At 50.8% G+C, this 70,281-nt stretch overlaps 2 protein-coding genes across 2 annotated transcripts; one reads left to right on the plus strand and one right to left on the minus strand.

The window, feature by feature from the left end:
- Positions 1–13,483: 13,483 nt before the first annotated feature.
- Positions 13,484–22,397, minus strand: LOC311192114 (uncharacterized protein C10orf143; the record flags this gene model as incomplete). The annotated part of the gene is made up of 4 exons (XM_084264538.1): positions 13,484–13,728; positions 17,139–17,204; positions 17,333–17,473; positions 22,317–22,397. 4 exons carry the CDS (start codon positions 22,395–22,397, stop codon positions 13,699–13,701), a joined length of 318 nt encoding a protein of 105 aa, XP_084120664.1. The 3' UTR covers positions 13,484–13,698.
- Positions 22,398–26,585: 4,188 nt separating this feature from the next.
- Positions 26,586–45,762, plus strand: GLRX3 (glutaredoxin 3). The gene is made up of 11 exons (XM_084265598.1): positions 26,586–26,666; positions 30,713–30,821; positions 33,996–34,070; positions 34,682–34,883; positions 39,024–39,196; positions 39,289–39,350; positions 40,885–40,942; positions 42,119–42,171; positions 43,347–43,386; positions 43,473–43,565; positions 45,488–45,762. Exons 1-11 carry the CDS (start codon positions 26,596–26,598, stop codon positions 45,536–45,538), a joined length of 987 nt encoding a protein of 328 aa, XP_084121724.1. The 5' UTR covers positions 26,586–26,595; the 3' UTR covers positions 45,539–45,762.
- The last annotated feature ends 24,519 nt before the right edge of the window (positions 45,763–70,281 follow it).

The raw sequence follows: 70,281 nt of genomic DNA on the forward strand, positions 1-70,281 counted from the left end.
GCTGTGCTGGCTGGGGGAGGGGGGCCCTTTGCACAGAGCTGCTGGGCGAGGGGGACACAGGCATTTGCCTTTGGACATCCGCATGGGTGAGCGAGTGGCTGAGTTACCAGGGTGTCCAAAGGGCTGCGGTGAGCTGGTGGGTCAGAGCTGGTTCAGATCACCCTGGTGCCACCCCCCTGGCCTGGCAGCGGTTCCCACACGGCAGGTGTCAGGGGTCCTTGCTGGGTTTCTGATGGGCTGAGGGATATTTGAGCCCAACTTTTGGTGCAGCAGACAGTACCCGGTGGAGGTCACACCCTGCGTGCTCCCTCCAGATAAAACAGAACGAGATGTCGCCTTTGAGCTGCCTTCAGAATTGCAAATCACCCGCTCCTGGACGTGGGGCACAGCCAGATACTTGTCTGCAGCTTCACCAGCACCAGGCAGGGCTGGTTCCCAGCAGGAACAGGGCTCCTCTGACCCCAGCAGCCCGGAGATGCAGCCTCAGAGCTTCCCGTAACTGCAGCGAGCGAGGATGGAGCTTGGCAGGAGGCAGAGGCTTCCCGAGGACCGTCAGCGATGGGCAGTGCTTGAGCTGCACAGGGGCCACGCTCAGGAGAGGAATGAAAAGAGAGCGGAGAAATAGAGCTGTAGTGTGCAGGGGAGCCCAGGTAGCCGGGAGTGATGCTCCACGAGCGGAGCTGGAGCTCCTTCCTGTGGTGGCAACGATGAGTTACTTGTCGTGTACCACGGGCCTTGTGGGAGGAGAGCGGCCCGAGCCGCAGCTACCTGCCCATCAAGCCTCCATCTTCTCCAGCAAGACCCTTGCGAGGAGAATGAGGGGCCTGAGAGGACCTGTGTGGCTGCAGGAGGTGGGGAGGGGGCTGCTGCCGCTCAGAGGCTGCCGGGGGTGGGGTGGTTGCCTGGGTGGTCGCCCAGTGGGGGAGCGCTTGGCTGGCTGTGTGGCCACGCACAGTACAGCCCTTTGCCATGGCTGCTTCATCCCTGCAGGGCTTCCCTAAGCAGGGCTGGAGGAGTAGTCTGCATCGGGTGAGTAAAGATGGAGCGTGGGGATGACAAAACTGTGTAGGTACCATGTGCCTGGCGGTCGGTGCCGGCAGCAGCCTTGGCAGGAGGCAAAGGGCAGAGTGTGGGTCCTGCTGCCCTTCTCACTGCGTGGGAAGCCCTGGAAGTTTGCAAGTCATGCATGCAGACCTTCAAAAGGCCAGGATTTGGCCCTTAATGTTCTTTTGATGTGTGTGTTTTGTATGCAAATAAGGTTTAATCTCCCCACCTGGACCAGTTTGCGATCAGTGTGCTGGAGGGGTGTAGTATTAAGTTGGATACCCCTGGGGTCAGAGCCAGGCGCTGGGAAGCCTCACTGAGCATCATTCATACTGTTACACAAAGTCAAGAACTTCAGACATCTGGTACCCACCACAAAAGCAGACAATCAAAACAGAGACATATTTGTAATCATACTCAGTAGTCTTTTTATGTGAAGTAATTACGAAGATAATCTAAAGACGTGGATCAGATTATTAATGGAAATGATAGCCTGCAAACTGCTGCAATGCACATCTCTACCTTTCATAAACCAGCTGGGAGACTGGGTAATGTAAAGAACAGCCCTGGGGTTGTGCAGTGCCAGGACTCAGGCTTGGAAATCTGGTGTCTCAGCTGATGAGCTCTGAGGGGAGCGTTGGCAGACCCGCTGCTGCTCGGGCTGGGGCTGGTGATTGGGAGCTCTGCTCCTCCTGCCTCATGTTCTGGTTGGGCTCTTTTTGTGCTAAAGAAGCTAAGTATGAGTTATTAATGGATTCCTTTTAACATAAGCATTTATATGCACATAGCTGGGTAAAACTCAAAACAAGGTGGAAAGCATCCAGGGCTCCTTTCCCTGTGTTAACATAGGAATGGGAAGGGGAAGCAGAGTCTATGAGCAGGAGCCTGCACCAGCTCTTGGGTGTCTGGGCTGGTCCCATTATGTTTGCCCACAGTGATGCTGCTCCAAGGAGCACAGCTGTACCTAGACCCAGCTGTCACGATGAACAGTGATGTAGAGAGACACCAGGGATGGGTCCATCCCTGAAACCCCTGTGTGGCTGCAGAACCCTGTGGAGGTGGGAGTGAGCCTCTTTCACCAGCAGCCAAGCACTGGGAATAAAATGCCACCTATTTTCTATTTTCTTGCACCAATTTCATGCCAAAATAGCTCCCCACTGATGCAAAGCCTGGGTTTTCAGCTCCTGCTTGAGTTCCTCTTCTAAAAGCAGTGGTGGGGCTCCGTCCTGTCATCCACTTCCTCACAGCCGACTTCAAAGCAAATCCTGCTGGCAAAATAGCTACAGAACTGTGTCAGTAGTTTATTTGCTCCCAAGATTAGGTAATTAATGGAGATAGAACATTAAAACTGCATTTACACAAAGCCAAGGGTAACCTTAAAGTGTTCTGTTATTTTGTAAATGACCCAGAGATTGTAACAGGTTTGTAATGATGAGGCAGGAGGCAAGGCCTTTCAAACAAGGGAGTGCAATTTATCATCTGGGTTTCCTTCATTATTTGTTCATGTAGCCATTGGATCACCCCCTCTGCACACCCACCCTGCCCTGGAGCTGGCTGTACCTGCTGATGCTGTTCTGTGGGGGAGTCACACTGGATTCTGCCGTGGACTTGGACAGGTTGGTGAGGAAGTGAGTGCCCAAGAGACTGTTTTACCTGGGCATTGTTATTCCAGAATCCTGCAGGACTTGGGCGGTGTGGCTGTCCCTTCTGAGATCACAGAACCACAGGGGTGGGAAGGGACCTCCAGAGCCCATGGGGTCCAACCCCCTGCCCAAGCAGGGTCCCTAGGACAGATCAGGGCTGGAATCTCTCCAGAGAAGGAGACTCCACACCCCCTGGGCAGCCTGTCCCAGGGCTCCCTCACCCTCACTGGGAAGAAGTTCTTCCCCAGATTGGGGGGAACTCCCTGTGCTCCAACTTGAGGCCATTGCCCAACTTGAAGCCGTTGCCCCTGGATAGGCAGGTGCTATGCTGGAATTGCTGAGGGCTGGTGATGGCAAAGCTGGGCAGCTGCTGTTTCCAGCACCAAACCAGGGCAAATACCAATTCCTTTCTGCTCTGGTGCTGCAGCGCCAGCAGCACCCTGAGTGATTGCCACCCCTGCCACCCCTACATGTCATTCTGCCCCTTTCAACATGAGCATCTCTCGTGCATCTGAGTTTGATTTACAGCCAGTTGCCCCTTCCCACTGCAGCCATTTTCCCGGCCTTAAAGTGCTGAGGAGGCACCTCCATCCCATTGGAGTGTGGTGCATGGGCAGGGATGGGTTGGAGGGGTCATAGAATCCCAGCCTGGTCTGGGATGGAAGGGACCCCAAGGGTCCCAGAGCTCCAACCCCCTGCCACAGGCAGGGACACCAACCTCCAGGCCTGGAGCTACACAAGGTTGCCCAGGGCCCCAGCCAACCTGGCCTTGAACACCCCCAGGGATGGGGCACCCACCCCCTCTCTGGGCAGCCCCTTCCAGCCCCTCACCACTCTCTCTGCAAAGAACTTCTCCCTGATATCTCCTCTCCCCCTTCCCTCCTCCAGCTTCACTCCAGCCCCCTTGTCCTGCGATTTGCTGCAGGCAGGAGGAGAGCTGAGCATGGGTTAGTCTGTGAAGAGCAGGGTTCTGTGACTCCACTTTAGCAGAATTACAAGGATCATCAACAAATCCATCGGGCAAATATAACCCCAGCAATTCAAATTGGATCAAAAATGGAGAATATAATGTACTAACTACTGTTAATTATCTAATCTGCAAGGTGATAGTGTCACTGTACTAACGAACTCGAAGGGTCTATTTCCCTTTTCTTGCAAACCCTTTTTAAAATCCCCCTTCTGCATTCCTTTCCTTCCTGGCCCGTGCTCAGCAGGGAATGTTTTGAAAGCTTCATGGGCTCTTTCCCGTGTGAGTTACAGAGTTGTGGCCTCAAAACATAGAACTGCAGAGCTGTTTGGTTAGCAAAGCCCTTTACAGGGCCCAGCCCAAGCGCTGACCCAGCACTGCCCAGCCCACCCCTCACCCATGTCCCTGAGCACCACATCTCCTGGCTTTTCACTGCCCCTGGGGACGGTGACCCCCCTGCCCTGGGCAGCCTGGTACAGCACCCCACAGCCCTGGGGGGGAAGGCATTTCCCTCACCTCCCACCCAAACCTCCCCAGCACAACTTGAGGCCGGTTCCTCTGGTCCCATCCCTTGTTCCTCAGGAGAAGAGACCAAACCCTGGCTGCTCCCTCCTTCCAGGGAGCTGCAGAGAGTGAGCAGGTCTCCCCTCAGCCCCCTCTTCCCCCGACCAACTCCCCCAGGTCCCTCAGCTGCTCCCGTCAGACCTGCACTCCAGCCCCATCCTGCTCTGCTGCCCTTCCCCAGACCCGCTCCAGCCCCCCACGTCCCTCCTGCAGTGAGGGGCCCAACCCTGAGCCCAGCGCTTGAGGGGTGGCCCCACCAGTGCCCAGGCTGGGGGCCAGTCCCTGCCCTGGTGCTGCTGGTCACGCTGCTGCTGACACCAGCCAGGATGTTGTTGGTCACCTTGACCCCCTCCCCAAGCTTGCTGCTGGCTCATGTTCAGCCGGCTGCTGACCACCACCCTCAGGTCCTCCTCTGCTGGGACCTTTCTGGCCCCTCTGCCTCAGGGCCGCAGTGCTGCTGGGGGTCATCATGCCCCAGGGCAGGACCTGGCACTGAGCTGCCTTGGACCTCATGCAGCTGCCTCTGCCCATCGCTCCAGCATGCCCAGGTCCCTCTGCAGAGCTGTCCTGCCCTCCAGCAGACCAGCACTCCCAAGACTTGGTGTCATCGGCACGCTGCGGGTGCACTGGCCATCCACTCTCTGGCCATCTGCCAGAGGGGCTGAGCCCAGGCAACTCTTATTTAAAAGCTTCTTATTCCATTGACAAAACTGACCTCTGTCTGGGACAAATCCCATGCTTGGGAAGAACTCGTGGGATCAGGGTCTGAACTCTTTAGCACTTTTGGTGATCTACCTGATTTGCTTGTGTTGTGTCCAGTTCTGGGCTCCCTGGGATCAAACAGCCAGGGATCTCCTGGAGAGAGTCCAGAGGAGGGACAGGGATGCTGAAGGGCCTGGAGCATCTCCCCTGGGAGGAAAGGCTGAGGGAGCTGGGGCTGTTCAGCCTGGAGAGAAGAGACTGGGAGGGGATCTGATCAATGGGGATCAATAGCTGAAGGGTGGGACCCCGGGGGCCATGGGCAGCCTCTGCTCAGTGTCTGTGGGGACAGGACAAGGGGCGATGGGCTCAAGTTGGAGCCCAGGGAGTTCCCCCCCAATGTGGGGAAGAACTTCCTCCCAGTGAGGGTGAGGGAGCCCTGGGACAGGCTGCCCAGGGGGTGTGGAGTCTCCTCTGGAGAGATTCCAGCCCCTGTCCTAGGGACCCTGCTTGGGCAGGGGGTGGGACCCCATGGGCTCTGGGGGTCCCTTCCCACCCGCATGATTCTGTAAGTCTGATTTCCTTGCTGCTGCCCTGTGAAGTGGCTCTGAGTGCTGCTATTTAATTTGGAAACACCATTGCCTCCATGGATGTTTTCTTCCCCCTTCCCTCCCTTAGCTCCTGTCCGGGAGGGCAGCCGGGTTGGTGCCACGGGTGTCACCTCGCCGGTGCAGCTGGGGACGCGCAGCAGGCGGCTGCCTCTCCGGTTGGCACAAGGGTGCCCGGGATGGCACTGCAGGGCATGGCTGTGGGGGAGCAGCAGGTGGCTGGTGAAGTGCAGGAGGACGAGAGGAGAAGGGTTACACGGGGTGCACAGTGCCTGCTGCCCCGTGTGTGTGCCCTAATGCAATTAGGAGGTGAGTGTTAATGGGGTGGCGTGGGGAAGACTTTCCCTGGGAGGCTGCAGCGCAGACAGGTGTGCGGCCCTGGGACAGGGACGGGCAGGGAGCACACTGCTGAATGCTCCCAGATGGATGACTCCTCTGACATCACTCACACGCTGGTGCCCGTGCAGAACCATTTCTGGCCATCACTAGGTGGCAACACCGCCGGGGGAGATGCCCCACGCCAGAGACCTCACTGGCTTTGCGGTGCCAGCTGCGTACTCAGGAGAACCCTTGTCCCTTCCCAGGTCAGTATTCCATCTGCAGCCTTCTGCAAACTTCACAGGTCTCTTGCTGTGCAATTACAGGAGGATTTTAGTCTGATTATGCATTAAAAACTCCCCTCTATACAGAAACCCAAAGATCAGAGGCATTTCCTTTTAAGCATTACATTGAAACTTCAACACTCCTGCTGCTTATTACAAAACGTTCCTCCACAGCACCGTGGAACACTTACACTTTGGGTTCTCATTGTTGGGATTTTTTTTCTCCTTTCTTTATTTATAGATGAAATCTGAGAATTTCAATTCCTTTTTTCCTTTTTTTTTTTTTTAATTATCTGAAATGTATGTTACAGAAGTTTTAATCACAGCCTGAGTGAACACCCAGCCACGAGTCGCTCCTACGGACAACGTTAAGACAGGCACTAAGAGTATCAGAACCAAACAAGAAGTAAATGACATTATTTTTTTTCTCCTTCAGACATGTGAAAATGTGAATGCAAATTCTATAGTCTTATTTTTTCCTGATCCCCCCGCTCTTCTCTAATCTTATCAAATATACATCCCCCTATTCCGAGTCAGTCTGACAAAGCAGCTCGCTGTAAACAAGCTGCATTATGGTTTGTGTTGAGCGCATTTTCCTAGTAAATCCAATTTCACAATCCCTTCCTGGCGACGCCTCAGCCGTTCCTTAGGATATCAAGTGGTCTGTGAATATTTCCACGACCCTGTTCCACACCACTGTCTCGCAGAACGTGGCTGTACCCCACACCTGCTCTTCACAGGGAAGGTGGCACCGTTCTACAGCGCTCTCCATCTTCACCCTCTGAAGGCAGAGGTAAGCCCCACTCCCCAGTAAGCCCCTCGATTCCCAGTACCTGCCTGGGTGCAGCCTATCTGCAGCACAAGCTGCTGGTATCGCTGTTTGTCTGTGAATGGAGGTGCCTCAAGGTTCATAAATCTGTATGCAGTAGTATGGGTTCTCTAACAGCAATTCATTTTAATTATGTGAGACATAAAAAGACCACCTACAGATGAGACAATACAGCTGTAAGATTCTCAAGGTTCCTATGGGGAATACTTCATAACTGAAGTATGTTTTCCCCAAGGAATTCTACTACCATTTGATTTAATTTTTAATTTTTACATTTTAATCAAAAATAGATCAAATGGTGGTGTTATCTCCTGGGAAACATACTTCAGATATGAAGCAGTCCATGTTCCTTTTAAATATGTAAAGCTGCCATTTATGTATAACTCATGAATGACACCCCGTGTTGCCAGCAAATACCACGTGGTGATTCCTGTATTGTTTGGGTAACAACACCATCATCACACACAAATACCACCAGTCCTGGTCCTACAAAGCAAGTGGTGTTCAATAGAATCATAGAATCATGGAATGGCAGGGGTTGGGAGGGACCCCAAGGATCACAGAGCTCCAACCCCCTGCCACAGGCAGGGACACCAACCTCCAGGCCTGGAGCTACACAAGGTTGCCCAGGGCCCCAGCCAACCTGGCCTTGAGCACCCCCAGGGACGGGGCACCCACCCCCTCTCTGGGCAGCCCCTTCCAGCCCCTCACCACTCTCTCTGCAAAGAACTTCCCCCCAGTCTCTCCTCTCCCCCTTCCCTCCTCCAGCTTCACTCCAACCCCTTGTCCTGCCAGTCTCTGCCCTTTAACAAGCTGATTTCCCTTCTGTTCCTCTGCTCCCTTCAGGGATGGGGAGGCTGCAGTGAGGTCCCCCCACAGCCTTCTCTTCTCCAGGCTGACCCAGCCCAGCTCCCTCAGCCTCTCTCCCTAGGGGAGCTGCTCCAGCCCTCTGAGCATCCCCGGGGCTCCTCTGACCCCTCTCCAACAGCCCCACATCTCCCTTGTGTTGGGCCCCAGCTCTGGACACAGGACTCCAGCTGGGGAGGGCAGAGCAGAGAGGGACAATCCCCTCCCTGTCCCTGGTGCCACCCCTCTGCTGATGGAGCCCTGGATCCCATCGCCCTTCCCAGCTGCCAGAGCCACTGCTGGCTCATGGTGTTTCTCATCCACCATGACACCCAGGTCCTTCTCAGCAGGGCTGAGAGGGACTTTGGCAGTGAAGACACCCACCTGGCACTGAGGAAGAGCCGGTACACACCAAGCACGCACGCGTGAGTATCAGGACCGCAGCCCCTGGGGCAGCTGAGCACCAGCCAAGCTGTTGTCTGGCTTCCTGAAGGCTGCAGGTGTTGGAAAACTGGGGTTCAGCATGTTCCAGTGAGCCCCAGAACACACTGGGTTCAGACCTGGGTGTTGCAGCTCAGAGACCTGATGTTCATCGTAGCATGGGGAGGGCAGAGGATGAGGTTCCCATCAGTGTTTGCAAGCAGTTCCCTGCGTGGAAGCTGGCAGGTGCTAACACACCAAGGTGTAACTCTTACCTCTGTAATTACTGCCAGTAATGAAGGGAACAGTGACATTACTAGCACAGGACTATTAATCGGCTCGCACACGGTGTCGCATTACGTTCTCAGGAGAGATGCTGAAGTTTTAATATGCACGTGGTCCTCCCAACCAATTTATAGACATAAACACAACTTGTTTTAAACATACTGCTTTAAATAGTTAAATAATTGGTTTTGATTTAAATAAAATATGTAAATGCATGACTTTCAGCATGGATGCTGTACACGTTCCTTGTCTGCGTGGCGAGTCACACAGACTCCACATGCCGCTCCCAGAAGTTTGTTTTGCCATTTCTGTGGCAGCAAAGATAACAAGTCAAGGTGTAATTATCATCAAATGAATAGTTAAGTGGATGCTAGTCTAAAGCAACTAAACCTAGCACAAAAATCTTGTGTATTTATCATTTGCATCAGTGGTACATTTATCCTTTCCCATTCACCCTCGTGCTTCTTGCTGTTTCAGGTGTCACACCAGGATTTATCCTCATCTTGTGCTTCTCCTGCTTCCCTTTATACACCCTATAGGTACAGTGTGCTCCAGCCCAATGCTGCTCATCTCTAGGTGAAGTGCCTTCACCCTCAGTAAGAGCAAGAACGACTCAGGAACCCACAGGAAGCTACGCCTTCGCCCTCCCTCCCTTGGTTTGAGCGTCGCTGTTCCTGAGGACAACTGTTCCTTTGCTGGCCCATCCTGTGTGCCCAAGGTGAGGCTTTCCCAGTTAAAACAGTTCCTCCAGAACTGGAAGAAAGGCAAGCAAGCCACTTAAACAAGTTTCCTTTTAGTTTTGGAAGATTTTTGTGGAGTTACGGGCATTCAAGGGCAGCGTGTGCCCTTGTAACAGCCGCCTTGGGACTGGCTGCTCCTCAGACACGAGAGAGGATGGGCTGAAAAACACAGTATTTAACTCTACCAAACCAAACCTGTAGAGGAATGTTTTGCTTCAGAGTATTGATTCTGCATCTCCTCCATACACCTGGCCCGTGGTGGGGAGTGCTGTGTGGGGCAACACCACACAGATGAGAGTGTGTATGATGTAAGCTACAAACAGTTTTATTTACCTGTGTGCCTCAGTCTCTGCAGAAGGCAGCTCAGTTATTAAGGGAATAACAAATCCAGCCAGTTTCACAAAGTGGTGTTTAATGCTTCTGCTTCTGGAAGTAACAATTTACAAAATACAAAGTTAAAAATATTAGATTGCAGCACTTTAACTGGATTGGAAACAGACCATGTGCCTATGGTACTATATACACCTGAATCAAGTATCACTTGTGTCACTTTGTGTACAAATCACAGCATTAGGAAATATAAAGAATCTCTTAACTTTTATCAATAGAACAAAATTTCATAGTTATTCAAGGTGAAGAAAAGTCTTACAAAAATAATTGTGTGGTTCTGCTGCAGATCTGACACAAATCTGCTTCAACACACCATTCCTGCTCCTACAGCAACAGCTTCCCCATCCTGACTGACACATCCTGAGGCAAATTACAAAAGCAGCATATCTGTTTGGTTGCTTTTTGTTAAAAAAAGCACAATTACAAACTTTCAACACATCAGAGTTCTTAACTAGGGTTTGTTTTCATACTGGCTGATTCATAAATGCATCCCTGACTCAGAAAGCACGCATGTGTACACACACATGCTTGAACCCTAGTCACACAGGAACCACTTCTTAACTATCAAAGATCCCAATCCTTAAGAAAAGCAGCCAAGATTAACAGTCTCCTGATAGACAATACATTTTATATAGCAACGACCAGCAGCAAAGGAAAAAATACCATTGGAAACTACTGACATGTTCCTAATGGTTGTGATATTTGCTGTTCCAGGCCTAGCTGGGAGGCAAGGCAGGATGCCCACAGCAAAGCCTGAGCTGAAATACTGGCTTGTGTCTGTACAAAGTCTTTCCATTCAGCTTGTGACTGCTGCTACCAGGCACTAGAGCCTAGAGGGTATCGGCCCACGTGCTCCCCAAGTGACCTGCTCCAGGGCTTCTGTGTTCTGATCCCCAGGGATGACTATCCTGGACACTGAAATGTTATTAATTGTAATTAATGTAATTAAACCACTCAGTCGGCTCTGCAGGAATAGAAAGGTGCAGCTGAGTGCTCCTGGGAACCTCTGCTGAGGAAGGCAGGCATCCCACCTCTGCTTGACAGTGGCTGTGGTGTCTGTAATACCTGCTCTCCCCTTATGAGCTGGGTTAGGATGCACAAGGGATGGCAACTGCCAAGGGGGTTTCCCTCTCTTTCTGTACCAGTGGGTTTTCTTGCCAACACTCAGGATACCTGAGGTACCCTCAGTCACCAAGGCTACTGAGTTGTGATACTGGCTTTTTCAGGCTTTAGTTCCTACGTACAGGAGTAACTGGGACAGGCTGAAAATGAGGGGAGTTAACCTGCCATCAGCTAACCTGTTTCTACAGCCCTTTGTGGAGCTCATTCTCAACACAGGGCAATTCAGTAGGGGAGCAGAGGGGTGTTTATTTAAATATTATTAACAGAATTGATCTGACTGAAATGCTATACTGTCCTCCTGGAGAACACAAAAGGTTGGAGTTAAAACCACACCAAACTACTCCTACTTAATGACAGTTTTACTGTTTATCATATTTATCACAGGATTGTAGGGGCTGGAAGGGACCTCAAGATCACAAGGTTGGAAAAGACCTTTAAATCATCAAGTCCAACCGTTCCTGCTCTGGGCTGACCCATATCCCTAAGTACCTGATCCACCCATTTTTTAAGCACACCCAGGGAAGGTGACTCAGCCCCTCCCTGAGCAGCCTGTGCCAGGCCCTGGTCATGGAGTCCAACCCCCGTTTAGATGCTGAACGTGTGAGTAACTGCAGCACAACGTTTTTAACAGTGCAAGGTAAGTACAACCGGCCCCTGTTCACACTGCAGGGTACAGAGTAAAGAACAGGATAAGGTTCTCCTATTGTTCTCAGCCTTAGAGACACAGCAACCCCCAAGGGCAATGGTGAGAAAGGGGTGGGCAGTGTAACAATAACAGTAACAATGGGCAGAGTGATAGGTAAGAACCACATTAAAACCAAACACTGGCCTGACTTCCAGCCCCTTAACTCAGCCACAAACCATGACCAACGCTGTGATTTATCAGAGGAGATCCTACAGAACCCCAGTAACCGTTACCCTAAAAGGAGAGGAATGGAAAGAACGTGGCACAAAACCTAGGAGACCAAAAGGGGAACCAAGGGGCTCTTGGTTTTGCCACGTGCTGTACCAGGTTGCAATAGTTAAGCAGAAATGTATGCACTGGTACCTGTGAATTCTTACCATGATGAGATTTGAGTTAGTTAAATGAAAAGCACCCTTTTGGTTTGTCTTGGTAACGAATTTTTGCCCTTAGAAAACATTTTGTATTATTATTTTGCACCAGTTGATAAATTCTGGTATCAGTATGGGGGAACATGCTCATTATTTCAAGTGAGGACACCTTCCCTTCTCACTTGGTTAGGTACTATCACTTGCATCAGCCTGCATTGGGAGTGGGGGGATTCAAGATGAGTTTCAGATCTTCAAGGTAACAGGGACAATACAGGTTTTAAAATCACCCTGTTTCTTGGAGGTTTCAGCTTTGAATGGATTGTACAGTTCTTGAGATTGAAGAAAAATCTTGAAGTGCCTGAAAAATTCTGCACTTTGAAAACACTTTTCTATGGAACTACAAATTGTTATTGGCTTGGAGGAAGCTTTTTCCTTTCCACCCAGTCAGTTTAGTGCAGGGCTGCTTTATAGACTTATTTCCTCATCTATTACTTAACTGAATTCAGGAGTTACACGATATTCATATATTTAGGAAGAGTAGTTCCTTAATATCAACTCAGCACTTGCTACAACTCCACACACAATACAGGAAGCATTCCAGGGCCCTGGAAAGATTGTGCAGCCTGACAAACCCCACTGGGAAACTAACCTTTAAAAGCCTGTCACTAGATTTTTGCAACTTTAGAGCTACCATTATAATTTAAACTGGCTACTGGCTGCTCTCAGAACAGGAGAGGCCAAATGCAGTCCTGCCTGCCTTATCTGTTCTGGGTTGAACTCTGCCCGAAAGCTGAGTGGCAGCAGGGCAGAGCTACAGCTCAGCAGGTCTCCAGACAGCAGAGATTGCTTTTTCTTTGTGAACTCTGGCAGGTCACAGCAATTTCCCTCCAGTGCAGAGGGTTAACGTGCTGCCAGGCAGTTCTGGGCTTGCAGGGCCCTGCTGCCTAAACCAGAGCAGCCACTGAAGTGTCACCCCCAAACACAACAACTCAGCTGTCTTTGACTCTAGGAATCCAAGAGTGATCAAAACCTGCACAGTGCTGTATACTGGCAACAAGCAGACAGAACTATTTGTGGCAAGCCAGTAAAGTCATGTGGGATGACAGGTTTAAGACTTTTTAAACAGATTTCTTCTAATATCACAAGAACTGGAAGGGCAGTCAGGGCTGTGTGAGGACTCCAAAGCTGAATTACTGCTCATCTTTGCTTTACAGTGTGTTATTCAAGTAATACTAATTTTTCTATTAAATACTCAGCTGCCACATTCACAAACTCCACTTGTTACCAACAAACTGGGAGTAGAGTGTGTAAGATAGGTGATTTGGGGATTTAAACACAAGTTTAAATCAGTTTTTACTGGCCTTCACAGCTGCAAAGCTGAACACCCATCTGAAAGTGAAGACATTTCAGTCCTCCTGCTGCTGCCTGTACACACAGAGCTGAGCTAAACCTGCAGGCTCTGTACCCATGGAAATGCAAGGACCATGTTCCATTTTCCAAGAGCATCAAAGTGCTCAAGAGAGACAGGAAAGTCTCTTGTATCAACTCAAGCTTTGGCCCAGTCCCAGTCTCAGGTGAAGACTGGGCCAAAGGCCAGATCAACTTAATTACTCCAAAATGTTCAATCACCTTTCTTTTTTTTTTTCACATAAGCTACCTTTTTCAGCTACCTTAAAAGCAGAAGCATTTTTTCAAGTGTAAACCCAACAATATCCTTAGCTGTGCACTGAAAGAACTACTCATAGAGCAACGTGCTGTATGCTGAATCCCACACACAAATCCATGCCAGGAGTGAATGTACAGATATCCAGCTGTACAGTGGCAACAGATGTGTCTTCAGAGCTTAGAAGGAAAAGCAGTGCTGCTGCTCTGGTGTCTCTTGATTTCTAGAAGCTCAGGATATGACCAAAGTGTCCCTGAAACGACAAAATTTCATGTCACTAAAAAATTATCTCTTTGAAAACCAAAGTCTTTTCCTCAGTATGTGTTTTCAGAGTTTATCTTAAAAGAAACTGTCAGTCCCACTAACCACATCACAGATGTTCTCATTTTTTTCCCCTGAGGGACTAGTGGACAGCTAGAAAGCCTGGTCAGGAAAGGGACCGGTCAGTGTAACCTGTGTAAGGAGCACGACTGAGTTATGACACCAGTTCTGCACCTGAAGCTGCAGTGTACCCACAGAGAACACAGACAATTCCAGCCTCATACTTACAGACCTTATTCTATTCTACCATTAAGTGTTTGAAGATTTTGAGGATAGAAATTCACTTTTCTGGTTGGCAACCTTATTTTAAATGCAAGTCTGTGTTTGTTTATATCACATCCTATTTCTATTCACAGTAACACTTTTAGAGCAAAAGTATTACTTCTAGTTATCATGTAACACAGATATTTTCTGTGTTACATGATCTGGATCCCTACCTAGTTTCCTTCTAGTTGCCACCACTTCTTCCTCTTCTAAGTCCCTGCCTAAATAGTCAGTAACATGAGTCCAGAGAAAAGCTAGAAAAATGCAAGTGAAGTAGCACCCATCTCTCAAACTGCAGTTTACTACACGCCTGTAATTCCTTCTGAACCATAGGGTAAGCCATTAAATGTAGAAAAAGAGGTCTAAAAGCTCTGAGAGCAAAACTAACAGCAATGCTGCCTGTACACACGTGTTAGAAGTTCAGAGCCACAGAACAGCCGTGCTCAGGAAAGCTGATGTTACTCAGGTCCCTCACACGACTGATTAGCTCCTGATGCATTAGGATTTCTTGATCCAAACTGCAATCCTGCTAAGACTACCCACAGCCATGAAGGATGGTCTCAGCCCAGTACACTTTGTGTTTGCCTTGTTCCAGTCTGGATGGTTCAGTTTCTCTGAATTTCCCCTCCATCAGCAGAACAAAACTTCTGACAGGATTTTAATAGTGTTACTGATAATGAAAAAAAGAACAGGACATTCTTTGCCTTGCTGTCTGCAGGCTCCTCCCCTCTGCTCCTCTCAGCTGCCCTGAAGGCTTTCCATGGTGCATGTTCATCACTGTGACAGTCTCTGATTTTCCTGAAGTGAAATTTGAACTGTGAAGGAAGTTATCAGAGCTCGTAGTGGCTTATGAGGCACTGTACCCTTGGTATAGGCTTGTTATTAAGAACAAAGACAACTTACTGATGTAATTCCTACCTAAGTTATTGAAATTTAACTGTGTTGTCTGTTATGTTACTGGCTGCAAGTAACTGATTATCTGAACCCAATTAACAAATCTATACGATCAGTTTGTCACCCACAGGTAGGGAGGTCACAGATGAGTCCTGCTGGGGATCAAGGACAGTCACACGAGCCAGCGTGCACCAGGGTGGCTGTGCTGCCTCAAGGTGAATTCAGTTCCAGCTGCTCTAGTCAGAGAACCACAGACTCACAAGGTTGGAAAAGACCTTTAAGATCATCAAGTCCAACCACTCCTGTCCTATGCTGACCCATATCCCTGAGTACCACATCCCTAGTCCTGTCTTTGTGTGGCATTATGTCCAAACCAGCAAACTCCTAACAGGAACTGGGAGCAAGAGAGCCCCTCCTTTCTGCAAGAGCAAGCTTTCAGTGCAAGAGCAGTCCTAATTTCCTTTTATCCAGATTGTTCCAGCCCCATGACTCAAATAAGGGAGAGCTGAATATATACACTAACCACATTATTCCATTACCAAACACTGCATGCTGCTCCTTCAACTCTCATTCAGAGCTGACATTTCACAACACACATGGGTAAACTCTTTCCCCTGCTACGAGGTACATCATGGAAATCAGATTCACATTTAAAATCAGTCACATTTAAAATTGCCCTGCTTTGAGCAAAGCCATTTCCATTTCAACTTGACAAGAGGAGGCAAATCTAGCAAGAAGTCTGGTGAGTAGCTCTGTGAGGGCTCCAGATTTGTCTAACAGTACCTGGAGTTTCTGCACTGAAAAATTCTTAGATTTGAGATTCCAGTCCTGACTGAGTGAAGTTAGCAGGCTGTTTTCCTTGTTTCTTACAGCTGTAGCTGAAAAGCATTTAGAAGTGAACAGAACAGGCCATCCATTACAACCCAGCTTCAACACAGAGATGTTTGTGGAGGAGGTGAGTGTTATCTCCTCAAGCTAACGAATTTTTTATCTCAAGTTCATTGCTAGGCCACAGGAAACAACCCTGTCATGTTGATCTGACTTAAAATAGAAAAGGTGCTACTGGAATGACTGCATTTGTGCTCATGTTACATAAAAGCAGGCATCATTTTTCAAAATTAAGTGGTTGCTGATACAGAATTTTACAAACTCTAATGTTGTCACTGAAATTCTGGAGTATAATGAACCTGAACTGCCTAATGTGCCAATTTGGGTTTCAATCCCAAGGTGTTCTCTCCCACTGTTACCAGCCATTGTCTCCTGAGGGTTTTGGCCTTTGATCCAGGGCTAAGAAGGAAGTGTTTACGATCAGAGTTATCTGTAGAGTTGTTGGGGCCTGGCCCAGGCTGCCCAGGGAGGGGCTGAGTCCCCAGCCCTGGGTGTGTTTAACAGAGGGGAGATGAGGTGCTCAGGGATCTGGGTCAGCACAGGACAGGGAGTGTTTGGACTTGGTGATCTTAAAGGTCTTTTCCAACCGTGTGATTCTGTAAGCAGGGGATTTTGGTGCTGCTGTTGCAGTGTGATGGTATACTACCCAGTGCCAAGTCACAGCTGTGACTACAGCACACATAAATAAAATAAAATACAGGTTTAAACAGCTTACTGGACACCAAGAGGAACCTATCCCAGCCACCTCAGGAGTCAGGACTATTCAGAGATCCAAATACTTCGCTGATTTTCAGAACAATCAAGTTGTCTGTGCAGAGCTTTGCTTGCTGCTGGCTCTTTGGTGGTGGGTTAAAACCAGCTCTGCCATGTCCACCACGCAGTGTTTTTTGGTTACCTCTACTTGTTGGAAAGGAAGCACCCAATCAGAAGGGAAAAGCAGGAGATAGAATGGGATTCCTACTTTATTACAGTCCACTAAATCAAGGCCAATATAAAAAAGGGGTAGAGGAAGTTAGATGTTAGCTCATGCTTTGGTTACTTCCTAAACTCTGCTTTTTAGAGTGAATTTGAAAAATGTGTTTGCAGCCTCTGTATTTTCCAAGTGCTGCTGGAAACATATTAGTTTGTGCTCTGCTGGTGTACCTCTGGAATGCTAAATCAATCTGCCTGCTTTTATTTACATGCTTTATTCCTGAGAAATGTAATTGCAGTTTTTATTAACTTTATGTTTTATGGATCTAATACTTAAGAACAAGTCTATCTTTTATGTCACAGAAGGAAGGTTAATATACTTACAGATTCTCCAGCAATACATCTTGGGCAAGGCTGGGCAGCACCTCTGCTTCCATGGTTTTCAAAAATCTAATGAACAAAAACATACACAAGGCCATCAAGAGGCAAAGAAAAAGGGCAATTATTTGCAATTTTATTATAAAATGTATTTTAAGTGTGTTGTAAAAAACCAGATGCTGCTGACAGGGTAAACATACCGTTGAGTTTTGCTTTGTCTTTGTAGCCCAAGGACCACAGTCAGTGGAGATTTTCCTTCTCAAATCCAGCTCCATGGCACAATCACCCAGGTGAGCATTGGGCTGGTTTGGAATGGTTTCTAATGGCTTGCAGACTCGCTTCTGAAAGAATCAAACAGCAATATTTACATTTCTCTGCAAGGCACAGGCCACTGAACATGTTTTCAGGAGTCTATTGTTGGTGGCTGACAGGGATCTCGCACTCATTTGGGAGAGCAGTAAGTCAGTAACATACACAGGCACTACCAGGCTGTAACTGGGTCAGACCACCAGAACTGTGTGTGTAACACCAGGGAATGAGTGGGGAAAACCTGCAGGTTTCACTGAATGTCTCTCTCTGTGCCTCAGTTTCACCAACTGGGGATACAATGCCACTGGGAGGATACTTCACCTTCCATTAGTGTGTAATTCTGGATGGTGTGTATCAAAGGAGAGGATCAGGGGAAGCTGTGTGAAGTGACTAATTACACCAAGGAAACGGAAGGAACCCCCTGAAGCCAAGTCAGACAGCTGTGGAGACAAGTTTTGTAATGATCTTTCTCTCTCTCTCTGAACAGTCACCTTCCTACAGCTTCCTATTGCTACACAACCAGTTAACTTTGTGCTCTTGAAGCTCTACCCTGAGCTGATACCTAGTACTGAATGACACTTGGGATGTCCTGCCATCCAAAGGCTCTCCACCTCCGGAGGGACAGCTGGCCTAACCAGGGGTGTCCTCACAGTGCTCAGCAACCCCAGCCAAGCTCAGTGGTCCCCAGAAACGCTGCTTTGTGAGGAACAGGTTAGGAACCAGTAAGATCAAGGTCCAAGCTCCTGGGAGACACCCACTGGAAACCTTCAGAAGAATATCCTTGGCCTGTGACTGCTACCCCAAACAGCAAGAAGACTACCTAACTCCCAGGGGCTCCCTGAAATCCAGGGGCTCCTTGAAATCCTAACAGCAAATTAGCAGAATAATGGGAAATTTCAAAATGATACAGACATCTCAGGGTCTGGCTCTGAATTCCAAAGAAAGATGCAAGCTTTAAACAATTTTTTTTTACCAATACCTTTCTGAACAAACTTTGTTTAAGGAATAACAATATTCAATCTCTTTCACAAGCATATGATTTCACAGGCAGATGTGCTGCCACAGAACTAACAGACTGCTGAAGCATGGAGACCAAATTTAAAATTTGAATATGTTATGCAAAAATAAAATGGATGAATACAACAGGAGCCTCAGCGGCCCCGAGTTGAAACGAGAACAGTATCAAGGAATAGGGGAGATCTGGATGGGAAGCAAATCAAAAAGTGAAATATGTATTGTACTGAGAAAGTGAATAATACAATAACAAAAAGTCTGAGAAGGTCCTCTAAAGATAGAGACCGCCTTCCACTGGGAAAACGTTCTCTTCCCTTTGTTGCTGCAGAACTCGTCCTTTATTAAAAGGCACAGCATAGTGCTACAGCAAGACGTGGGAGATGAAGGGGGAAAATGAGTTGCTGCCATACATCAGAAGAAATTTGGCTTATTAAAAATCAATTCAAGGTATTGTTTTAGGGGAGGGTTAAGATACTTAGTGAGCATCAGTGGCGGGAATTCAGCATACTGAGTAGATGGCTGACAAACTTATCATGCCAACGCCAAGACAGTTTGTGGAAGTTTCTAGCAGAGCCTGGCTTCTGGGAGGGCTTCACTCTCTGAAATTGCCTCTCTTAGGAAAGAAACAATCAATACATCAATCCTGGCCGCACACAGAACACACTCAGTGCAGGATTCAAAGAGCCTGTGATTAATAAGGATCAGCGAGCGAGCGGTGTGGAAGGCAAGCAAGGGTTTCATCGTTTGATAGGGAATGATCGTACCACATCCAGCTTGGAAACACAGCTTAAGACAAGCAACAGCAAAACACACACTGTCCTGGAACGGGCAGAAAACAGGTCTCTCTGCAGGTATCCTGTAACTTTCTTACCCAGCTGCAAAGTCCTGGAAAAGCACGTGGATCTTCACTGATGCTGGGAGGGTAACGGCCTCACAGATGCTGCCTTTCAGAGACAGTGAAACTAAACTGGTGCAGAAACCAGCTACACCCAAACAGCATCCTAAGCACATCTGAAAGGATGGCACTTGCTTTGGGTTTTTTAACTTGGCTGTAAGATTTGAAAGATCTCCTATACATTTAGCACGTTCCTCACAGGCAGCTTCTGTTCTATTTACCACACTTCTCAAAGCCAGGCCAGCTTCTGCTTTGTGTTTCATAAACAGCTGTCCTATAGCTATGGAACAGGTCTCCTTCCAGCCCAGCTGCACTTGGTTCAGCTCCACAGGATGCCTTTATGGAAAGGACAAGGATGGCCACGTGTATCCCTGTTCTTAGGGCCCAGCTCCCTACTGAAAGAGGTCCAGCTGGCTCAGCATGGGGAAGCAGAAGGAATGTGAGGTTCATGCAGGTCCTTGTACTGGGAAACTCTGCTCGTGGTCCAGTCCAAACCAGAACATGCCATGTGATTAGCCCTAGTCTAGAATATATGTTATTCTTTACTGAACCCAAATGCTTTAAAACCAGTGCAACACCAATGAGCTCCACCCCAAAGCAAGGTCCAGCAACACGTGCACAGAGCCACATCAAGGTGCAAGAGGAAATATCCCCTTATATATATATAACATACAGTAGGAGCTGAGGGAGGGCAGAAAAACTGTAGGAAACCCTCCTGTTACAAAAGCCACGAGCTCAGGACAGCACATGACAGCAGCAGCAAGTAAGAGGATGGTGAAGAATCCAAAAGTTGTCTTCCCAAACCCAGGGATCAGTCTGGCCCTGCTTGCTGCAGTTAGCAGAGCTGAGTTCTGAGCACCCTGAACAGCTGATTCAGCAATAACTCCTCTGCAGAAGACAGCTACAGTGTTGTCATGACTTTAATCCCAGCACTGGCAATGGCTTAAAGCCCCAAAAGGACAGTATCCCAAGGAGAAGTGACAATAGTTCTGATACTAGACCTAAACCGTGCAGAACTCGGTACAGTGTGAGAGCTGTACTGCCTCTCAGGTTCATGCTATTAGCTGAAAACCAAACCCAGCAAACAGTTCTCCACTATTAAGCCAAGAAACCATAGCGAGCAGGTACCAGGAGATGTAGAGCAGTTTGGCTAGTGTGCACCAGCCCCACAGTCAGAAGGGTTTCCCCCTGTGACAGAGCACGTGGCTGAAGCAGCTCAACTGCTCACTTAAAGGCACTAAGCCTTTGGTGACTCACTTGTAATCTGGACCAGAACAGCTGCTGTTACAGAAAGAAGCCTAAGCTCTTAACAGCCTTCTCTAGGCTACTCTGCAGATAAAGTGTTCTCAACTGTAACAAGGAAAGTTTCTTTTTAAAACCCCCTTGCAGAGCTTGACTCACGTGTTCTGCTATCTGCAGGGGTGGTAACAGCAACTTTGAGTCGCTGTCATAGAAGTTTGAGAAGAATTTTACCCAGTCTCCAAGCAGCTGGCTCACCAATGCTTTTGCTAGTGGACAAACTGCAATTCGTGAACCAGGAGAGAGCTATTATTTAGAACTCCAGACTGGTTTGGGCAGGCAAACCCTTCAGACCCCCAGTGCACCCCTGCCATAGACAGGGACATCCCCAGCCCAGGGTGCCCCAAGCCCCATCCAACCCGGCCTTGAGCCCTGCCAGGGATCCAGGGGCAGCCCCAGCTTCTATGGGCACCCTGTGCCAGGGCCTCCTCCATCCCTGGGAAGGATTTCTGCCCCCCAGCCCCTCTCCATCCCCCTCCTGCAGCTGAAGGCCATTCCCCTGGGCCTGGCCCTCCCTGCCATGGCACCAGCCCCTCTAACCTTAAACCCAGGAGAAATTCCTTTCCTACCTAAGCTTGTCAGGCACAGTTCACTGAACAGATCACAGCATCACAGAATTGCAGGGGTTGGAAGGGGCCTCCAGAGATCGAGTCCAACCCCTCTCCTCTGCAAGTGATGTTCCTCTGATAAAAGAGGTCAGCCCCTAACTACACAAGCGTTTGCTCATGTCACACAGGAACAGCAGTGGGGGAATAATGCGAATCACAGAACGGTTTGGAAGGGACCTTAAAGCTCACGCAGTTCCACCCCTGGAAACCCTGTTAACTCCAGCTCGGGGCTCACTGGGAAGAAGGATGCTCCAAGGGTGAGAGAAACACCACACACCCCCTCAGCCCAAACGCAGAACCAGCCCGGGAGCCAACTCGATGCCAAAGAGACCCTTCCTGTGAGGCACAGCCCGGAGCCTGGGCGGCAGTGGCCAGACAGCACCGTAACCCCCCCGGCAAGGTGAGAGGCAGCACTTGCGATGGCGGCAGGGCGCGGGCGCAGCGCTAGCACCGAGCAGCGGCCCGGCCCCGCCACGGCCCGTCACGGGGCTGGGACAAACCGCTCCGGGCCTGCCCCTGCCCCGGGCCTGCTCTGCCCCGGGCCTGCCCCTGCCCCGGGCCTGCCCCTGCCCCGGGCCTGCCCCTGCCCCGGGCCTGCCCCTGCCCCGGGCCTGCCCCTGCCCCTGCCCTGCCCCGGGCCTGCCCTGCCCCGGGCCTGCCCCTGCCCTTCCCCGGGCCTGCCCCTGCCCTGCCCCGGGCCTGCCCCTGCCCCGGGCCTGCCCTGCCCGGGGCCTGCTCCCGCCGCGGGCCGCGCTCCGCTCCCGCCCGGCGCTGCCTCCGCGCCGCCGCCAGGCGGCACCCGCCGCCCCACGGCCGCCTCGCAGAGCCGCAGGGCCGCCCCGCAGCCCCCTCAGGGCCCCGCGCCTCACGGCCGCCCGCCGGCTCCCTCGCAGCGCGCTCAGAGCCGGCGGCCTCCCCGCCGGGCGGAGGGCCGAGCCCGGGACGTGCCGAGCCCGGCGAGGCGGCGCTGGCTGCGTGCCGGGCCCCCGCTCCGGCCGGCGGCGGGAAGTTTGAGCAGCGCTCCCCCCCCTGCGTCCCGCGCCCGCGGGCGCAACTTACGCGCTCCGGTTCCCCCGGCTCCGGCTCGTGCGCGCGCAGCGCCCCCCGCCGCTCCCGCGCGGGCAGCGGCAGCGCGGCCATGGCGGCCGCTCCGCTCCGCCCCGCCCCGCTGCCGCCTCAGCTCCGCTGCCCCGCCGCCCGGCAGGTCCCGCCGCCCCAGGGCCCCGCTGCCGCTCCGGCCGCCGCTGCCCGCTCGGGGCGGGGCTGGGCCGGGGCCGGCGGGCGGTGCATCGGGGCGAGCCCGCGGCGGGAAACTGCGCGCCTCTCGGTGCGTGACATGGGGGCCCGGCCAAGCGCGGCCGTCCCGCGGTACTCGGGAGGGCGATCCCGCCGCTCCCTGGAGACCCGAGCCCCGACCCGAGCCCCTGCGGAGGGGAGGGACGACGTGACGTCATCGGGGGTGTTGCGTCATCGCCGCCAGGCTGAGGAGTTTGCGGTTCCGGAGCTGGGAGTGTGTTGCCGCAGCCAGGCAGAGCTGGGCGGGCACCGCGCAGGGCTCCCGCTTAACCCTGGACTCTCGTTGGGTTTCAGAGGCAGCGAGGGAATGCTGTGAGGGACCCGTGTGTGAGAGATGGACTTGGCCCCCCTCCTGGGGCCCTCCCGCCCTGGCTGCTGCCTACAAGTCACTCCTCCCCCTGGGCTGACGGGCGATGAGCTGCCCATCATTAGTGCTCACAGGGAACTACCCGAGTTTCCGTATGGAAACGTCCAATTTCCAAACAGAATCTTTCAGGAGGTTCCGAGGATCATCTGCAAATCCCCACCTGTGACAACAGACAGGCTGGGAGCTGGGGACACAACCTGCATGGCAGCCTGGGATGGGTGGACACTTGTTTCAGATGACCTCTGAAAAAAGCAACTGAAGATTCTTTCCTAGAGGATGACACCCAGGGTGAAGCCGAGGTGTCTCCTGCAGCCCCTCTCTGCTACCAAAAGGGAGCAAACAAAATGCAGTGGGGACGATTCATCAGCGCTCATCACTCACTGTACATCACAGATCAAATCTCAGCCCTTCCATCTCACTCATGCTGGGTCTTGGGGCCCTCACAGGATGATACTCTCAGTCGGGAGGGTGTAATATACTGCTTGCCTTTCAGCTCTGCTAAATCAGGCTGTTGTGCAGGAGAGAACATGCACTGGCAAGCTTTCCCTGGCATCCATCCCTTGCAGAGCTTAGTCTTCACCAGGGATCCAGTTGTACTTAGATTATTTGCTCTGTCACATTCTGTGAGCCTGAGGGTGTATCACAGAAAAAAGAATAATCCACAGATTCTTTTTTATCTTTAGCATTTGACATGCCTGGTAGGAAAAATAACCCTAAATCTGGGTAATCCAGTTTGTGGAACATCTGAAGCATAAGGCATTCCAGGGTTTGAACTGAACCCAAATCCATTCACATCAAATCAGGGTTATTTAATTATTTCAAAGCCACCGTCCACAGCTCCACCCCCAGAGCCTGTTTGTGTGTCCTGCCAGTACAGCTAGCACTGTGGACTGGCTTCCTAGTTATATTCAGGTTGAGAACAACAGGATGCACAGTAAAAACTGGGTGTTTTGTGACACATCCATCTAAATGTGTCAGTGCACAGGAGGGGATCCTCTTCTGCAGGTGCAGGGCTGGAACTGGCACTGGGATTCCAAACGTCTTGTCTATCTCATCTCCCCCTTCCCTCCTCCAGCTTCACTCCATCCCCCTTGTCCTGCCAGTCTCTGCCCTTTAACAAGCCCATTCCCCTCCTGTTCCTCTGCTCCCTTCAGGGACTGGAAGGCTGCAGTGAGGTCCCCCCACAGCCTTCTCTTCTCCAGGCTGACCCAGCCCAGCTCCCCCAGCATCTCTCCGTAGGGAAGCTGCTCCAGCCCTCTGAGCATCTTCATGCTCCTCCTCTGAACCCTCTCCAGCTACATTAATTCCCTCCAACTGGAATTAGTCTCCTCTTAGTGGTTGAGTCACCATCCCTGGATGTGCTCAAAAAAAGGGTAGATGAGGTGCTTAGGGATCTGGTTTAGCACAGGATGGGAATGGTTGGACTCAATGATCTTCAAAAGTCTCTTCCAACCTTGTGATTCTTGTGATTCTTCTTGTGATTCTTTGTCTGAGCACGGCTCAGGAAAGGGGCATTACACAGCAGTAACTTGTCTGCCACACATAAAGTCGCAGGTTCAGGGACTGGCTAGAAACGAGACTTATGTTGAAAGACATGAATATTTTACAGGGAATTCCCAGCTTGAATATAAGGGAATAAAACCTGTGAGGAACAGGCTTTGCAGTGCTGCAGCAGGGCAGGGCGCTAGGGTAACTAGCAAAGGGAAAAGCCAAGGCACAACTCTTGTGTAACCTGACTTGCCCAGGCAGGGCTGGAAGATGCGCGCGGCGGTGGGGAGCGTGGTGCGGCCGTGCTGTGCCCTGTCTGCAGGGCTGCTCTCATCCCCAGTCGGGCAGTGCCTCTGCAATCCGGTTCTCTGCCACTTGAGGTGAGCTGTAGATCAACTGGGCACTACGGGAGGCTTGCCAGGTTAATTTGGCCCGCTGCCTGTTGTTCAATCTGGAGTCGTTGAAGCCCTGGGTTTCCCTGGGACCGTGCTGCCAAATCCTCCATATGGGATGCCCAGAAATATAGCCTAATGTTAGGGAGATTTAGTTCTCCCTCGTCTCAGTGGGCCTATACATTTTTAACAGCAATCCTTGTTTTTACCTTCCAAATGAACCTTGAAAAGGTCTTGTGAACCTTATTAAAGGATGAGGATTTAAATTATCCGGTATAGCTGTAGTTGACATAGGCTACAGAGGCAGACATTTATTTGGGGAAGTTACATCTGTCCTACACCTGAAGTAAGGAGAGTCATTCCAGAAGTGTAACCATGTCATGGGGCTAGAGAGAGCTTTCACCCTCCATCCCAGATTGTGTTGACCTAAACACCATATAGGCTGTGCTGCCTTGCACAGAACTCCCTTGCAGCTGAAAAGCAGAATCATAGAATCACAGGATGATCTTTATGCTGTAAACTTCTAGGTTGCCTTATTAATTCAATGACATTGGACTGTAATCCTTCAGCCTTCACCAGCAACAAAAGGTGTGTTATTTTGGTAATCAAAGTGTTAACTAATAACTTTTGAAATAACCTCTGCTCAGTGTCTGTGGGGACAGGACAAGGGGCGATGGGCTCAAGTTGGAGCCCAGGGAGTTCCCCCCAATGTGGGGAAGAACTTCTTCCCAGTGAGGGTGAGGGAGCCCTGGGACAGGCTGCCCAGGGGGTGTGGAGTCTCCTTCTCTGGAGAGATTCCAGCCCTGACCTGTCCTAGGGACCCTGCTTGGGCAGGGGGCTGGACTTGGTATCTTTGGAGGTCCCTTCCAACCCCTACAATTCTGTGAAGCTGTCAATAGTGAAGTTCTCGTTTGAACTCTTAGATTCTAGAAAACAAACATTATTCAATCAAGGGATTATCTGTGTGACATTAAAACCTGTTTGGGTGTTTCCACCCAGAGGTAAAGCTTAACCTGGCAATGGTATCACACACAGGGCCCTTTCCTGGCCAGACTCAGATCCGTGTTTAGAGCACTGGCCAAGCTCTGTGTTTCCACAGACTTTGACTTCCAATATAAATAGAGAGTTATGAACATTCCTGTTACGTTATTTGCCTTTTTTCCTCCCGAGAAAAAAACTACTACTTGGAAGGGGGTTTCAGAGATGCCGGGTCGGTCTCTTCTCTCAGGTGACAAGCCACAGGAGGAGAGGGAATGGTTTCAAACTGCCCCAGGGGAGATTTAGGTCAGATGTCAGGAGAATTTCTGTGCTGAAAGGGCTGTCAGGCATTGAACAGGCTGCCCAGGGAGGTGGTGGGGTCACCGTCCCTGGAGGGGTTTAAAAGGCGTGTGGGTGCTGTGCTTGGGGACACGGGCTGGAGCCGGGCTGGGCAGGGTCAGGCTGGGGTTGGACTCGGTGGTCTGGCGGGTCCCCTCCAGCCCCGGCGCTGCAGTCATTCTATGACACAAGTGCTGCGGCTTCGCATTTCGTTTCCGCGACCCGCACCGCGCTTTCTGGTGAGATCGATGGCCGCGAAGGGGCCGGGCAGCGGTATCCATGAATCCCTGCCTGCAAAGCCAGACTGCCCGCCAGACGCGGAGGGACCGAGCGACAAGCAGCACCCGCCAGCCCCGCCCCGGCCCAAGATGGCCGCCGCTTCCTCCCCGCCGCCACCGCGCCGCCACCGCGCCTGCGCGGCCTCGCTCCCACGTGAGCCGCCGCCACTCCTTCTTCCGGCGGCGGCAGCGGTCCGGCCATGGCGGCGGGGGAGGTGGTGGCGGCCGGCTCGACCGAGCAGTTCCAGCAGCTGCTGCAGCAGCCGGACCGGTGAGGCCCGACGGGCTCGGAGGGAGCGGAGCCTGCCGCCCAGCAGGCCCCGCGGCGGCCTGGCGGGAAGGGCTGGCCTCGCCGCGCTGCCTTTCCGCCGCTCCGCCAGAGAGCGGGGGCTGCCCGGCGAGCGAGGGCGGCGGGGCCGGGGCAGCCCGGCGCTGGGGGGTTGACTCGGCCTTCCTTGGAGCCTGGCTGCGCCGACGCCTCGTCAGCTTGGCCCGAGTTGCGTGAGTGGCCGGTGCCGGCTGCGGGGGAAGGGGGGTGGTAGGCCCGGTGCCGGGGGGGGGTGAGCTGGTGGCGGGCCCGGTGCCGGGGGGGTGGCGGGCCCGGTGCCGGCTGTGAGGCGGGGCGGTAGCGGTGGTGTGTGTGACGGGCGCAGTGCCGGCTGTGTGGCGGGCGGTGTTGGCTGCCCTCTCTGCCCCGCTGTAGGCCCGGGGCTGGCGAAGCCTCTGCGGGGGATAAGAGCCTGCGGCCGGCGGGCTGGGGCAGGGCTGCGCGTTTGTCTTGAGGGCCTGTCTGCTCGGCAGGGCCTCCGGGGCTGCTGCGGCCGGCAGGAGCGGTGCGGGTCTCAGCCTTTGTGCCGCCTCCTGGGCGCTGAGGCGGCAGCAGCACAGCCAGCGTCCCACGCTTTCCCTGAGAAACCTGCTGGCTTTACTGAGAAACGGTGCGAAACTGGACTGCCCGTCTCTCGGGCGGGTCTCTCTCCTCAGCCTGGCTCTGTGCTCGGCTGGGCAGTCGCAGGGCTGTCCTTACCGTGGTGCCGCTGGTTCTCAGTCGCCACGGGGGCTTTTGGTTTGGTATCTGAGGTCTGGAGCCTTTGGGGGGGACTCTGAACGAGCCCCCATAGTTACCCCTGTGAGTAAGCATTAATGGTAACCAGGTGCCTAAAGGAGGAGTGTCAGGCTTGGCTGCGAGCTTGGCTTGTTTGCTGTGCTGCAGCAAAGGGGTAGGAGCTGTTACTGGGGCTTGTAACCCACTAGCTGAGTGTGCCTTTAACTGGGTCTTGTGGGGCAGGTTAAAACGGTGTCTGTGTGGTTTGGCTGCTGTAGTGAGTGGCCTTGAACTGGATGAGAAAAGCGCTTTAAAAAGGGTTATGAAACTCGTAGCATGGCTTTCTTAACAACAACTTATAGACGTGGAAAAATAGGGGGAGAAAAAAATCCCCCGACCCTAGATTCCTGGAAACTTGTTGTGTGAGTTTCAGTTTTCTTTCCTGGAGTTACTCTTCAGCTGAATTGTTGTGTGGGGACATCCCAGAGGAAGGTCAGATGGGTCTTGGAGATTTAAACAGCTTTGGGAACAAGTTAAACTGCTCTGGAAGGTTTTTTTTCAACAACCCCTGAGTGACTCTTGCCACAGAACAGTTTTCTCTTTAATGGATTTGGTTATTTTGGCTACTTTGGTTATTTTCTGCCCTAAGGACGGTGCTCTGACAGGGGGGTTGGACTCTGATCTCTTGAGGTCCCTTCCAACCTCTACAATCCTGTGATTCTGTGACTTTTTATTTTTATTTATGCTTTTTATTTTGGGTGGCCAGAGGAGTAGCTTTAAACACTCAATTAAGTGAGGAAGGAGAAGGTTTCTTCAAGGAGGCATTTTTCTCTTGAAAGATAAAGCTTAAGACAAAAAACATGCTGAATATTTAAGGCTGGGCCTAATGCTATTTTATTGCTAATTTTTTGCCCCCCGAATGTACTTCTGGCTTTTTCTGAACTAACAGGATTATTGCTCATCAGCTGCAACTGCTGGTGTTTTATGCTGACAGTTAATGGGAGTTTTTGTTTCAGAAAATGAATCTTTGACATGAAGTGATTAGTAAACTTTGTGTTATGGAATAAGTGTAAATTTCAAGGCTTGATCTTTTGTAAATGCATCTGGGTTTTGCAGTTGCAACAGATGATCTGAGCCAATGTCTTCAAAATTACAGAGCTGCTTCTATTATTGCTCTGGAATCTGTTGGTTTGCTTGGACTGTGTTTTAGAAAAATCAATTTATAATCCAAGTAATTTAGGCTGCTTATCAGAAAGATTAGAAATACTTAAATCTATGTGTCTTCTCCAAAAGGAGAGTGACCTGTGGAGTAATTCTTTTCTGGATATCCCTGCTGGAGAATGTCTTGCTGTTCTGGTCAGTGGTCTCTTTGGACAGTGTGCTTTAGGACTCTGAACTGATTTAGAAAAAGAAAACCCCAAACATTTAGAAACAAAGCTTTGGGCTCTTTGTTTCCCCCCAGAAAACATCCGATGTGTCCTGTTCTTCCTTCAGCTACTGAAGGTTAAAACAGGTTTCATTCAGGAAAGTTAATTTTATTTTTGGACCCACAGCTCTTCCTCCAAATTGTGAAATATAAAATGATAGAGGAAGAGAAAATTGGGGACTCACTGTAAGCTTTTTTTGTACAGTTCTCTTTTTCTAAAAACTCTACTGTTATTTTTAAATATCTTGTTTGAAGCAAGAAACCCTTTGTTTAGAATCACTTACGTGCCTGGCTTTGCTGACTCTTGTTTTTCTTTCTTTCTTAATGATTTGAATTGCTCTTGCTGTTTTTCAAGTTAAATTTAAACTGCTCAGATACCAGGAGTCTTATTGCAAAATTAAGCTTGTTCTGTGAATGAATTTCTCCAAAACCCACCCTAAACCCCTTGGTGTGTGTGAATTAGAAGGATGGCCTTCACGAAGATAAAAGCTTAGTGCTAAGAGCCAGACTCTGATGGAATGAGGATTAAACAGCCATGTGATGGTGATTCCTCCTCAGATGTGTCCTGCTATGCATGCTGAATTAAATGAGCATTCATGGAATACTTCGTGGTGGCAGGGAAGGGGTCTTGCCCTTCTTGTACCCTAACTGATGTAAAAATTGTGTGTTTTAAATACAGACTCATCCTGCAGTTTCAACTCAACTTCGTTCTGTGCCACTGGAAAAGCTGAGGTACCTCTAAGGAGATGAGACAGTCTAGTAGCAAAATGTTGATTTTTAAATTATGAAAGCAAATTGGTTTTGGTCATTCTTGATAGGTTATTAACAGCTTTGTGGGAAGGGGTCTCAAAGTTGGTATTTCAAATGAAAGCCAAAGCTCTTTTCTCTGCATCAGAGCTGGGTCTGTCATCTGAAATGCCAACCTGCTGCTTTTTTTTCAATTTAAAAATTTTCTGCCTGTTGTGACTAGATATTCTCATCCATATAAATCATACCTTCCCATCCCCCTACCTACCTAATTATTTTCACCTTGTTATTTTGAGGGAGAAAGTTGGCTGTGATGTGGAGATGGCACCTCCAAGTGCTGTCTCCTTTGGCTCGGAGGTCGTAGGTAGAAGGTGTCTGTAGGAGCTGACAGCTGCAGCAGTGTTTGGAAGACCTGTCTCTGTATGGGCAGGTAAAGCTCCTGCCCCAGCTGTCACCTGCCTCTTCCTCTCCCCTCAAGCTCTACACAGAGTTTTGTGATGGAAGTTTATGTGCTAAAACAGTTCTGCAGCCAAGGTTTTACCCTGAGCAGTGAGGTATGGTCTTGGCTTTCTCTAGAAGTCCACCTGAAATGCCACTTACAAGCAGAGTAACTCGCTGCAGTGAGCCTTTCCTGGGGTTTAAATGCTGGTGTCAGTCCTGAGCAGTGAAATCTGTTGGGAGGAGTATTCCCTGAGAGAGTCTCTCAATTAGAGAGGTGGTTTGCCTTCAGGGTCATTGTGGGCAGTGACTTGTGTATGAGAGTGTTGGAAGAATCCAGACAGCACTGGAGCAGATGTCTTCGACTGTGCCTGAGCTCAGGTCTAAATTTGTAAGGCTGGCACTGGCAGGGAAGTAGAACTGCCTTGTTTTGTGTAGTTCCAGTTTATACTAGTCTGTAAACTGCCAGTTTTAATCAGCTTCTGAAGGAGAAACAAGCTCTGACTGACATGATGAAAGACAAGAGGCTATTCCATGAAGATGGGGGGGGTTGATTTGTGGGGTTGTTTTTTGCCATGGCACATCAAGTTTTTATATTGCCTGATTCCCTTTATAAAAATAAGTGCTGATAGTGATTTTTAACTTACTGCTTTATTACCAGGTCCCTCGTCGTTGTCCACTTCTGGGCACCATGGGCTCCTCAGTGTGCTCAGATGAATGAGGTTATGGCAGCACTAGCAAAGGAGCACACACAGGTGGCGTTTGTGAAGGTAAGTCAGGCAGCTGAGCTCGTTTTAATCACAGACCCTTTATTGCAGAGTGTGAGTAGAGTGGTTTGTGAAGGTCCTTCATGTTTAAGGATGGGAGCTGAATGCAAGAGATGCATCAAAAATAGGTGTGATGGAAGCTGCAGGTTCACCTTTCCAGACTTAATATTGCAAGCTTAAATAACACATCCAGTTTACTGCCTTATTTAAAGAAAGAAACATCAGGCTATTGAGACACAACAAAGGTGTGTGTTTCACTAGTTACCTAACACAGGGTTTGAAATTCCTCGTGCCTGCCACGTCTCAGTCCTTCAGTTCTAGAGAGCTGTATTTCTAAAGCATTTCTAACCCCTGATTTGAGATTAATTTGGCAGTGCTGCCCTTCTCAAGTGTTCTAGAGACTTCATTTGTCCCTGTGATGTTGTTAGCTGGCTGACCAGATCCTTTTCTGTCTGATAATAAAGCTGGACAGGAATTTTCACCACGTTTAAAGGAAGGTGAATTGAAGTCTGTGCCACGCTGTCACACCAAGATGACAGTGGTATATCTCTGTGTGCTGTAAACACAGAGATGCTGTGTTTCTGTGAGATCATCTGCACACCCTGGTAGGAGAACCAGTGTGGAGGGAAAAATGAATGTGCTTCATCAACATGCCCCTGGTTTTAAACCAGCTTTGTCTTGTTAACGAGACACTGCAGTGATGATGAGGGCAGGGAGTAATGGAGCAGCCAGCTGTGGGTGAGTGTTTTAATTTGATTTCTTATGGCCTTTAGGTTTTGTGGGTTTTTTAATGATTTCTCTCTCAGTTGGCATTTCTCTGTGAAACAGAAGGATGGAACCATTTTAATGGTAGTGTTTTATTACTTACAGCTTCAAAAGACTAATACCAAACACTTTGAAAATGCAGGTAGGCTCAGGAAAGTTTGAAAACTCTCACTTGCCTCTTTATTAATCTTAATTTATTATTTATGTATAACCCTTATTATTCAGCTGTGATTTATTTTTTAATAACAAGGTCCTGAAGTGATGCAAGTATTGCAAAACTAAGCTCATGGCACCTCCCTTCCCTCTTCCCCCAGTGTTACTGGCATCCTTGCTTTGAGATAATGAGCTACTGAATGACTTGGGTGGCTTTTCTTGATGCTTTTTCTTTGGGGGGGGGGGTGTGGAGATGAATGGAGACAACACCTGACTTGTCATGAGGAATATATTTGATTTTATAAGTTCTTTGTGAGGTTTTGGTCTGTATTCCACAATAGTCAGTCTGCCTGTTAATTGGAAAGAGCCTGTTAACTCCTGTTGACTCCTCAGACTGTTACAAATGACTGACCAAGACGGGCACATCTCAAAGTTACACCCAGAATAGTTAGGAACAGTGCCCTGGGAAGTTCTACCAGTAACAGCAAGTTACTTCAATAAGCACTGAAAGCTGCTCTGTGTGTGTGAACCTCACCAGAGTGGAACACAAGTATCCCAGTAAGCAGGCACTTTTACTGGAAGAGAAAATTAATATTGTAGGTGGAAGTCATTGGATCGTTAGCCACTTGAAAGAGAATAGATAATTGGAATCTATTTACAGCTTTCAGTTTGTGGCTCTAGTTTCTCACTTGGTCCTGTTGGAGCCTTGATTTACAGAAATGGAGGTGAAGCTTGGGCTTCACTCAGTTCTGCCTTGCACTGCTGGGGTAGTGAGCTCATTAAGGGCCTGAATAGCTGGAACAAATCATGCTCTAGCAGGAAAATACCACAGACTCACCAGGATGGAAAAGACCTTTAAACTCATCAAGTCAAGCCATCCCTGTCCTGTGCTGACCCAGCTCCCTGAGCACCTCATCTCCCCTCTGTTAAACACCCCCAGGGCTGAGGACTCAGCCCCTCCCTGGGCAGCCTGTGCCACAGCCCCACAACTCTGCCAGGGAAGAACTTTGCCCTCCCAGCTGAGCTGACCCTGCCCTGGGGCAGCTTGAGCCCATTGCCCCTTGTCCCATCTCCTGTCCCCTGGCTGCAGAGACCATCGCCCACCTCTCTGCACCCTCCTGGCAGGGCAGGGGAGGTGAGGAGAAGGTCTCCCCTCAGCCTCCTCTTCTCCAGGCTCAACACCCCCAGCTCCCTCAGCCGCTCCTCAGAGGATTTGCCCTCCAGCCCCTTCCCCAGCCTGGTTGCCCTTCTCTGCACTCGCTCCAGGACCTCCATGTCCTTCTGATGCTGAGGAGCGCAGATACTCAGAGCTTCACTGCATTTCAGTTAATAGTGAGAAGGAATATAATGCTAAGGCTGGGCAGGGCAGGCAGGAGAAGCTGTTAAGCAGCACTCTTGTTCCTTGTTCATTCCCTGATGGTGGAAGAAGAATTTGGAAGGTGTTTTCTCATGTACACTGGATCACAGCTGCCTGAAACATTTAGACCTCTTACAGCTTTTTCAGCCATGAACTGTGGTTGTTACAGAGGCAGTGTCTTCATGCACCCTGTGCTGCATCTTCTGTGGCCTGGGTAAGCTTTTAGCCTGTGCACAGAAAACCACAACACTGGATTTAATTTGAAGATCCATTTCCCTGGAAAATTCCTACATTATGTAATGCCCAGGTATGCACTTGAACTCCAAGGAAAATTAGAACCAGTGATGTTGACAAGCTTGCTGCTCAGGACTGGGGAGCCTCTCAGGAGTTAAAAATAAAATTTATTAGACATCAATAGCTTATTGAAGAAACACTACTTTTTCCTTCATAATTTGCAGAAGGCTGCAAATGTCAGTCGTGATGTACTGCCCCTTGAAATTAGTCAATAGAGCAAACAGCAAGAATTGCTGTGGGCAGAAAATAAGCACTGTAATCATGACATAACTGGGGTCAATGATTTATGGATTTCAATATAGTGGTAGCTGCATATGATTGAAAATTTACTAGGTCACTAGTGCACCAAAAATTTTATTCGTAGCCTCCAGGCATCTTCTGAAATGTGCAACAAAATAAAAACCTCTGAACCTGTTTTGACACCGTGTAGGCTCAGTGGGTGACATGCCAACCCAGTGAGTCTCATTTAAATGCAAATGTGTCACCAACTTCTGCATCAAACCCTTTTTAAATGTATAAAATGCCTAGAAGAACATTCTAGACAGGATTGACATCCCTAGTCAAACTTTAAAGAAGATTATTTTCATAATCTCTTTGTTTTGTTTTAGCTGGAAGCTGAAGCTGTGCCTGAAGTATCTGAAAAGTATGGAATTAGTTCTGTCCCAACCTTCTTATTCTTTAAGGTAAGAGAAACAGGATTTATGAGAAGATGGATTGCATGTGGATTCTTAATATGTATACTTAATGCTGCTCCCAGAGGGTGGAATGTTAAGAACACAGTGAAGGAACACTTAGTGTGTCTGACTTAAGTCTGTCCATCCAGTGCAGCCAAGAAAAGTAGATAGAAATGGTTCTTACATTTGATGCATAATATTTCAGAGCTTCCTTCACTGTTTTGGGCTGCTTGCATAGCTCTGACTTCAGTTATACCTTGGACTGGGTCAGAAACTCCTCAGTAATGTTTCCTTGTATAGCTCTGGTTCTACAACATGGCAGAAACACGAGTAAATCATCTTCTGGTAGAAATGACAAGTCTCTTTAGGTCCCATTTGCCTGTAAGAATAAAATTCATGGTGTTTTCTTTAGTAAATTCCTCTAAGAACAAATTCTCTAGCCTTGAGAGCAGCCAGGCAACACAATGGCATGAGTCTTGGAGCTGAAGTCTGGCTTAGATCAATACACTAATCCACCCTGCCCCTGAAAATCTATCTTTATATGGTGGCTTTACTGTGTTGCTTTATTACAGTACAAACTCTGAACGTGCTCCTCTAACTCTGTGTTCTGGCTTGTGTAGAATTCCCAGAGAGTGGACAGGTTAGATGGTGCCCATGCCCCAGAGCTCACCAGGAAGGTGCAGCGCCACGCCTCTGGCGGCTCGGGCTCCGCTGCCTCCAGCGACCGTGCAAAAGAAGATCTCAGTGCCCGTTTGAAGAGGCTCATCAACGCTGCCCCTTGCATGCTCTTCATGAAAGGGTCTCCCAAAGAACCTCGCTGTGGTAAGGGTCTGCTGGGGGTCAGTGTGACAGCCCCTCCTTTGGGCTGGTTATCAGGTCTCCTCGGTTCTGCAGGAGATACATGACACTGCAGTCTAGAAATGGTAATGAAGTGTGTCTGTGTTGCTGCTGTGCAGCTAGAGAATTGCTGTTAAATTTTGGAAAGGGCATCATCTCAAAGATGAGGGGGTTTCTAAGTGTGAGGTGCAGTGCTGTCCTTGTGCCTGGACACCTTTCCCCCAGGTAGCTCAGTGCTTACTCCTGACACATCTTGTGTGTGTAGTTACACATGTTGAATTCAGGTGAGAGTCTGAAGAGAGCAATTCAGCTCAAGGACTAACAGGAATTGCCCAATGACTGGGATTTTTGTTGCCACCAACCTCCAGGCCTGGATTTACAATAGAGAGGTGGAAACTGCCAGAGAAGTTAAATTGTCACACAGAACCTCAGTTACTTGTCTCTAAAAGTAAATAAAACATTCTCTTGGCCCCTCTGTGCATGGCTGACAGCAGCATGCACGGGCTTGAGCACTTGCTTGTAATGTTTCTGTATCATGGCAGAGATGCACATGAACTAAATATCTTTAAATCCACTTTGAGGAGAGACATGAGGACTTGTGGACTTCTCTTTCTTCTGGGAAGGGCTCAGCATGCTGCTCGTGCCTGCTCTGAGGTCCATGAGTGCTTGCTTCAGGAGTGATGATGTATCGATGCTGTGTTCACATAATTGTGGGGTGCACACTGCTGGTGGTCCAGCTGTGGAAGTTCTGTGTATTGACTTCAGTTACCTGTTTCAAGTGTGGGCATCCCCATGTAGCTGCTGCTGCTTGGGCTTGTTGGAGTGTGTCTGTTGAGCTTCCAAAAGAAACTGGGTGGAGATCTGTGCAAAGGGAAATGGGTGGAATAGTGTAAAAGAAACTGATTTTACATGTTTTGTCCATTTATCTTGATCTGGAAGGGTTCAAGATGCAGTATCACTGTCCTGTTGGAAGGGGAAGGGATGGGTGGCCATGGAGAATGTGGTGATTTGGTGAGGTGGGAATGGTGCAGACTGGTGCTGTGATTTGCCCAATGTCCTCTGCACTGTGTCTGTGAAGATGTTCTGGTTCAGGAGGGCTACTTGTGTCCTTCCATAAAGTTGTAGTTATTGTAGCTGAGAGTTGGGTGTGTAAAGTACCTAAGTCTTAACATTAACTTAGGTGGCTTTGGGTCAGGACCAGTGCTTGGCAAAGGAGGGAGCTGAGCACCATGTGGCAGTGGGGAAGGTGCTGGGCTCCAGTTGCCATGAGTAGCTTTGGGCTGACAGTGTGTATCAGGCAGGAGAGTGGGAGTCTGGCTGTCAAGAGCTGTGAATTGCAGGGTGTTTAAAGTTATGCAGAGGAAAAGACCCTTGACTGTTTTTCATGTGTTTGAGACTTTGATGGGAGAGAATTTTGAGGCTATTTAAAAAAAAACAACACCACAGAAAACCCATAAAAAAGACCTCAAGGCATCAAGGTTAAAAAAAAGCTAGGCACTTCATAAACTCAATATGGAAAGAGACTTGAGTGTAACACAAATCCATTTCCATGTCTTAATATGAAAAAGCAGATCCTTCTCAAAGCTTTCAGTTGTTACATTTGATCCCTGGGGCTCCATGAAACATGCACAGGAGGTACTTACCTAAATAGAAGCCTGTATTAAAATTGGAAGTATTAAAACAAGTGAGCTTGCAGCTCCTAATTTTGCAGGTAAATACCTTGCCTGAGTGAGGCTGCTGTGCTGGTTCCTGGCAGGAGCTGGGAGAGGTTAGTGTAAGCTGGGTCTGCTGAACTTCCAAGAATAGCCAAAGTCATCTTCAAGGTGAAGGTAATTTAACATTTTGTCAGAGATGATGCAGACCTGCTGTAGCAGGAGCACTAAAAATAGAATCCAATAAAAGGAGCTGTGCCTGTTCAGAGGTGAAGGCAGTTTTGAATCCTGTCTGTTTTGATGCAGATCACAGGATTGCACTCATTGGCAGCAGAGGGAACCCTACCCAGCTGTGTATTTTGGGATCTTCTTGTAGTTGGTAATTTCTTTGCTGGAGAAGCCAGCTAAGCACAGTGTGAGGTGAGGTCTGTCCCCTTGGCTCTGTGTTTGCTGGCAGCTGTGCATGGTCACTCTGTGCATTGCATTGTCCCAGCAGATTCATTTGGGGTTGTGCTGGGGGTTGTTTATTTGCTTCATTAATACCACCATTCATTTACTGTGCTGCTGTTGGGGTGGAATCTGGAGTGGCATTAGTGGTCGTTTGGATAACTGCTTAAAACACTGTTAGTGGTTTAATTACTCCCTGTAATGCATGTATGGAATTTCTTCAGGAATTCATCCTGCATCTTGTGTGAGGAAAGGAAAGCTGTGCTGGCACTTCATCCCCCAGCATCACACTTCCAGGCTTGCTACCCCAACCCTTCAAAACGAAGCACAGCCGATCAATCCTCCCTGCTTGCATGTAACTGCCTACAGCTAAAATACAGCTCCCCCCAACTCCTTACCCTAGAAAGGAGCTAATGTATTGGTGATGGAATAACTATCAGCAATCAGCCTTTAGCTGTTTACTAATGAACTCCCAGATGTATGAGGGATCTCAGGATCTGTGTTTCACTTCAGGCTGTACATGAACTTCACACTGCAGCCGTAGAAGGAAAAGCAGCTGAGATGCTGTGGATATAAATGCTGCTACTTCACATCTCAATAAATGGCAGGTCATGAAAACTGCAGAAAGCTGCAGTGAAAATCCCTATTTCAACATCTGATAGGTGATCTTGCAAGCTGAAATCAAAGGTTATTCTTGTGTGGCACTTTGATGCCTTTTCCCATTTAAAGCTGCCTTATTTTTGTATTCCTTTTTGAGAGCCTTTAAGCATTGTCTCTCTTTTAATAGCTGTCTATAGATTTCCATTTGCCTTCACAGCGTTTGTTGGAATTCTTTTGAGGGAATGGGTAGGATTGCAAGGGCATTTGAATCCAAAATAGAACGAATTGGCAAAAATAAAAAGCAGATGCTGTTACCACACAGAGTTCTGGAGAGATTCTCATGGATCCTGTTTGCAAACTGTATGATAGCATTGTCTGTGGGGGGCTTCTGCCTCCTTAGGGGAGGGATGGGCATGAGCACACCAGTGCCAGCGCTTGGAATACTTCTGGATAAAGACCACGTGCTGGAAATGAAGCAAAACTCCAAAATCTTTCAATGCATTGCAGTGTACTTAGTGTTTTTTCCTGATGAGCATAATTTTCATGGCAAAGAGTTGGCTTTGAACATGAGCCTGAGGTTTCCTTTCAGGTTACCACACAAAAAATGGACTTGTTGATGTCAAGGATGACCCATGCCTATGTGTGAGCAGTGGGTGTGTGTGTCTTAGGCTTCTGAAATTGATTTTGAAGAATTTCTGTGGAGACTTAAGGTTTTGAAGAACCATTTGTTGTCTTTAAAAAGAAATAAATCGCTATGGCAAATTTCTGATAGAGAAGGGGGGTTGTTTGACAGTGAAGCTTTGTGTGGGTTTCCCTCTGGTGTAGGATGATTTATGTGATTATAGACTGTGAATTCTATAATACTTAAATTATTATTTAGCATTTTAAACATAGTATGATGATTTTGTTAGGAGAAAGTTGCGTAGCTGCTGAAGGGAGAAACTTTTTCCCCAAGGTTGGCCACATAATAAACTTCTAAAACCTGGGTGTTTACCTCAGTATATTCTGTGCTTAACATACTGCTGGGATAGTGTTGCCAGAGCAGAGCATGATGAAAACTTGTCATGAGGGAAGGCAAAGCATGGTGTGAAAGTGTCACAAGGGTGGTAAAATCACCTGAAGTACTCATGTGAACATAAAGAAGTTAAAAAAGGGGGTCTACCTTTTCCCCTCAAGTAGGAAAGGACATGCTCTTAAAGCAAAAGTAGGAGTAAAACGTTACAAAAGCCAAATTTCAAAGTTAGAGCTGGTGGCACAGCAGGGGGCCTTGATAATATTTGAGGATATGGATAGAGCAAAGAATAACACACTGGAGTGGTTGTGAACTTGCTGACTGGAAGAACTGCATTTTTTTAAATGAATAAGGTCCAGTATGGACACAAGAATGCTCTGTAAGTAAATGTAACTCCTCTTCTTGTGTTTGCAGGTTTCAGCAAGCAGATGGTGGAGATCCTCAACAAACACAGCATCTCATTTAGCAGCTTTGATATTTTTTCTGATGAAGAAGTTCGTCAGGGACTGAAGACATACTCTAATTGGCCAACTTACCCACAGCTCTATGTAGCTGGAGAGCTTATAGGTGGACTTGATATTGTCAAGGTTAGAAACAGAGAAATTCCTGATCTTCTTGGTTGTCAGAAATGTGTTTTTTCTTGGGTTTTAAGTCTGATTTTTCTTCTCCATCTCACCAGGAACTTGAGGCATCTGGAGAACTGGACACGGTCTGTCCCAAGACACAGAAGCTGGAGGACAGGTATGATGTGTTATGTCACTGTTGTAAGGGTGTCTGGTTTTTGAGGTATGTTCATTTATACAGGGGAAGCTCCTTAGACAGATTCATCTTCTTTGACATTATCAAAAGGGTGTCAAGAATTTCTCTAAGTACAGAACTCCTGCAGTTGTTTAATATGCTCCATTTTCTATGTGCAGTAGGCATCACTTATATATGAAGCTATATTGTTCCAACTGACTTTGCTTATTATAGTTGTAGCTTGTTAACTTCTAATTACAGCAGGACTGTGTAGATTCCTTCTTGCCTGTCTTTCAAGAATATCTGCTTTAAGGATGACTGAGAAGATAATCTTTTAAACATTAAGAGCTTTTGTTAGCTTTATTTGATGTAGACTTTGTAATGATGATGTCACTGGAGGCTCATCTCACTTTTACTCATCTCCTTCAATTCCTGCTTTCTTTCACCTTGGCAACATGAGTATGTGCTGCATCAGTGGGAAGCTGTTGCTTCCTGACTCAGGTGTAATATCTGGAAACCAATTTATTCCCATTTGAAGGTGTTTGAAGTTCTGGTGTGCCCCAGGCAGCCAAGCTCCAGATAGCTGGGAAGTCCTTCTGTTGGAGAAGTTGCTAGTAGGAGTGGCTGCTTTTCCCTGGTTCTTGTGTGATCAGTGCCACTGATATGCAGAGGAGGGCTGGTTTCCTGAGAAGGTGGCCTGTACCTTGAAGGCAGATAGGATCTGGTAGATCCCCTCTTGCTGCCTGAGGATGGCAAGAGCAAGTTATACAGTGCTCTAGATGTGACTGGTTGTGGCTCTTTGGCTTTCTCAGTGCAGGGGAGAAATAATGTAATGCAGGATATTCCTTTCAGAGTTGTGTAATTAGTAACTCCTTTTGAATGTGTCCCATGGCAGCAGCTTACCCTTGTTCCTCTAGTAACTTGTAAATCATTTCACCAAGGCCACAAAAAGAAACCCCTGTGTTTTGCATTTTGAGGTTAAATTGTGCATCAGCTGTCAGAGAAAGCCTTTCCTGAGAGAAGGTGAGAATGGGAGTGTCTGTGGGTAGAGCAGCATCAGGAGAGGGGTCAGCAGGGCAAACCAGACCTACTCCTGGTTTTGGTCATGGTTACCCATAGATCTTAGGACTGGTAGACAATGGGTATGGCTCTTAACTGTGCAAAAGCCCTTCTCCTGTGGAGAATGAGAAATGCTGAGTAGTATTGTATTTGGTATGTGAAAAAGCAGTATGTCATGAGGTACTGACACTGTATTTAGAATATCCTAAAATGATGTTTCTCCTTAAACTTGCTGCTGCTTGGTACTTAGAGGCCAGACTAGAAAAGTAAATTCTTGCTGTAAAACTAACAGGATGGTTCAGATTAATTCACTAGAGTTACTGTCAGCAATCCTGATGAGTGGAGTTGCTTATAACAGTGTTTTGTTGGCATCTGCTGAAGCTGTGAGTTGCTGCTTTATACTTTTGTTTTCCTGATGAAGCAAAGCTTGAGGTAGTAACTGAGCTGATTTCTGTCTTTGTGTTTTCCCCTTCTGTAGGCTTAGACTCTTGATAAACAAAGCTCCTGTGATGCTTTTCATGAAGGGAAGCAAACAGGTAAGATTGCTGTATTAAGTTCTATTATGTAGCATTGAAAACAGTTTTTTAAATGGTGACAATTACCTTCTTTTCCTCAAAGTTAATGATGCTGGGAAGTAGGTTATGTGCCTTCATTTGGTGCTTCTGCAAGCCATGTAGTCTCTGTTTGATGGAAACCCATGGCTAAAATGCTGAGAGGTGTCTTACTGTAAAATTGGGGCATTTGGTGCCCTGCAGTGAGGTGTGTCAGTTGATCTACAGCTCAGGAATGATTGGAGGAAGGGGCAGGCCCTTTTGGTCTTTGATCATCTTTGCAGATAATGGATTTTCTTTTGATGTTCTGAGTGCTTGCCCCACAATATTTACCCTCTTATTGCCCAAAACTCTCTCCCTGGATGTGTGTTTCTTGAAATTTCCCTCTGACCCAATTGGATGAGGTGTCCTCTATCTTTCTATGATTCCTCTGGCTTTATTGTGCTTTCACAACTGCATTTAGTAAAAGCTGTGAGATGTTTTTAAGGCTAAAGTATAATACCACATGCCATAAATGAACCACATTCTGATGTGCATGCAGTGGTGTGTGCCTGGAGTCTTTAAGCTGCACTTAATTACCTTGCTCACTGAAATGAAGATAGTGATGGAAGACAGGCAGCTGCTAACAGTTAGGATTAGAATAATAGTGAATGACTGCAAGCCACAGGGTCAGTCTGTCCCTGTGTTGTGTGCTCAAGCAGCCAGGGGATAAGTGGTGCCCTTTACCCCAGCCAGGCAGCACTGCTCCTCTGTGAGAATTGCTCACCCCACTCAGGCTGTCCAGGGGAGTGGAGCACAGGGGCAGTGGCTGCAGATAGTGATTGCATGCTATAGATGTATCTGTAGGGTGTTTTTAAGGGGTATAGAGGTAGGGGACAGCTCGTTGGTGGGGCCTTCTATCACTTCACACCACAACTGAGGAGAGTGTTTCACAGTCTCCATGTTTTCATTTATTTCAGCAGAATATATCTAGAGACAGACATTGAGCACTGTGTAAAGCTCAACAGAAAGAATGAAAAAAGGCTTAGCAGTATTGTTCATCCAGTAAGGTCACCACTAGCAATACATTGGTAATAGCTTTAGTGTGGCTTGAGGAGCTGGAATTCTGTGGATTAAACACAGCAGGTGCATGTTTTAACATCTGTGTGTTCTGCATTCTAGATGGCAAAGTGTGGATTCAGCAAGCAAATCATAGAGATCATAAACAGCACTGGGTACGTAAGCGTGGGGGGTGTTTCATTTGGGAAGCCAGTTCTGCTTTAAAAACTGCATTTTATTTATGAAGAGTTTGGGAAGTAGTAGTGGCAGACTTCCCAAAAGGTAACTCCCTCTGTTTAAGAGTGTTTTGAAGTACCTTTACTGAAACGCCCATGCTGTAAATCAGCACTATGCTTGTTTGATACACATCAGATGTGATGTGTTGGGTGTTACACTGCTGTAGCACTCCCAAACACTGATTGCCTTGCTTGGATTAAGGAGAGGGTTTTTTTTTCTTTCTTCTGTGATTGGTGACATGAAAGAAATCCTTCCACTCTGATAAGCAGCACTTCTTAGAGAGGTGTCTCTTGATCTGCTTCCTTAATCTTGGAGCCTCTCATGTTATCTGGCCTCAGTTTTCGCTCTTCAAAGCAAATCTTTCTGCAGTGAGGGAGATATTAGTATCATCTTCCATTAACTGAACCCCTGTTTCATTTGTACTGCTAGTTAGAGGTTAAGCAGATGTCTGAATTGCTAGATGTTAGCTTGGGTTTTGGAGATGATGGATAACTATATATCAGTATATAGTTTTATAGGAAGTATGTGGCAGTCATTCAAGTCATTGTTCCTTGTCACCAGCCCTGGTCCTCTTGCAGGAATCTCCATGGTTGCTGGTTACCCAGGAGTGCCAGTTTTTAGACTATTAGGCATTGCATACCTAAACCTGTGCCTGAGCCAGCCAGAGGTGAGATGTACAATGGCATTTGATTGCTGTGGCTTTACACAAGAGGTATCTGAAGACAGCTGCAGCTGGTTGAGTCTGTAATAAAAACCTCAGAAGTCTGTCTGTGAGGGGGGTTATTTTGTTGTGTGGGGATTTTTTCTTGTATTATTTTGTTGTTTGGGTTTTTTTTTTTAAAAGCTCCTAGTGGACAGAATTACTCCAAATGCATTTTGGCCAAGTAGAGCCTAAGCTACAGGGCTTAACTTTTTACTGCCTCATTCTGTCATCTGTGTATTATAGGAAGATTCCCATGAAATTTGGGTGCTGGTTTCTCTTACATTACAGTTCTTGGTGTGTGAAGTGCTGACTTTTCACTCCCTGTTACCTGTGAATTGGGAAGCTGGCTGGTAAACACCCCCACTCAGGGGTCTTCAGTAAATGATCCTGTGTCCTCTTTCTTTTTCCCAGTGTTGATTATGAGACATTTGACATTCTGGAAGATGAAGAGGTAATTAAGGAGGGTTTCATTTCCATTCCTGAGGATGTCATTGTTGCTCTTAAGCTGAAGTTTACATTGAAGCTTCTGTTCCTCAGGTGCGACAAGGATTAAAGACCTTCTCAAACTGGCCAACGTACCCTCAGTTGTATGTGAAAGGAGAACTTGTTGGAGGGCTGGATATTATTAAGGTAGGAATGGGAGAGTCTTGTTTGGCATGTGGATGGGCTGTTTGTTTAAAACCATAGAGGTGTTTTCTGCCCATAACCTACAGAGATTCCCATGTAGCAGCCCTAGACCTTGAAACCCAAAGACCTGGTTGCTTTTACTGTGGCTGTGTCCAGATCTGTGCTCCTCACCATCAGAAGGACACTGAGGTCCTGGAGCGAGTCCAGAGAAGGGCAACCAGGCTGGGGAAGGGGCTGGAGGGCAAATCCTCTGAGGAGCAGCTGAGGGAGCTGGGGGTGTTGAGCCTGGAGAAGAGGAGGCTGAGGGGAGCCCTTCTCCCCACCTCCCCTGCCCTGCCAGGGGGGTGCAGAGAGGTGGGCGATGGTCTCTGCAGCCAGGGGACAGGAGATGGGACAAGGGGCAATGGGCTCAAGCTGCCCCAGGGCAGGGTCAGCTCAGCTGGGAGGGCAAAGTTCTTCCCTGGCAGAGTTGTGGGGCTGTGGCACAGGCTGCCCAGGGAGGGGCTGAGTCCCCAGCCCTGGGGGTGTTGAACAGAGGGGAGATGAGGTGCTCAGGGAGCTGGGTCAGCACAGGACAGGGACGGTTGGACTCCAGGAGCTTAAAGGGCTTTTCCAACCCTGAGACTGATTCTGTGATTCTCTTAGCTCAGTGTAGAGTTGAAAGGAACTCTAAATCTCCAGCGTTCCCATACACCAAGATTTAGCAGTGAAATGTCTTTTCCTGACAGCAGTCAGTTACTGTTACTGTAAAGACCCTGTTTACCCCCTGGGTGCATTTTTACAGGTTTCTCTTCCTTAGTTCTACTTCTGACATTGCTTTTCTCCAATAAGGTGGGTGAGACATTTTTTCCTAGCAAACAGTCTCTTTGCTGGAAAGAAAGTGAGGTTTATTGTGGTTGTTTCAACACACCCTGCAGCAACAAAAATAGATCTGCATCTGTTACTGTGGTTTTTGATTTTTGTAACAGAGCAGGCACACTCTTCTAAACCCCAAATACTCCTGAGCCCATTCTTGTCTGAATGTTTTATAGCCAATTCCTCAGACATTGCAACTCCTGGGAAGATACGATCAATAAATCTCATTTAGTTCTAAAAATACTGGTATTACTTAAATTATATAGATGACTTTAATTTTATTTATTTAACAAGTGTGTGGGTTATTTTGGTGATCAGTAAGTACAGTCCTGGGCATTGCAGAGATGCTGCAAAATCTTTCTCCCTGGTATTTAAATGTAATTTGTCTGTTTGTGTTGTTGGACTGTGTTCAGCTCACACTGACTAACTTGTATGGGTAGAAGGATGTTGTCAGTGTGTTAAAATGCATTCCCTAATATAGCATAGCATGGAATAAAACTGAGGCAGTTCTTTCTGGAAAATAATATATGCTCCACAACACATTACTTTAAAACAGCTTAAAACTTGCTATAGAGATAGAGAACAGCCTTGTAACTTGAATTTAAATTACCAAGATAATACAGGCCTTACAAATCTGTTACTGTCCTGTTTGTTTTACACTATGGTAGTCTCAAAATCTATCAGTGTGTGGCCGTCTCTTCATCTTTTCATTTTGTGGGAGGCATTTTGGAAGCTGTAAAGTTTTGCATCTGCCTAAATTATGTCTGGAATTACATCTGTGGGAGAGGGAGACCAGGGCTTTACCTGCTCAAGTTGATACCAACCAGCTCTTCTGAAGGTTTATCTTTTCACTAAACCTTCCTCTCTAACTAAACAGACAGGAAACAGAATTTAAACACAAGATTATGAACTTCAGTGTCGTGGTGAAGAGGAACCTCTAGTAGGTCACCTCATGTGTTCCCTTAACAGGCAGTGACTCAATTTCCTTGTCTGTAAACTGTCCCTATGGAAATCTGGTGGTGTCATCACAGAGCACACATGGAGATTAATTGCTGTGTCTGTCTTTGCAGGAACTGAAGGAAAGTGGTGAACTGTTGCCTATTCTGAAAGGAGAGAATTAACAGGGAAGGACGTCAGTGGGATCCAAGACACTTGGACCAGTTGCTGGGTTCTAGATCATGTTGGAGCAATACACAACTTAGCCCTGTGGAGCCAGCCAGGAGTAAATAAAGACAGCTCGTGTACTCTGTGTGTTTCACAAGACCATGCTACCTGTGAAAACGTGTTTCTGCTGAAGATACCATGTCAAGATCTTCAGGCTCAATTAAAGCATCATGCTGAGGAACTTTGTGTTTGTTACTGCTCTCTCTCTGTGTGCTCACTGCATCTGGGTGTTTCAGAACTGGGTGATGACACCCCTGTTCACTGGGTGGGGTGGGGGCTCAGCTCTCATTAGCAGCACATTAATGGGCACACCTCTGTGGCAGGGAGCAGCAGCATCTTCTGTCCCCACAAATAGCTGTTTTCATGTCTAGTGAGTGATACATGTGCTCTTGAAACCCCCATCCAGTGCAGGATTAAGAAGTTATTAATGACTTTCAGTTGGATACTATGCATCTTCATTATCTGAGCAGGTACAGTAACTGTTAATTTTGGATGTTGGGCCTATTCTAACACAGGTTTTTGGTCACACTTAAGTGAGGGTGGCAATGAGCCAATAAACAGTGATCAGGCCTGTCTCGGTGTAGCATCAGTGCTCCTGGGTTTAGAGGGAGAGGTTTGCTCTCTGGGCTGTGACTTTGCAGTGTAAATCACTGTGTTAATACATGACTCCTTTGCCTCTGTATTCAGAGGATTTAATTTGGTTTTAATCCCCCTTTTGATACCTGTAATGCTCTGAAATATTATGGGCTGACCAGCAAACCAGCTCCAGCCCAGCTGTGATCACAGGTACGAGCAGGAGGATGTGTCTCTTCCAGAGAAACATGCATTGCTTTCAGGTCTGAGTCCTGGGCACCTGTGCTGAGACTGGTGAGGTTTTCACTCTGGGAGGTGTTTGTATGTCAGTGAGATACCACAGCATTTCAGGTTGGTTACACGTGGAGTGCTGTGTGTGAGGGCAGCACCGGCTGCTCCCTTCCAGCTGTTGGGAGTGCCTGGGCTGGGTGCAGCGAAGAAGCCAAGGACCCCTTGATGGAGAGGTCTAACCTGAGGAGGAGCAAGCCCCTCTTGTGAAACCCACAGCACGAAGCCCTGGTGAGCTGAACATTGCCTGAACCCCCCAGGTAAACGTTGGAGCAGAGGGTATCGCTGGGAGCCTGTTCCTCATGGGGTTGTTGGCTGTGCTTGCAGAGGGACACCCGTGTCAGCTTGACACAGCCAGAAACTCCTGAGCAGCTGTGTCCCTGTTGGGAGGGGTCAGGACTGACCCCGAAGCATGCCTGGAAGGAAGGAGGTGCCTGATGCATTGGGCAGCAGTGAGAAGGGAGGTTTGGGGAAGGATGGGTCTCTCTTGCTTACATTCAAAGTAGAGTCTGGATCCCCTGGAACCTGAAGCAAGGCTGTTGCTGGGCTTGGGCCTGAGCTGGTAAAGGTTCACTCCAGAGGAAAAGGTACTTGGATTACAGGATTCTTAGTGATTGATGCTTCATGCAATCCAAGTGTTAATTTTCTAGGAATAACTGTAATCACTATAAAATAGTACATGATATAACTTTAAGCCTAACTTTAATCACTGTAAAAAAAGCTACCTTGTCCCTCTCATGAAAAGAAGCCTTAATTAATCTCTCAAAGTGAATTACAAATGCATCCAGGCAGTTGCCAGTACTAATTGTAACCTACTTCATTAAAAAAAAAAGAGCATTCTACCAAAAAGTAACACCCCCGTGGTCAAATTAGGAATTAGAAGCTTTAATTAAAACAAGATTAAATACAAAATGCTCTTTCTGCTGTAGCAGTTTTCCTTCAGCACTCACTGCAGTGGAGCTCAACTGCTGGAGGTTTGTGGAGTCCTGATGGGTTTTCAGGGGTGCAAAGGGCCATGGGCGTGTAACTGGTTTCTCTGACCATCACTGGGGTTTTTACTCCATATCTGCTGGTTTTACACTTCTTGTGCAGGTATGGAACTTACTTGGGAGTCCTGGGGAGTCCTGTGCTGCTGTTGGTGTGTGGTGACTTCACTCCTGGGGGAGCCCAGCTGGGGGTCGCCAGCGTTGGCACTTGGCACTGGGGGTTGTATTTGGCACTGGGGTTGTATTTGGCACACTGTGAGCTGGCTTGGGAGCGGTGGAAACGGCAGGGTGGGGTTTCTTGGGACAAAAGCTGATGACAGGAACGAGCCCTTGGGAAGCAGTCTGTCTGGGGATGCTGTTCCACCCGGCTCTGCTGCCAGCACAGCCCGCGGCTGGGCCGGGAGGGCTTAGGGGGGTCCTTAGTGTGACCCCCAGACTTTCAACCTCCGGCTGCCGAGCTGGAGCGGGGTGTCTGCTTTTCCTATTTCCACACAGGTCTCGCAGTTTTAAAATGCGCCCCGAGCCCGCGTAGGGGCTTCACGTGCCTTGGTAGGGATCGGTTTGCTGCGGAGCCGGTCGGATGCGCGGGCGGCGGCTGCCTCTCTGCGGCAGCAGAGCGAACGCTCCGCGGTCCCTGCCGCGCTCCGCGGGCACCCGGCACGGGCACCCCGACCCGCCTGGGAATTCCGGCCAAGGGCTGGGTGAGGAGCGGGGCTTCTCCCTGCTGCCACCCCGCACGGAGAGCTCCTGCCCTCGGGTAGGAATACGGGATGTCTCTGTGACTGGGAAGGGCTTGGCTGTGCGGCGATGTGCGTGTGGTGTCAGCACTGAGTGGGGTGAAGGTGGGGTAGATGATAAATCCATCAGGGGATGAAGCAGCCGAGGGATGGGAGGTGCTGGCAGAGGTCACACCCTGGCTACAGGTACAGAAGCTGGTTCTTACATCAGCTGTACCCCTCACGCTGCCTGCTGCAAGCACGTTTCTTCCTGCTGACACTCCTCTCCCCTGCTCAGAGGAAAGTACAGCCTGAGCTCCTTGGTGCGGGGGAGAGAAGGATTTGGGCAATGCACCTCGGTGTGTCCCCCAGCCTCTGAGGCTGGATGCAGGCAGGTCTGAGGAAGGGACAAGGGGCACCGGGGTGTTGGAGCTGGGTAGTGAGGGCTTGAGCTCACTACCCAGCTCCTACTCACTACTCAGCTGGTGCTGAGGGAGAAGTATTGGACATGGGGCTTTGGGGCAGCTACCAGCACGTTCTGCTTATTGGTATTTTTCTTTCTGTGGTTTGCTTTTCCTTGCTTGTCCCAAGATTTTGGTAAGATTCCTTTTCCCCCTGTACTCTAATACTGGTGCACAAGGGGGGGAAAAACCACCCTGACCCTGAGGATTGCCAGATGGGACCAGGCTGCTTGGAGAGGTCGGGGCTCCCCATCCTCAGAGCTGTTCAGGACCCATCCCAGAGGAGCCCCGTCTGATTTTTGATCCACTTGCAGCAACAGGTGGGAATCCCAAATTAATCTCTGCTTTTAAGTGACAGAGTAGCCTGTGTGCCCGTGTCCCTGGCTCTGGCTGAGGGCAGCACAAAGGCTGTCCCAAGTGAGGTGCTGGGATGGGCTGGGGTGAGCAGAGCTGGGGGCACAGGGGGACTGGGGGCTGTGGGCACCGGAGTGAGGGTTAGATGGAGGGGGGGTCGGTTTGTCATCCCCTTGGCACTGATCTCTTCCTCTGTGCTGCCATGCTCAGTGCGGTGACTCCACGGGCATCTCGTGAGGGATGTCCAAGAAAGGCCCGAATTCTCGCCTCTCCTGAGCCTCCTCGGCGCAGAGAAGCTGCAGCACCCGGGGCTGAGACGGAGCCCCCCACCTGCCCGAGCCGGGGCCGGGGCCGGCTCGGGAGTGGCTGCAGGAGCTGCCGAGCTGGCGGCCGGGCCCTCCGGGGGCCGCGACCAGCGCCGCTCAGCACCCACCCCAACCGGTAACGCGGCCCCGCGACCCGCGCACGGGCTCCCCGGGGCCCGGCCGGCGCGACTCCCGGCTCCGCGGTAAGTCGAACGGCACCGGGGCTGGGAGGAGGGGGGGGCTGGGGGGTGGAACAAACCGGGTTTGGGTGCGCGCGGAGCGGCGGGTGCCCGCGAGGCGGCGGTGTGCGCCGCGAGACGGCGGCGGCGGGACCCGCCGCGGGGGACGGGGGGACGGGGAGGGGACGGGACCCGCTCCGGGCGATGGGGGGACGGGACGGGACCCGCTCCGGGGGACGGGGAGGGGACGGGACCCGCTCCGGGCGATGGGGGGACGGGGAGGGGACGGGACCCGCTTCGGGGGACGGGGGGACGGGACGGGACCCGCTCCGGGCGATGGGGGGACGGGGAGGGGACGGGACCCGCTTCGGGGGACGGGGGGACGGGACGGGACCCGCTCCGGGCGGTGGGGGGACGGGACCCGCTCCGGGCGATGGGGGGACGGGGAGGGGACGGGACCCGCTCCGGGCGATGGGGGGACGGGGGGGGGGGGGACGGGACGGGACCCGCTCCGGGCGATGGGGGGGACGGCGGGGGGACGGGACCCGCTCCGGGCGATGGGGGGACGCGGGGGGGACGGGACGGGACCCACTCCGGGGGACGGGGAGGGGGACGGGACCCGCTCGGGGCGATGGGGGGGACGGGACGGGACCCGCTCGGGGCGATGGGGGGGACGGGGGGACGGGACGGGACCCGCTCCGGGCGATGGGGGGACGGGGAGGGGACGGGACCCGCTCCGGGCGATGGGGGGACGGGGGACGGGGGGGGGGGGGGGGACGGGACCCGCTCGGGGCGATGGGGGGGACGGGGGGACGGGACGGGACGGGACCCGCTCCGGGAGCAGGGGGTAATGAGGGGGTGGTCCACGGGGATACGGGACCGCTCCGGGAGCGGCGGGGATGGGGGTGTGGGACGGGACGTGGGAGTACGGGACCGCTCCAGGAGTTGGGGGCGATGGGGGGACGCACGTGGGCGCGACTAGCTCCGGGCTCGTGGAGTGATGGGGGGACACGGGACGCGCTCCCGGAGCAGGGGGTGATGGGGCGGGGGGGAGGCACGGAACCGTCCCAGAAGCGACAGGGATGGGGGGGGGGGCGGGACACAACACCCGCTCCGGGAAGGGGAGGGGGATGCAGGATGAAGCGCACCGCGCTGGGCTGCGAGTTGGGGAGCCGGGGGGCTCTGTGCCCGTCCCGCCCCCCCGGCCGGTCCGGCCGCCGCTCGCTGCCCTGGGGGCTCTAAAGCTACACCGGGAGCAGCGGGTCGCGAAGGCGAACTTGGTGTCTGCTCGGCTTGTTTTGTCGCCTGCACGTCGGGGGGCGATAGTAACAACCCCCCCACCCCCCCCCCCCCCACCCCCCCCCCCAATACTGTTCCCGGGGGGCGCTGCGGGGGCTCCCCCCCTTTGGAAGTCATGATGCGAAACCGGCCTGGGGCAGGGATGCGGCAGGAGAAGCAGCGATGTGTGAGGGGGGTGTGGGGGGTGGCAGGGGGACGAGAGGGCAGCTGTGGGGACACGATGGGCACCGCAGTGAGCCTGGGGCCTCACCGAGCCTCCTGAGCAGGAGTTCCCCAAGCCCCAGCACGGCCGGGGTGAGCGGTGTCGCAGCCCCGCTGTAAGCAGCGCCCCAGCCGACGGAGGGACCCTGAAGCCCGTCCGTGTTCCCCGAGTGTCTGAAGGTAGGATGGGCAGGTGAGGCTTTGCTGCAGCTGGGCAGATCCAGGTGAAATCAGGGGGCTGTCATGAAGACTGAAACTCTTACATGGTCTGAGGGATGCTCAGGCTCCCAGCAGAACCAGTTTGGCCCTTCAGCCCCCTCAGCTGAGCTGTCTTAACCCCAGCCCGTGGTTTTTGGGATGCCAGTCTGCCTGTCCTGCTCTGTGACTTGGTTTTGCACAGAAACCCACTGCTGGTGACAGCACAGCTTGTGGTGCAGGTAATGGATGGCAACAGCATCAATGGTGTGAGTCAGGGGGGAAGATCTGGTCCTCAGCTGGTTCGCTTTGGGGATGCTGCTGTGCATTTCACCCAGGGTGCAACCCCCAGGCTCAAGGAACAACATCCACTGTTACCCATCCCTGGGCAGCCACGGGGCAAAGGGGAAACTCCTCATCTCTGCTGTGAGAGCGCAGCTGCATCCTGCACCGGGTGAGAACCCAGCTCCTGGCTCCTTCCCCCTTACTGTATCACGGCACATGACTATGTACAGCTGTGAGGGGTCTGGGCTGGGGGCTGAAGAGCTCCGGGTAGTAACAGCTACTCCATCCTCAGTTCCCTCTCCTCTCAGGCTGGGCTCTCAGCCTCCCGGCGGGTACCAAAGTGCAGGCAGGAGAGTCCCGTCAGCTTGTAGGACAACTTAAAAATCGATAGCAATTATTACCGCCTGCCTCTCCCCCCCTCCTCCCCCCTCCTCTCCGCGGGCTCCGGGCTGTGACGCTAGATGGAGCCTGCAGTGCGCGCAGGAGCCGCGGGGCTGCGCGGGCGCGGAGCCGCTTCCCGGGCACGGCGGGGCGAGGGAGCCCCCCGGGGCGGGGGGCTGGGTGGGAAACCGCCTTAGAGAGGGGAAAACCCGCGGGGAGCGGGGTGCGAGGGGCTGTGGCACATGGCTTTAGGAGCAGCTGTGCGCAGAGGGAGGGTTGTGGCCGCGGCTTGGTCTCTCCCACCCAGCATCGTTCCAGCCCTTCACCCCCCGGGCTTTCCACCACCCACCCGCGGCTGCCGTAGCAGAGCTCTGCAGAGCACAGGCTGCTCGATACTCCATCTCACAGCTTCGGGGGGGGTGCCGTCCTCCCCGGGTGCTGGTCTTTCCCCGTGACGCTGGGGGCTCCTTCCAGCATCGCTGTCCCCGAGGCTGAGCAGGGTCAGCTCAGCTGGGAGGGCAAAGTTCTTCCCTGGCAGAGTTGTGGGGCTGTGGCACAGGCTGCCCAGGGAGGGGCTGAGTCCCCAGCCCTGGGGGTGTTGAACAGAGGGGAGATGAGGTGCTCAGGGAGCTGGGGCAGCACAGGACAGGGACAGTTGGACTCGATGATCTCAAAGGACTTTTCCAACCCTGTGGTTAGTGACCTGGGTCTGCAGATATTTATGTGTACTGCTGTGGCCCTTGTGCTCAGCTGGGTAGTTCCCAATGAATTCGCTGGGATCTCTTCATTACAGCCCCTTTAGTGGAGAGACAGGAAGATGATGGACTCTTCCATACCCCTATGTGTGAGGGCACACTTTGAAGATTCTTAATGTTTCAGCAAATGGGTGTGTGCTTCCTAATTGTTTAGAGATGGGAAAACGAGCCGTGTTTGGAGCTAAAGCTGCTTCCCACCCCTGTGTGGACAATCCCCTCCCTGTCCCTGCTGGACACATGAGATGGCATTATCTCAGGTAGGTGGTTTCCTGGAGGGCTGTAGCTGCCTTTCTTGCCCTTTACTGCTGCTGGGCTGTGCCAGGCGCTCAGGGGTCTCCATGCCCTGTCCCCACACTGGGGAGCGGAGCCTGGGGTGCTCAGCGGGTGTCTCTGCACTGGTGCTGGCCCCTTCCCAGCCCCCCTGAAGCAGCTCTGTGCTCCTGCTGGGGCTGGGGCTGCCTCTCCTGTCCTGCTAATGGATGTATTGAGAGACACAGGCCCAGGCCTGACCCCCGGGGCACTCTGCTATTAACCTTTCTCCATGCTGAGAACTGGCCATTTATTTCCATTCTCTTTCCTATCTCTTAACTTGTTTTAATCCATGTCAAGGCTTTATCACTCGCCCAGTGCTGTAACTGTGTTTCCTCTGCAGCCTCTGGCTTGTCAGGGACTTTATCAGATGCTGTTGGAGTGTGTGAGTAGGTCCTTCCTCCTGGTCCTCCTCCAGATTAGCTCTCCTCTGCCCTGTGAAAGGCTCCCAGCAAGCACAGGAGGTGCAGATGGTCGGGTTTGGGGTGTTATCAGAGAACTCTGCGTTGCACAGAACAGGCTGGAGAGGTCCAAGTGGCTGGGAGGGGGGCTGAGCATCGCGTGGTGCTGCTGGAAGTGTGGCCAAGGGGGCTGTGATCTGAAGGGTGCTGTCCCCCCTGGTTTGGAATCCTGGCTTCTAGAAGTACTGATTTTTTTTTCAATAAATGAATTTATATTCCCCCAGAGTGGTACCTTACCAAGGAGATGGGGAAGCACAGGGACAGGGAGGTGAGGGTGCGCATCCCACCCTGCCAGACCAGGCTCCTGTATCCTTCCTGCAGCAGCTTCCCAGGAAAACGTAAGTAACTCCTGGACTTGTCCTCACTCGCTTTTCTCAAGTTGATTATGTGTTCTGAGAAGCAGAAGTTGTTTATTACATCCAACTCTTTATTTCCTCACTTCCCTCTAAAGGATAAGCTGTAATTAGGATGTATCGTTATGTCACAAAAGGTTTTCCCCTCCCTCTTATGAACAATGTTTTAAGTTACAGCATCAACCAGCCTTTTCCTTCCCAGGAGCTTTGCAAAATCCTGGTCATTATCTCTGTAATAAGATTTCTGGCCCTTTAGTCATCCAGAAGGGGATGTGACAAAATCAAGTTGTCAGCCTGGGCTGATCGTAGCAGCGAGAAGCAAATATCATTTTTAGACCTGAGGGTTTCTCTGTGTCTCTTGTGGTCTATGAAGATAAAGACACTTGTCTTCACTACAGGATTTTACAGGGCCGCAGGAATGATTTGGTTCAGCAAGTCCCTCTGTCCTTCTGAGCCCCATTCTACCTCGTTCTGTCTTTGATCTGAAAAATCCAGACAGCGATGAGTTAAAGGAGAGGGTATCCTTTGATCCTCAGCAGGCCAGTGTCACCTCACCTTCCCTATCTTTCGAGGTCCTGCAGCCCAGCACATCTCTTATGCTGCTGAACATTAATGGTGAGGCTTTCAAATGGTCCTCATCATCTCCATTTCTGCTGGGTGTTAATTGATCTGTTTTCTCTAGATTATAAGACATTATTGGGCTGCTTACAGCAGTGTTAGATTCGGGGTCAGCTCAGCTGGGAGGGGAAAGTTCTTCCCTGGCAGAGTTGTGGGGCTGTGGCACAGGCTGCCCAGGGAGGGGCTGAGTCCCCAGCCCTGGGGGTGTTTAACAGAGGGGAGATGAGGTGCTCAGGGAGCTGGGTCAGCACAGGACAGGGACGGTTGGACTCGATGGGCTCAAAGGGCTTTTCCAGCCTTGTGATTCCGTGATCCCAGGGTTTCTCCATCCTGCAGCAGGCCAGGCACAGCAGAGGTTTCATAGTGAGCCACTGCAGTGGGACGTTTCCCTTCCCACCTTCAGCTGCCCAGGTATCTGTACCGATGCCTTGGGAGCGGCCGGCGCCGGAGTCCCGGGAGCCGGCGGCTGAGTCGTGATGCTCGTTAATGATGGGAGGCTGGGATGAAAGGCTGGGCTGTGGGGTCAGGTGGAATCCTGCTGGATCCTGGCATAAAATCAATAGTCAACAACAATAAGCATCAGTCTGGGAAACGGAGGCTTTGTGCTGCTTTCACCAGGGCTGTGTGTGAGCACAGAGCTGCTCCTGACTGTGCCATGGAGCTGCCTGCTGCCCTGGGCACCAGGGTGGGCTCCAACCAGCACGTGGCACCTGCTATCTGTCAGAATGGCTTTACTGGTGGTCACTGGGGTGTCACTGTGGGTCCCATCACCGAACCCGCACTCAGGGTGCAGGGCATGCAGGCAGCAGGAGCACATCTTCCCTCCGGGGCTGAAGTGGAGCTGAGCACTTCCAGGCAGCTGGGAAATACATAACTGTAGTAATTAGCTCATTATTTGCAAACCTGTTGTAAACACGTTAATAATTGAGCAGTATCCACTCTGCATCATGAGCCTGTGGGTGATGTGGCCGCCGTTGTCGAGCTGCAGTAACCGCTCCAGGAAGGTTCATGTGGGTGCTGAGAATCCCTCCCCTGAGCAGAGCCTGTGTGGTGGGTACTCACACAGCTCTGGGGTTCCCAACAACGTGGGCAAGGAGCAGGATTGCTCTGTGCACTCAGTCTGTGGTGTGTCACTCCTTAAAGCTGTTTGGTGGGACTGGAGATGTGTGGCAGCTGCAGAGTTGTTACCAGCCTCTGGAGAGTGGGAAGAATAGACCCACAGGTAATAAAATGAAACATAAATGTGCTGATGAATCACAGCATCACAGGGGTTGGAAGGGCCCCCCAGAGCCCATGGGGTCCAACCCCCTGCCCAAGCAGGGTCCCTGGGACAGGGGCTGGAATCTCTCCAGAGAAGGAGACTCCACACCCCCTGGGCAGCCTGTCCCAGGGCTCCCTCACCCTCACTGGGAAGAAGTTCTTCCCCACATTGGGGGGAACTCCCTGTGCTCCAACTTGAGCCCATCGCCCCTTGTCCTGTCCCCACAGACACTGAGCAGAGGCTGCCCATGGCCCCCTGGGTCCCACCCTTCAGCTCTTGATCCCTATTGATCAGATCCCCTCTCAGTCTCTTCTCTCCAGGCTGAACAGCCCCAGCTCACTCAATGTGGGGAAGAACTTCTTCCCAGTGAGGGTGAGGGAGCCCTGGGACAGGCTGCCCAGGGGGTGTGGAGTCTCCTTCTCTGCAGAGATTCCAGCCCCTGTCCTAGGGACCCTGCTTGGGCAGGGGGTTGGACCCCATGGGCTCTGGAGGTCCCTTCCAACCCCTGTGGTTCTATGACTGAGGCAGCAGTGGTCTCCTGTCCCCTGGGAATGTGGTACCCATCTCACTTAAGAGGATTATAGCAGAGTACACAAGTAGGATAATTAGATGTGTGTTGTAATACCTGATTAGACTGTGGATTTAGAGCTGGAGCAGCATTATGCAAAGATACAGTGTAACCAGGTTAATAACAATCAAGGGATGGATGTGGTACATCTGGCTGGAGCCCGGAGCAGAGCGGGCTGGGCTGAGCAGCACCGGGCAGGGGGGTGATGCGGCTGGACCAGCGGAGGGCAGCGCTGCCAGCCTGCCCGGGCTGTCTGTGCAGGTGTCTGAGGGAGGGAGGGGAAATGATGCTGCCAGGCAGCTCGCTCTGGAGATGCAGCGGTTCTGGGCCTGTTCGTGTTGCTGTGGGACCGTGGCTGCAGTGAGCTGGTGTTCACAGTGGAAACAAACAGCAGGTAGTGTATTGAGAGAAAGAAACCTCCTAATGCTCAGTGCGTGCTGCAGAAACCACGGGGATGCTCAGAGGGCTGGAGCAGCTCCCCATGGAGAGAGGCTGAGGGAGCTGGGCTGGGGCAGCCTGGAGAAGAGAAGGCTGTGGGGGGACCTCACTGCAGCCTCCCAGTCCCTGAAGGGAGCAGAGGAACAGGAGGGGAATCAGCTTGTTAAAGGGCAGAGACTGGCAGGACAAGGGGCTGGAGTGAAGCTGGAGGAGGGAAGGGGGAGATGAGATATTAGGGGGAAGTTCTTTACAGAGAGAGTGGTGAGGGGCTGGAAGGGGCTGCCCAGAGAGGGGGTGGGTGCCCCGTCCCTGGGGGTGTTCCAGGCCAGGTTGGCTGGGGCCCTGGGCAACCTTGTGTAGCTCCAGGCCTGGAGGTTGGTGTCCCTGCCTGTGGCAGGGGGCTGGAGCTCTGGGACCCTTGGGGTCCCTCCCAACCCAGACCAGGCTGGGATTCTGTGATAGGACAAACATAGGGTGATGGAGTCTGAGGCTGGGATGGGTACTGGGACCAGCAGCTTTACCACTGGCTTCTGAAGGACCATGAGTTTTGTATTTGAGATGTGTGAGTGGGTAAAGGTATCCAGAGGTGTGAGTGCCAGCTCAGTGCTTGTAACTGGTGACACTGGTTGAGCTGGGTCTTCCCTATGGGGCAGGTGGTCTCCTCTCATTGAGTGCTTGACCCCAGTGTCTTTGGCTTTCAGCTCTCCCTTTCCATTTTGCAATTCCTTCCCACCCTTTGTTCCTAGGTGCAGGGCCATGCCATCCATATCAAAGCCTCTTTAGCTATTCCAGATCATTAGAAGAGGGGCAAATTAAATTAAACTTATCCTAACTAGATCTGTCTTCATTTCATGCCTTAACTTTCTCCTTTTGCCTTACACTCCTATCACTTTATAGATCATGAAGTCTCTCTATAATTCCTTTCAACTTCGTTAACCTACTCGGCGAGTTCTTTGGTTACATCTGGCTCTGCTCATTGCACATCTCCTGGGGCTTTTGTAATAGGATGCAAGGCACCAGTATGAGTAATCTGTCTTCCTGCTCCAGTATGGGGAGAGGCAGATCTGATTTTAAAGGTAGAGTGATGAACAGCTTCTTATTTAGGAGAAAGATGTATTGTGTGAACAGAGTAGATTACCTGGTTCATAGAGCTGATGATGAATGCTTAATTTCTCATTTGGGTTGAAAACCTCTGGTCAGACTTCATGGCAGGGTCTAGAAGCCCTGGGAATATCCCAAGGTAGGTGTTACCAGCCTCACTGCCCAGCTGTCCCTCCCCATTGCTTCGGGTTCCTTCAGAGCAGTGGGGACTTCCCATCAGGCATGCGAGGTGTGTCGCTGGTTGGACAGCACCTGGTGAAGGGCCAGAGGAGCTGACAGCAGAGAAAGAAACCTCATTTGTCTGATACTCTGAGAGATTTAATTCCAGTTGTATTTATCCTTCATTTCTGCTCAGAGGGACTAAGCCCTCCAACCTGAAGAAAACACAAAACCAGCTCACACTCTGCTGTCCCTTAATTGGCTTTAACTTCTGGTGAGGGATTGCACAGCATCTGAGCTGGGGAAAGGTCACCCAGGCAGCTTCTGCAGCTCCTGAGATCCATGCCCATCTCCACTTAATTCCTGGCATAAGGCTTGGGACAGATAAGGGAAGGGGCTGGGTGTTGGATACGGGTGATGGAGAAGGCACGTAGCAGGGCGACTGGGGCTTTTTGGTACCCAGCCCCTGCTCTGAGTATTGCTGCTCTGTCTGTCTCCCTTGGAGGCTTCTGAAGTTCTCCAGGGGCTTTGGGAATAAGGCATTTTACTTCCTTGGATGGAGAAAGGTGGAGAAACAAGAAACAACCTGCGCTGACATCTGCACCCTTCCCGCTGGGGCTGCTCAGAAGGGGCTGGGTGAGGAGAGCGGAGCTGGAACGTGTCCTAGGGCTGGGCAGGAGGGTCTGAGGAGTTCTCAGAAGGGGTTTGACTCCTCTGCATCCATTCTGCTCTGAAACACCCAGCAAAGAGCAGGTGGGAATGTCAGTTCAGGGGCAAACCTGCTGGGCTTGGGTGAGAGGTGAGGAGCTTGTGGGTAGGAGAGATGCCACGGTGGAGCCCTCATGTCAGTGACAACACAGAAGCAAAGTTCCTTCAGTCAGCTTGAGCTCCAGTGCTCTGCAATGGCCTGTGAAGTGCTGCACAGCAGAGGAAACGGTCTGGGGGCAAAGGGAAATGGGAGAGAAGCAGGAGCAGAAAGAGGAGGAAGGTCCTGAGAAGCCGCATGGGAAAAGCCCCGTGGCAGCCAGTGAACTGGCAGGGCTGCATTAGGCTGTGAGCAGCTGGGGCTTTAATCAGCAGCTGCAAATTATCACTCAGGAAGCCAACGTTGGGGGGATGTGGGTGCCTTTCCCCCCCTCTACAATTAAGTTTGATGAACTTCACAGGAGTTAAATGATCAGTCCTGGAGTGAGAGCGCAGGAAGGAGCTGAGCTGATGGACCTGTGCTTCCCAGGGCTGGGGGAGCCACCCTGGGCACAGGGTGAATCTCCCCCTGCACCGGCTTCTGGGGGGCTGGTTCCTGCTGCTTGAGAGGAGGAGACTCGGGTCTCTGTGGTGGGTGGGGAGGGGGGGAACTGCTGGCTGGGGAGCAGGGGCTGTACTCAGGGTGCCTGGAGCACAGAGTGAGTGGCTAATGGGGGGATTATTCCCTAGGCTCTCTGAAGGGTGGGTTGATCAGAAGGGCTGTTAGTCTGGTTGATCCTTCACACAGCACAGGGGGGGGGTTTGTGGGGTGGGTTGTTTTTTTCCCTTTCTAAAACTCCCACAAAGGAAATCAGATCAGTCACTTCCTCCTGCTCCCTCCCTTCTGTGGCCTTCCCTCTCCCTCTTCTCTTACCTTAATGCCTTACTGGCCTTTACTCTTGCTGGTAGGGGGGTCTGTTAGTTATTCTGTGCTTCTGTGGGTCAAATGTGTGCTGGATGCTAACCAGAGATGAGTTATTTAGTGCTTTTGTGGGGTTTTTTCAGGGTTTTTTTGTTTTTAAATGCTTACTGCATACTAACCAGAGATTAGAGCATCAAAGGGGAAAGGCAGGAGAAGAAAATCTTACCATTTCCTGATATTTCTTTACAGTTATCTGCAAGTTTTCAAGTGTCTTCCACAACCTGAATGTGCCCCAAGCCAGAAGACCCACCTTTGCTCTGTGTGGAACTCTAGACTCAGGCTGCATCCTGGCTAACCTGAGACTTACCCTCACAAAGAGCTTTGTAAGTAACTTCCCAATGTGGCATCTGTACTGAGCACTCAATTTCCTGCTTTGTTAACATACCTGGCAATTCTGGAAAGTACCAGAATGATGACCCAGCTGGCTGTGGCCATGTTGCTAAGCACCCATCAAAACACCCCCTGTGTGCCACCTCTCCTTGCCATGCTGCTGATGAGCAAGTTGCAGGAACAAAACTTGCCTCCTTTAGCACCGTGGTGTCCCAGGAATGCCCTGATATACATTAAAAAGAGGATTTTAAAAAGCTGCTAAGATAAAACCCGAGTCATTTCCTCTCAATTATTTCCCTCTCCCAGGGCCTGGAGCACATCACAGGGTGCAGATGCTGGAGTGCTGGTGCAGTGATGCAGCCTCCAATGAGGTGGCTTTATCTTGGTGGTTAATATAGTGAAATAATTCCTGAGCACATCCTAAATCTTGACTCTGCCTACCTCAGGTTCCATAGTGTGGGAGGCTGGGAAGGGATGGGCTGAGAAGCACCTGGTTCTTTTTGGAGTGCAGGCTAATTGTGTGTGATGCACAGGTCTGTGGGTAGCCTCAGGATGTGCCTGTGCTGCTGTGAAGGGCAGGTGGGGCTTGGGGGGCTGTGCTCACCCTACAAATGGGCTTTGCCTGTTTCTTTGAACAGTTACAAGTTGAGAGAGCCACAGGCTGCCTGCAGAAGGCTGGGACAGAGGAGTGTGGTACTTGCAGCTGGTGCCTGCCCGAGGTTGGTGTCCTGGAAGGGGAAGGTGTGGGGCTGCTGTGGGTGGGGTCAGGGGCTTCTCCATCAGCTGCTGTTCCCAGGTATTGGCAGCACTGACAAGGACCAGAAATGGAGGTTGTAATGCCACTGAGCCTGTTTGCTGACAAGAGATGCTGTTCCTCCTCAGCAGCACGTCTCCTCGGCCAGATGCTGCAGCCCTCACTGCTTCACCCCAGCCCTGGTTTCATTCATTGCTCAGTTCTGTGTCACCAAAGGTTCTTTACATGATTGTCTGTAGGTGTGAGGGTAAGACATAACCACCCTCACAGAGTCACAGGATGGTGGGGGTTGGCAGGGACCCCTGGAGATGATCCCCTTCTACCCCCCCAGAGCAGGGTCCCCTCGAGCTGCACAGGGCAGCTCCCAGCATCTCATTGTTTGAATGTCTCCAGAGGTGGAGACTCCCCAACCTCTCTGGGCAGCCTGGCCCAGGGCTCTGCCACCCTCCCAGCACAGAAGTTCCTCCTCAGGCTCAGGGGGAACTTCCTCTGCTCCAGTTTGTGCCCACAGCCCCTTGTCCTGTCCCTGGGCATCCTGAACACAGACTGACCCATCCTCCTGAGCCCACCCCTCAGGGGTTTCTCAGCACTGGGAAGATCCCCCTCAGTCTTCTCTTCTCCAGGATGAACAGCCCCATGTCCCTCAGCCTCTCTGCACCAGGGAGATGTTCTCATCCCCTCAGCATCAGAACACTCTGTCCTACTGCTTAAGGATGTAAAATCACTTCTAATTTGCTTTAGACTCTGTAGGTTCTGGAGCACCACCAAGAGCTACTGAGTCATCTTTGAATGCTTTCCTTTCCCATGAAGCTGGGTAAGGCTGTAGAGATGCAGGGGAAGCACCACAGACCAGGTCTGCTGACATCTGATAACTTTTATTCCCCTCACCATAAAGGCAGCTGGGAAAGGTGCATCACCCAGCTGGGCAGATCTGCTCAGGAAGGACGGTTGGAATTGAGAGAACTTGATTTGAACTGACAGAGCTTCTGACCAGCAGCTTCACATCCATCTCTGGGGAGAAAAGTGTCAGTAGAGAAAGCAGGAATTAAGTGAGGGTGCTAAAATGTAGAGAGCTGAGAGTGAGGGACTCTCCTCCCCACAGATGTGAGCAGGGGGCTGGAATTGCCAAGCTGGTGCAGGCTGCTGAGGGACTCTGGCCATACAACTGTCCTTGGAAGGGTTGATCAGGCACTTTGAGGTGTCTCTGGCCCATGACCAGGTTCTCTAGAGTCTCCATGTGATGAGTTGGCTTCACCTTGGGGGATCCAAAGGCTGTTGATGTGCAGAACGTGTCTGGTTGCTCCGTGCAGGGGAGGTCAATGTGTTACTGTCAGGAGGAATTGTCAGTAACAGGAGTGAATCACAGAGGGAATTAAGGATTTTAATGAGGAGCTTGTGCAAACAAGAGGTGTGTGGGGTCCCTCCTGTGAGTGTGTCTGGCTGGGAGCAGCAGTTCCCTGTATCCCTGTCCCAGGACTGTCACTTGCTGGCTGAACAGTGGCAGTTCAGGGGTTGCTCCTCTCCTGAAAGAGGGTGTGGTGGCTTTGGGGAACTCCCTTTGGAGGACAGTTTTCTCCTTTAAAAGCCAAGCAAGGGTATTTTTAAAGTCTCATCTGCTTCTGCAGTTCTTCCTAAGATGGGTGGTAATCAGGGAAGTGCTCAGTTTAGGATTGTTGCTCCCTAATTGCCCAGAAGGCTGAACAAGGGGCTGTTTGAATGCTGCAGCACACCCTGCTTTAACTGAGGCCTTTTTGAAGCTGAGATGTGCCTTGCTGGGACTTGTGGTGGCACAGATGGTGTGATGAAAAGGAAGAAGTACAAAAGATAAGTAGAAAGAGTAACCCCCCCACTGAAGGAATAGACCTAGAGGATGCTTGGGATGGTTGTGTGTTCTGTTCTTGCAGCAGCAGATAAAGGTGCCCTCCCTCTCCACTCCATTTCATGGGATGCTCTCTCTTCCCTTGCATCTCCTGAGGTGTTTTGTAGCTACTCATCATGAGCGTTTCTCTGCAGACCAACCCCCTTGCATCCCTCATGGAGGTGTTCAAACAGAAGTGCTCCTTCTGTCTTGGCCTTTGGTTTCACAGGATCACAGGGCTGGAAAAGCCCTTGAAGCTCATCGAGTCCATCCCTGTCCTGTGCTGCCCCAGCTCCCTGAGCACCTCATCTCCCCCCTGTTACACACCCCAGGGCTGGTGGCTTGCTGAGCTATGGGCTGAGCAAGGCTGCCCAGCACAGCTCTGGGTTCTCATCACCTGTATGACATTCTGTATCTCACATCTACTCATGAAGCACGGGACGGTACCTGCAGGGATGCTCTGAGCAGCAAGTGGAGCACTCAGCAGTCCCTCAGCCACCTCTTCTCTTGGCTGCAAACTTAAATTGTTGCTATTGAATTTTTTTTCTGGTTAACATACTAAAGTACAATTCATTCCCAGCCATATATATATATTTTTATCACAGTGTGCCCTTTGAGAGACTTTCCCAGGTAACACTGAAATGCTTTCCTTCTGGTCAAGTAGTGTATTTTATATTAATGCCTCTCATTTCCCCTGCCTGAGGCTGCTAGATGCCAGGGTTGCTAGAGAACAGAGTCATTAATTTCCAGGGTAGCAGGGGTTGGCTCCTTCTTGATGCTGGACCAGTCTTGGAGAGCTAAAAAATCTAATTTCATTCTTTCTGTTTTCATAGAGTCATAGACTGGGCTGGGTTGGGAGGGACCCCAAGGGTCCCAGAGCTCCAACCCCCTGCCACAGGCAGGGACACCAACCTCCAGGCCTGGAGCTACACAAGGTTGCCCAGGGCCCCATCCAAGTCCCCACCCCTGGGGGTGTTTAGCAGAGGGGAGATGAGGTGCTCAGGGAGCTGGGTCAGCACAGGACAGGGATGGTTGGACTCGATCTTAAAGGTCTTTTCCAGCCTGGTGGTTCTGTAGCACCCAGGGAGCACCAAAGCATCACAGGCTACAACCCCTCCCACCACTGCCTACCTGGAATTACTGTGTAGATGATTTCACCAGTTGATTAGAAAAGTAGGTAAGTCATAATTATTCCTTGGCACGGAGCAGCTTGGGAAAGCCAAAACAAATTTGAGCAAATACATCAATATTCCAGCCTGCAGATTCTTTTAATTTAAAACAAATTACCAGAGCGCAGGGGATCTCTAACATCAGTAAGAACAAGTATTGGTTTCTTGCTTTGTGGCTTTAATTATCAGCTGCAAGGGCAAGTTTCCTTCTAACCAAAGCAGGAAAATCACAGAAAATGGGGCTATGAGGACAAGATGTGCTTTTTGATGTCTATGTGTCTCCTGTAGCAGCTTTTAGAAGAAGTTGAAGTGGCCTCAGCCAGGACACACCCACTGAAAGGTTTGACTGTAGCTTATAAATCTAGGAACCTTGGAGAAGGTGTATGAGAGATGGAGGAACCTCATGGACCTCCTGCTCTGGTGGAGGAGTCAGAAAAACATGGGACAGGGAAGACCTGGCACTTTGGCTTCTCTCCCCTCCCTTTTTCTTGGACTTCTTACACTGTTTCTTGGTGCAGACACCTCACCCATGGGCCAAACTGGCTGAAGAAATTAGTTGGGACCAAATTTAGATTTTCTGGGTCTGGCCATTAAATATTTAGTGCTTTAAACTGCACACCAGGTGTGGAAAAAGGGGCCTCAACTAAAGGTGTGCCCCTCAGGGATGCTGCAGGACAGGTGGGTCCCTCCAGGCAGGGATCCCAAATCTGGGGGCCTCTAGCAGCAGCCTGGGGCAGATGATGTGGTCTTCAGAGGAGGGTTTGGTTCCCTTGTGTGTGCAGAGGTTCCTGGCACACCCAGAGCACAGATAATGAGACTTTAAGCTGAGTGGTTATTGCATGTTACTGGCTGTCTCCTCTGCCCTGAGCTGTTCTAACAGCTTGCTTGTGAATGGGTATTTTTCATTAACAGAGCCCTTCCTAGCAGCTTCTCTTCCCATTCATTGCATTCTAATTTCTAACATGCTAAATACTGCTGTTGTGATGCTGCCTCAGTCCTTTTTATTCATTAAATTTACTGTGCCCAATTAAATGCTGAGGCCACCCTGCAATTTTAGCCCTGCTGGTTTGGTTCCACCCAGCCCAGAAACACCCTCTGTGCCCTGTAATTGCAGCCTGCAAAAATGCTGATGCAAATTACAGTTTGCATAGTCACCCTCTTGATGATGGGCTAGAAGGTTCTGGAAATGCTTTTCCCCACCTGGGGCAAACCCTGGATCTCCTTTGTGGCAGAACAGTGCCCACAGTACGGCTGCTCTGGTGCTGGGGTGGGTATGGGTGGGATTGGGACCCAGCACCCTGTGGCACAGCTGGCTGTCATCAGAATCAATACTCATTTGGGGTTCTTTCATGGTACAGTGGGTAAAAGTTGTTGTCCCTGCTGGAAATGTGTTCTGTATGGCCAAGGAGTTGGGTTGGACCAGATGCCCTTCAGTGCTCCCTTCCAGCATCAAGCTGGGACCCTTTCCAGCTCCCATGGGAAGTGCTGACCCTTCATCATGCCTGCTGGTGTCTGACTCTGTGGCTGATGCTTTCTCAGGAGACTTGTAGAGGGAAGAGAGAAACCAACTCATCCTGGGTTGGCTGGCAGAGCTGGGGGGTTAAAAAGCTGCAGGCTGGTGGTGAGCATCCCCAGGTGGTGTGGGAATCCCAAATCTGGGAGTCTGGATGCTTTTCAGGAAAAGAGATTGTCAAGAGGCTTTGCTGTTCCACCTGAGGGTGCAGCTGGAATGAGGTTAGATGGGACTTCTTACCTAGCTGCTGGTTGTGAAGGGACAGGAGAGAAACATGGAATGGGTGCCAAATCTTGAAGAGAAAACATCTGGGATGTGGACAGGAGATGAAATGCTTATCCTATCACCTTTTAATTAACCTTTGCCTGAGCTCCCCTCATACCTTCTGGCAGTTCTGCCATGGAGCTGCTGGTCCCCTCACCCCAGCCTGTGAGCTTATGTGGGTCCAACAGCATCTGCAGTGCACCCACTGTCTGAGATCCTTCCAAATGTTCCTTTCTGCAGAGGGAGCTGAGAATTTCCCTCCTTCCCTGAGCCTGGGTGCTGGGAAGGAGGGAAAATTATGGGCTGAACTTGCTGTCAACTCTCTTAAAAGCTTTTTCCCGTAGCTAAAATGGGTGATAATGGCACCCAGAACTATCATTACAGTTAATTAAAGGTCTGTTTCTTTTTCTAATGTGAAGGTTTTATTTTCTGGAGTTGGTAACATGGCAATAACACCTTGCTTTAGGCAAAGCCTTGCTATTCAAGGTCACAATTTAGAAGTCATTTTAAAATTGAAGGGAAAAGCCCAAACCAGCATAAGGTTCCTCTTGTTTCTGGGGTGTGGAAGTACAGAGGGAATGATTTAGATTTAAGAGGAAAAATAATCCCAAGCCCCACCAGTGCCTTGTGCACTGATGAAATGTTTGGTATTGGTCACTGGAAGGAGGTGCATGGAGGATGGGCTTCTGGGGTAAGCATCACCAAACCCAGGGGCTGTGCTCTGGGGAGCTGAGTGCTCATCAAGCCCTTGTTTAGTTTGGGTTGGGGATGCAGAGCCTGGTCCCAGGGGCAGGACAGAGGTGGGATGTAAACACAGAAAGATCAAGATTATACCACATTTCCAAAGATGTCCTTGGAAATGCTCAAACCCTCCTGGAGACATCCCCACAGGGTGGGACAGAGACCCCTGGGCTCCTGCCAGCCCCAGCACCCCCAGGGCTCTGTGCTCTGTTCCAGTCCTCTGCTAAAACTGGGAGTGATTCATGTCTTAATGCTTCTGGAAGAGAAGGCAAATGATGAAGTGCCACTTAGTGTTGCCACATGGTGAGTTTGTCAAAGCTGTGGTCGCTTGCTGGTTCCACAGCCCCAATAGAAATAGTCTTTCAATGCTGCTAAATGTGAGAAGTACAATCTGAGTAAATAATCAGCCTAGATTATAGTTTGTTATTTTATCATTTAAACAGTGTCTTTTCCCTTCAGTGATAGGGCCATCTGATGAGACAGCAGGAGCTGGATTGGCCTGAAAAAGACATTTCCCCAGGTAAGACATCTGAAAGAAGTGCCAGTGCTGAGGTTACAGCATCACTGTGAGTCTGTGGAGCAAAGGCTGAGCTTTGGGTTATCAAAAATAATCCTTGATGAGCTGGGAGGGTGTGCTATTGGCATGGGAGTGGAAATCAATACTGGGAGGATGTTTAAATCGTTGTGTCTTTGGGTGCTGCCACACCATCTGCCTCCCTTGTGATGGGTTCCCTGGCAAACCTGCTGGGTGGGGGGTTAACTGGCCAGACTTCTGTGTGTCCTTCCTGCCTCTGCACACTGGGGGCCAGAGCTTGTAGATGTGGAGGGGGGCATGGCTGAAGGGTGCAGGCACCTCTCTGTTAGCTGGGGGGCTTCTCCCCTGGGTGGTGGGAGGTGGGTATGTCTGGGCTTCTGGCCTCTCTTGGGTCTGTGGTGTGGATGCTTTCAGGTTGTTAGAAAATAAGGTGGTGAATCTCAGTGGCTGAGATGTCCTGTTGCTCATATCATCTTCACCTGGTTTACTCCCACACCTCACCCCACAGCTACAAACCCTAAAGGCACAATTCTCACTGCAGGGAGCTTACACTGTGTTCACCTGCGGTGAGACTTCCCCTGCAGCTGGGGCAGCTCTGTGCCTGGGGCTGCAGGTGTGGAGGCTTTGGGAGACTGGCTGGAGAGCTCTCAGGCAGAGAAGGACCTGGGGGTGCTGGGTGACTGTGACTGACCAGGAGCCAGCAGTGTGCCCAGGGGTCAGGAAGGCCAAGGGCATCCTGGCTTGTGTCAGCCCCAGTGTGGCCAGTGGGGCTGGGGAGGGGATTGTGCCCCTGGGCTGGGCACTGGGGAGGCTGCACCTCCAGTGCTGGGTCCAGTGCTGGAAAAATGGTTTCCTGCCTTTTTTATTCTTTTTGTTTTAAACAAATGTTGTGTTGCTTCAAATAACCCCTGGTGTGACTGCAGCTCCTGAGCCTCTGAAATACAGATGTTTTGGATGATCCTTGAAAAGGCACTTGAACTACCTGTTGTGCTGAAGCCCTCCTTGGAGAAGGAACTCCACCTGCTTCAGTCTTCAGCATCCTGATGGTGGGCTGGAAATCAGCCCTGAGGAAGAGGACTTGGGGGGACTCATGGATAAGAGGCTGGACAGGAGCCACCAATGTGCATCTGCAGCCCAGAAGGCCAACTACATCCTGAGCTGCATCCCAAGGAGTGTGGCCAACAGACTGAGAGAGGGGATTCTGCCCCTCTGCTCTGCTCTGGGAAGACCTCACCTGCAGTGCTGGGTCCAGCTCAGAAGCCCTCAGCACCAGAAGGACATGGACCTGTTGGACAGTCTCTAGTCTGCCAGGTGATGTCCATCCCTCCCTGACACCCATCCCTGGGATGTACCCATGGTGACCCTGCTTGGGGCTTTTGCTATGGGGCCAGAGGTTCCCACAGCCTGGGGCAGGGTCTCTGTCTAGAAGCTCAGTTTTGGTGGAAGGTCCAAGAGAACTGAAGGGTGCCCAGTGGGGGAGTTGCCATCCCACTGGAGGAGCTGAGTCCTTGGAAGTGTTGAAGAGCACTTGGGTGTCACTGTGGACTGTGAGTGTTCAAACTTCTGGAAAAGCACTGGGATTAATTGGGTTTTCTTCTATTTTTATCCCCCTCCTGTAACTGCTAATTAATTTCTTTCAGCCCAGCTTGCTAATTCACTTTCCTGGTGGTGCCTTCTGCTCACGCTGGGTGTCCTCTCAGGGGAAGGTTACAAGGGGTGCACGTGCACTCTCTCATGCATAGACTCATGGACTGTGTTTGGTTGGAAGGGACCTTTAAAGGCCATCTAGTCCAACTCTCTGCAGTGAGAAGGCTGCTCAGAGCTTCATCCACCCTGACCTTGAATATCTCCAGGGATGGGGCCTCCACCTCAGCTACTTCCTTGGGACAGGCTCCAAATCACACCCATGGGCTGACATTGGTGACGATGTGCTCCCAGCATGGTGCTGGAGCATCAGAGGGGCAGGTCTATGCCCAGCCCCTCTGCCTGGTGCAGGTGTAGCCAGGCTGTCTGCTCTTCTTCCTGCAGAAGTCGTCTTGCTGCTGTGTCAGTGATACTGATGAAGGTAACCATGGACCTGCAGATGTAGCACAGGACCTGGTATGGAAAAGACAGGGATGTCCTGCAGAGAGTCCAGCAGAGGGCTAGGAAGATGATTAAAAGGGCAGACAACAGCAGGACAAGGGGGATGGGGTGAAGCTGGAGGAGGGAAGGGTGAGATGAGATATTGGGGGAAGTTCTTTGCAGAGAGAGTGGTGAGGGGCTGGAACAGGCTGCCCAGAGAGGGGGTGGATGCCCCGTCCCTGGGGGTGTTCAAGGCCAGGTTGGCTGGGGCCCTGGGCAACCTTGTGTAGTTCCAGGCCTGGAGGTTGGTGTCCCTGCCTGTGGCAGGGGGTTGGAGCTCTGTGACCCCTGGGGTCCCTTCCAACCCAGGCCATTCTGTGATTCGTAGCACTCGCTGCTGCTTAAGCCACTAAGCAGAGAATATCCAGAGAAGCCTGTTGGGCTGCCCACAGAAGTGCTGCAGCTGCTGGACTACCAGTGCTGGTGGACTTTTTGCATGCAGTGGCTCTAGAGCAGGAATCATTCCTGGCTTCCCAACAAGCAGCAAAACTCTACGAGCGTCTGTGTTGATCTCCCTGGTACAAGCGTCACGTGAGAAGCCTCTGGGAGGGTTGCAACAGCATCTTTCTATTTTTGGAACTGAAATAACCCCCCAACATCATCTAGAAACCTCAGTAGTGACACTAAAAACAGTTACAGCAGCGATTTTTCTTTCTGTCTCCAGCAGCTCTGGTTTGGAGGCTGCTCTGGAAGGAGAAGGCTTTCAGAATGAGTGATCTCTGCGGGTGTGTGAGGGGAGATCAGAGATCATCTGAACTCAGGGGTCGTGTGATCCCAATGGGGCTCAGCGGGGACACAGGGCACAGCAGGAGATGTGGGTGAGACGTGAAGTCTCTCCCTGGAAAAGGAAGGGTGTGAGCTTGGGGGGGAGGTTTCCTGGGTCAGGGTGAGCTGTTGGGGCAGCAGGTGCTGTAGGGATGGACTGAGACCCTTTGGTGATGAGGATGGTGTTGGCCACCTGCTGCTGGCTGGGTGCTGCTCAGTTCGGTGTGTGGTGCCCAACCCGCCCCGAGGAGCGGCACCGGCTGCGGCTGTGCCAGGAGGGGATGCAGGGAGGGCGGGAATGAGGGAGTAGGTGCCAACCACCAACCTGAGGCATCACAGCACCTGTGTGTGCAGGGGAGGGGCTTCAGAGCTGTCACCACTCTGCTTACCAACATCAGAGCATTAGAGGTGTCACCTCCACCCACCCATCCACCCACCCATCCACCCACCCATCCACCCACCCATCCACCCACCCATCCACCCACCCATCCACCCACCCATCCACCCACCCATCCATCCATCCATCCACCCACCCATCCATCCATCCATCCACCCACCCACCCACCCACCCACCCACCCACCCATCCACCCACCCACCCATCCATCCATCCCAAATTCCCACAGCACCGGCAATGCCTGCAAGCACCTTCCCTGCCCAAGGGCTTGAGCTGGGTGCTCGGGTGCCAGTGGTTACAGTGCTTTGTGTCCCCACTGACTGGTTTGCCCCATTCCTTT

The sequence above is a fragment of the Gallinula chloropus genome (assembly GCF_964237585.1).
Source record: "Gallinula chloropus genome assembly, chromosome: 5".
NCBI classification, from domain to species: domain Eukaryota; kingdom Metazoa; phylum Chordata; class Aves; order Gruiformes; family Rallidae; genus Gallinula; species Gallinula chloropus.

Coding starts and splice junctions, on each gene's coding strand:
- GLRX3 (XM_084265598.1), top strand. CDS start 26,596: ATGGCGGCGGGGGAGGTGGTGGCGGCCGGCTCGACCGAGCAGTTCCAG. Junction 40,943..42,118: donor TCATGAAGGGAAGCAAACAG/GTAAGATTGCTG, acceptor TCTGCATTCTAG/ATGGCAAAGTGTGGATTCAG. Junction 43,566..45,487: donor GAGGGCTGGATATTATTAAG/GTAGGAATGGGA, acceptor CTGTCTTTGCAG/GAACTGAAGGAAAGTGGTGA.